Consider the following 72,089-nt stretch of genomic DNA (forward strand, 5'->3'; position numbering starts at 1 on the left):
GTCATCAAACACAAGATTCACTGATTGACTCCTCTTTTAAAGGGAAAAGCAAAAGGCATTTGTTAAAAAAACAACTCAAGGATAAAACTTTGCCATTAAAACAAACCTTTCTCAGAACATTTCATCTAGTGCCATCCATGGAGGGTAGAGATATAAAAATCATGAACACAAAGTATACAAACCACAGAAGTGGAGATCAGAGCCATCAACATTATGCAATTAGGGTGGAAGCGACATCTCTCAGGCTCCCTTGACAAATTTTCTTTTTACCATAGACAAGCTAAAAGGCTGGAGATTTTCAGACTTTGATGAAAAGGCAGTGATAGGCATAGGGCGGTTATGCTACAGCTAATTGCTATCAAAAGATCTCTCATGAATCCAGCAGTTTTATTATTATTATTATTATTATTATTATTAGTAGTAGTAGTAGTAGTAGTAGTAGTAATAATATATATGTAAAACATTTGAGGTAGAAAGTGATTTTCCATGCCTTTCACTTTCTTTCTTTTAGCTTTCTTGCTTTCTCTTGAGTTTAAGGCAATACTCCAGCTCCTGTAGGATTAAAGGGGTCTATTATAGCCTGAGCCAGATACAGTTGTGCCTTAAAAATAATCTCGAGAATATGTAAAATCACTTTCTGAGCTTAAAAAGCAGTGCAACGGGGAAGGTTGAAAAGAAAGGAGGTTATGTAATCACATCGTCAAGTTCTGGTACAAGTATTGTTGCAGCAGAAAATAGAAAAAGGCCAGCTAAAGGAGAGAGAGAGTAATCTAAAGAAGTAAAAGTATATTGTACATATAGGTCCTCCCCATTTTCCCATGTAAGAATAAAACAGCTTTTAGAGCTACAATTAGCTTAAAGAAGCTTAAAGAAAGTACTTATTTGTGTAGATCAGTTATTATTTAGATATCTTTTTTAGTAGCCCGGCATTTTTAAGATGCTACTGTGATCTCTGTGTCTTTTGAACAGAGATAGATAAGTGTAGATTATGTGACAATAATAGATAGATGGAAAGGCCAATGCAGTGCACGGCAAGGAATTAAATGATAATTGAGACTCTCTCAGTGTTACTTAGAAAGGTCTGCTAGTGAATTAGGACATAAACGATCTAAGTACTCTTTTGGTCCCATCCTCCCATGTTTTGAGGCAAAATGGCAAAGATTATTGTATTGATTGCCACGCAGGATTAAAATGATTAAACTATTGTTCAGCAGTTACGTAAATTAAAATAGACACCGGGATCAGGGCTGCCTGCAGGACTGTCTGAGGAACTTGATTTTCTCTCAAATATTGTGGTGGGTCAAGGTATTGTGATTGTAGAGATATTTTTCTCTAAAACTGTGATAGGAAAGGGATAATGGGGGGTAACTACAAATACTAGATTTATTAAATGTTTAATGCAAAAATGTATACAGCCGGTGTCCAAAAAAGCGCAAATTATTTTTTTTAATTATTTGATGATGTCTTTATGCCCTTGCATAAATATGTAGTAGTTGCTCTGCTTTTGAATTGCACCAACATACAGTAGATCACCAAGTATTAGAGATATATTTGTCATATAGTATGGGAATACAAATCTTAAATCTATTTACCATGGGAGTAGTAAATATATACAGCTAACAAAACAGAACAGTTTTATTATTGGTATTCCTTTAAAAACCTTTTTATTCTACAGTATCGCTGCTATGCTGTGAGATTCTGGATTGGTCGAAATTATGAAAATGTATCTAAACTCTACCAATAAAACTTGCCAGTTTTAGACTGAAAGACTGAAATACCCCTTGTCATCTTTGGTTGTTTATTTTTACATGAGTGACGGCTGCTAAAGAGAAAAAAAGCCACTTTCTTTTTCTCCTTCACAATTAAAAAGGGGTCAGATATGGTTATGGGTTCTGCTTTTTCTTCTGCAGTCAGCACTGCTATTCATATGTTGGCCCGCTGGCACCAAAGCTTCAAATGATCTGAGTTTTACCTGAGAGAACCTGTGGTTTGTGGCTGTTGTTGTAGCTGTTGTATGAGACACAGAATGAGTCAGATTGAACTACAAGGGCTTTGCCAGGCCACTTTGCCACTGGCAGGTCCTGGGGCACATTGTTGCATCACTTCTCCCCTGATGCTGTGGGGTCTGGAGAAGAAACAAACAGGTTACGGGTGTTATTTAGATCATGGATGTGTGGGTGGGTGATATGGTTGGGCTTGTGCTGTCTGCATGATACTGCATGGCAGTCGTAGTTGCAAAATGCTACTGAAGCACTAGTTGAACACTGCTTTATCATATCAGGTTCATTTTACAGCAATATTTCCAGTTCCAGTTTGCAGAAAATGTTTGTGATTGGACGAGGCATTCATCTTTAGCCTCTGGCCTAATGGGAATGCTCTCAAAGATGTGATGTCGGGTGAGAAGGATAGATCATAATTATCTCTCCACAATTGCTGTTTTGGAGGGATGTAGAAAAAGCAAAAGGCTTCTCTGCAGAACAGGTGATCAAATGCCAGTTCCTCCAGGATTTCGCAATGTCGCAATCGCAAGATTCATGCAAATTCAACCAAGCACCGTGAATTCGGTGCGACCCGCAATTTTGACCAACGCAGCAACTCTTCCGCAAATTTGACCAATAACCGGAATTTCCCGTGACTTCAACCAATAACAGCAGTCCCACGTGCCAGACTTTGCGTCAGTATGTGACTCTGAGAGCCACTGACACCATGTACGTGGCCAAATTCATTTCCTTGTTTCTGATATGAAGACGAGACGTGTGTGACTCGAACATCTCACATTTACCAACAAAATGTACAGCGAAATACCGTGCAAAACATTTCAGACCGTCCTGCCAACTATACATTTTAACATCAATGTACGCTGTACCGTTTTTTCTCTCTAAAATCGCTGAAAGCTGCTGCTGTTTCAATCCTGTCGGCTCTCTGCAGCGGGTGGGGCTGCTGCTCAGTTCCACCCCGCGACTGACGCGCACACACACACACACAAACACACGGTGTGCGCAGGAAAACCTGGAGATGAGACGTACAGGATGACCTAAATTGAGGACAGCTATGCTCGTTATTGTAAATGCAATGATAAGGTAAAGAGTAATAAGTACTTTATCAAACCGTATGAATGTGTGTCCCAGGCCAGGATAGGACATTAACTAACAATGTAAAGATCAACAAGCCACTGACACGTGTTAAAATTTTAGTCATTCAATAAATTATAATTTTTTTGTCTTAGATCCACCAGCCATTTTCATACTATATTTATATATTTGCAGCATCATGAGCCTTTTTGGTAAGGTTACTAGGAAAACTCAGCCCAGAGTAGTTTTTTTTTTTGCAATTTTCACTGTCTCTCACAACATATATACAAACAATAACTTTTATGGAAATTTTTTTACAAAAGCTCTCGCAAAATCAGGCATTTTGGGACGCAACAATCTAAAAAAAAGGCGGCAAAATCCTGGAGGGACTGGTATGCAGTCCGGACACATGCAGTGGTAGCATTTCTTAATGACATAGCTGATGTACTCCAGGCTGAAGCTCAGACCTGAGGCATGCAGACAAATCAATGGAAGTTGGGGGAACTATAACAGACCGAAGAGCTGCAAACACAGCCGATTGCTGTGAATTACCAAGTGTACAATTCAAATGTTGAATCATCCATCCATATTCAACCACATAACTGGGTCTGTGTTTAAGCTAACTAAACCAGACATCCTTTGACCTATAGCTACATTCACCATCTACTCTTAGATAATCCAGAGGCATTTCCAAGCTGTTTCTGTTAGTGCCTCCACAAGGAGCTGCATAGAAGACATCCAAATCAATGCCTGATTCACCCCTACTGGCTCTTTTCAATGCAAATAAGCAGAATCTCTTCTCTGAGCTATTTCAGGATGTGTGAGCTCCTCACATTTCTTATACGCATATATGTACACAACCTGTGTAGTAAACTAACACCAGGAGCTTGTGTCCATGTTCTTCACCTTTCAGTCTCTACGGGAACATTCTTGTATACCTTAGTAAGGGTAAGGACTTAAAGTAGATTGTGTGGGAATCTTTATGCCCAGCTCTTTCTTCACCATCTTGGCCTGTCTCGCAAGACTGCAGCTGCTGCACTGATTTGCCTGTTGTTGTGCTCTATCTTACTTGTGATACTTAAAGATAATTGTACACCTTCACTAGGGGCAGCAACAAAATCTCAAATAGAAAGAAATAACGCACTTTTCCATCACAGGCAATCTTAGAGGGCCTACCTCTTATTCCAACTGCTCTACACGTGGCTACAAAGGGCCCCAACCTGCACTGGACAATGCTCAGGTTCTGAAGCCAACATAACTACTTCATCTGCAAAAGCAGAGAAGCAATCCTGCCAGGGCAAAACTGGACAATTTATAATTCTTGACGGACGCTTGAAAGAGAATAGGTGACGAAGCACAACCTTGGCAGAGTCCAACTCCCACTGAGAGCATACATGACCTATATGCCAATGATGCAGTCGCAGCAAACATTCCACTGTTGTAGCTACTTGTCACTGCAAGAAACACCCATTTAACCTGCTGTAAGTGATGCAATGAATTTAAATCAGAGACTGGAGATTGGAGCTGACAGCCGTCTTCCCATTTTGACACATCAGTCATAATACATGTCATGCCATTTAGCTGCCAGGTAGTGTTAGGTAGACAAAAGGGCACCACATCCTCTTAGAAAAGTTAGATAGCACACTCAAACACATACACACAAACAGAAAGGCAAACTTTCAGGCAAATGCTTGGTGAGTAAATGAGAAATATGATACTTTTCAATTATGCCTTTGTTAAGATTCAAATAATTAGTGAATCTTCATATTTTTCAAGCGGTTGGATACACGTTGCTTAACAATGTGTTTTCAAATGTGTGTTTTTGAATGCTAATGCATTCACTGGGGATAGTTTATTGTATAGTTTATGACTTTCTCGATGCTGTTATACAGGAGCAGTGCTCTCCTACACCCACCCCCTTAGACTGAAACACATACAACACGTTCCAGTGGTATGAATAGTGATTATTGTGAATGTAGTTACAGTATAGACCTTTATATTTGTATGGAGAGTATTGCTGCTTATTGATTTTCTCTTGTAACAAAAGCCCTGTAAAAGGTGAAAGCAACATATCAGTGATTACTGATTAGGCCGACTCAGATCTGGAGCTCTCTGCTACAGAGAGGCTGTCAGTTTTCCTTCCCTGCTCCATCCTTTCATTCCTGCCTGTCGGCCAGCAGACTGGACAGAAGGTCAGAGAGTTGATCTGTGCCAAAACTCTGTGGATTTTACCCCCCTCCCTCTCCCTTTTCACTCGTTTTCCCTTTCAGATATGCAGATTCGGGACCTCCTAATGAGAATATGTTACTCCCAGATACCATCTGTTCTGCTTGCACTCTGTATGAGAAAATAAAGAACATGTGACATAATTTCAATGAGACTGATTAATCAAAGTCGTGGGGTATTTGCCCTTTAGAGAAGTGTGTCACAGTCTGTCTTCGATATGTTTCCTGTGTTCAAACAGAAACACGTGGATATGCATCATGAATATGGAAAATGGAACATCTTAAGTTCATTTGTGCGTAATGATAAACAAGCTTGACACTGTCAGGCTTGAGTAGGTTGTCCAGACTCTGACAAGCTGTCTTTAAAAACATGCTGTAGAGACACCCATGTGACCACAACTCTCCACAGAGTTAAAGGAGATTAGAAAAAAAGAAACAGAAATAATAACATTATCTTTAAATAGGGGAATAATATTGTTTGAATAATAAAAGACATGTATCAAGGGATCAGAGTTATAATGCAGGCAGGGTTCTGTTGCTGGCCTCTCTTTTTTAACCTGGTCACGCTATAAATATGCAAAACTCATTTATTTTCCTTTGTTATTCAGTGATCTCACACACACACACACACACACACACACACACACACACACATAGTCCCTCGCAAAGCTGGAATCCCTCTATTGAAAACCAACAAATTGATATAATGGAAACTAGGTTTCAGGGAAGAAAGCATGCTTTGCATGTGCTAAATTGTGTTTTCGCTAACTCAAATCGTTCATTCTCTACTCTGTGTCTAAGTATATATGATCCATATTGGTATTTATGTGTACATTCTCTTCCACAAATTTAAATAAAAGGTGATTTCTCTACGTGGCTGGCTTCTATGCCAGCTGCATTTCAGGAAAGCATCCTGCAGTCACTGTCAAGATGGACATTTACGCCCGCCCAGTGCACACCAGTGTTTTTCCAATCAAATCTTGTCCTGTCTGGGGCATGAACATCCTCTCTTTCCCAAACAAGAAATGACAGCCAAGAGTGCTGCTCTGGTAGGCCAATCAAAGAACAGCTCCAGGATGTTTTACAGTGATTACCAGGACAACCTATGCTGGACCAGAAACAGGCCAGGAGCATCAGAAAGAGAAAAGTAACTTAATAACACTGTAACAGCCTGCTGCAGTCATACCTTCTAGTGCACAGCAAACACAATTGGGAAACAAATTACAGAGTTGGTTGCTACACCCTTGGTAACTGAGAAACCTGTTGAAAAATGTTACACAGGAAAGACATGAGCTACTCTTTATGCTGAGGGGTGCAGCAGTGGTTAAAGGAAGGTTTTGAGGAATTTATTTGTTTGTCATCTTGCCCAAAATCAGGTTGCTATTAAAAGTGAAAGAAATATGTCTTCCAACAACTACAAGACTGTCTTACAAAGGTGTTAGCTAACACAGAAAATGAGACATATGCTCATTTTGGGATTTCTACTAGAACATGTTTACATGCTTTAACTCCAGAAAACGTATAAAAAAATATTTTTCTCATACTGTCTGACTATACCTGTTTTCTAAAATGCTCAATTTTAGCGCCTGTCGCTTTAAGCTACCCTCCCAAAAAAGCTCTGGGGTCTCATTTATAAAACTGTGCGTAGGCTCCTTGTATGCCCAAAAGCCCAAAAAAGTCAGATTTATAAAACCGTGTGTATGAAACCTATAAGCAATGTTCCCTTTATAAATCAGAGATTACCTACAAGTGTGCGTACATGGATCAGCCTCTTATCCCGCCCTGTACACACCGTTTTTCACCATAAATAGTCAATGCAAAGCACCTTGTGAATGCTGATCAGTATATGAATGACACTGGCAGTTGTTACACCGAATCATGATGACTGGCGGAGAAAAAGCAAAAAACTTCTCAAACGTTCAGTAATTGCTGCAAATTGAATTATAATTTTGGCCTGTTCTTGCACAGTGTAGGGAAACCTGATCTATAACTACATGTATTAATAATACGTACAAAACAGCAGGCATTACGGCACTGCTTCGATATACCAGCTGTATATAATAAGATTTAACAGAACTATATATTATATCCAAACAAGCCTTGGTGATAAAGTTGAAGATTAAATATAATATTTATAAAAAAAAAAAAACACTTAGCTGTCTGACATTTCCCTCTGGAAACAACTGGTTTCCACCAGAGTGGCGAATACCTGTATTTGCACCGGGACGGACCGGGATGGCACGGTTCCGGGGCGTTGCCCTCTCTACTGGACCAAATTCAGTACATAGATCCAAGAGCTCAGCTTTAGGGAATTTAAATCGGCATATTAGTCATCGTCATGGTCCCTGAAGTCTCTTTTTCTCCTGATTCTTCCATTAGCGTAGTCCTCCTGCAGGGCCAGCAGTGCTGCAGCATTACGCACGGGGGTCACCGCAGTATTTATGTTTACAACAATTTGTGATTAACGCCTTGCCAACACAGCATCAACTAGTGGTATCCCCCAACCCCGAGATACAATTTGAAGATGAAAGAAAGTGTAATAGGCAAACACACTTTTCTTCATCCAGGTTTTGTCACGAACAGTATTAAAGTTTAGACTGATAACGAGAACATTAAGGGTAACAATTGCACAAGAGCTTAAAAGCTGTATTTTCAGACTTTGACATTTGATGATATGTACACAGTTTTAAAGACAGATATTTAGTTATTTACACTGTGTTCTGCCGTTATCTAATGCTAGGGTATTTGATGCTATCCTGTATTCCATGCAATCGGGCCATCTCATCCTCCTGCGCTCCGTAGTGGACAATGTGACGGTGAGACAGCGCCAATTAAACATTAAGAACAAATTTGTATTTAAGATTTGAGTTGGAGGTGTTTATGGAACAAGTACAGTATCACTCAGTACAAGCACAAATAACACTGCTGGATTTCATCTTCATGGTAATGTGGATGATATGGAGTGAAAAAATGTGCGTGAGGCATAAATGTTTGAAAATATTACGAGTAATCTTATTCCCATTTACTTTCTGCATTCTGACTTCAGGTCACCACCTCACCATCTGCGTCGCCAATTCCTATTTTGTCTCCAAAATGTGCATACGCATGGGTCAGAGGTTGCGTGGAGGGCCACACACTCTCTTGTCAAGTTTGTTTTTTATGAATCACAACCTTTGCGTGGGAAGTGGCTTACACACATTTTCAGCCCCGTTTTGTGCGTACGCCATGTTTATAAATGAGACACCTGCTCTGATCAGTTTCCAGGTCTTATGCATGTGCACACTCTGCTTCTCTGCTCTGTCATTTCAGCCAGAGAATGACTATAACGGCACTGTAGCATCACTTCCTTCCTAACGGCTCGTTCATAGGTACAGTTTCTGCAACTGTATACTCTGTGGATTGAGCGCTTTGATACTTTCACAGTATTAATATAGCACCTAGACCTGCTTTCTAATCAGAAAAGACATAGAAATCTCACTTTTTACAATATGGGACATTTGAAACTATTTCTTGACCGACACCAGTTTGGGGCAGTGACACAGCATTTTAGAAGTACGGTCGTCCTAGTAAAGTTCAAAGCTTAAACAAAAAAGCTGACTCTTTGATGTTTACCTTCTAATTTACAAGATGCAATATGTAATTAAAATACAATGTCTTCTAATTTAAATACACCAGATACAGTGTGTAAAAAGGAAAGCTGTTTTTGGAAAGCATTGTGCTAGGCTAGCACCCTTGCTTTCTGTTGTTTTAAGCTAATCAAGATCTGTCTACTGATTGAATAGAAATTAAACTGATATTGATTGTCTCATCTGCAGTAAAACATCAATTAACCGTATTTCCTTAAAAGACAATGCTAAATAAAAATGGTTGGATGCATTCCATTAATTGAGCTTTAGGGTTTCATTGTCCACCAGCTACAGGAGCAACATGCTGCCTCCGCGGATTTTTTAACTTTCATTTTAATTTATATTTCTCAGACAACTACTTCTGCCACTTTTCCTACAAACAACTGTCTTTGAGGAAGGATTGTCCATAAGTGTGCGCCATTGTCCTTATATGTTTGATTAATCCTGTCCTGCCCTCTCTCGATGACAGCAGGCTTTTCGGTGCAGCTATAAACACTTTTGCCCTTGAATGAGGTCGGACAGCACCTTGAGCATACTTTGGCCTTTAGTCTGTCTCTTAAGTCTCTTAGGCCCAAGCCCATATGTTACACATAAGATGCATACAAATTAGTATAATAATAATAATAATAATAATGTATACTTTATTAATCCAGGGGAAATTACAATGTTTTCACTTTGTTGTTATTACACACATTACACACAGGCCTGAATTACACACACGCATGCTCAGTACCTATACATGTACTAATGGAGAGATGTCAGAGTGAGGGAGCTGCCCATGGAAAGGCACTCCGAGCAGTTGGGGGTTCGGTGCCGTTCTCAAGAGCACGTTGGCAGTGCACAGGAGGTGAACTGGCACCTCTCCAGCTACCAGTCCACCACCATACTTTGGTCCGTAAGGTGACTTGACCCAGCGACCCCCTACTGACTGAGCTACTGCCACCCCTAAATATTGTTTTATTTCCTAAAACTGCGGGATACTGTAATTTTCTGTCAGGATATAAAAAACGTACTATCCAGATAAATTTAAAAGGGTTAAAGTGAATTTAATATGGTGTAAAATGCCAAGATCAAGTGCTTTAAAGGGCTGCAACCACTAAACCCCTAAACCCCATGCTATTCATTTGGACTGTTCCATTTTAATTGCCATTTTTATTTGGACTCCATGCCACAGTGGAGTAAACAGTCAACTGTTCCAAATCAGCAAGCCAGTGTTGACACTGGACAATGTGTGTGGTGTATTGGAGAAAAAACACTGCAGAAATAGACATTCAGAAATAGGCCCCAACACAACACTGCTGCTCCACAACACAGACTGCTGACACTTTCTTTGTTTGACTAAGCCTTTGGATCTTCTGTTTGTGGTTTTGGCAACATGTCATGAAGTTTTACAAATATGAATTAAACTTAAGTATAGTGACATAAAATCGCTGGTGTTGTTTTTATTTTAAGACCCGTTCCACGTAACAAAGGCATTTCTGCTCAGACAAAAACACACCCTCTGGCAAGCTCCTTCAGTCATTGTTCATTTTAGTGTCAATGTCAGTCTTTCACGGATCATAATTTTTCTACTAGAAAAAAACATCTGATGTAAGCAAATTTATCTGATGGACATAACATTTATAAGGTCAAAAACTAAAAATGTCTTTTCTTTAATGTTTAAAATAACAATCTTTACTTTTACCTATTTATGTTGGGGTTTTTTGTCTTGGTAAAGAAGGGCTGTACACATGTTTAAACCATTTGACTGCAGTGGTTATATATTTTCAAAACTCTTCAAACCATTTGTCACATAGATGCTTCACATCCTCTGTGTCAGACATTTGACTGATTTTGCTGAGGTGCAGTTTGTTGTTTTGAAGAGTTCCATTTGCTGTCTCAGTACAGGAGAAAAGATAAGCATCAGTTTTAATATGAAATATGTCTCAATCCTTTGACGGGGGTAAGGCAATTTCCTTTTTCTCCTGCATAACTCCTGTCATGACAAAGAAAATCCTCCATGAACATGATGGACTGCAAAAATGCCGTTTTCACTCTTTATACTGTTGTGACAAGCTGGCATGCTCCGGGCTGGGTCCTGCACAACTAAATTCATGATCTACCCAAACAGTGACAAGACTCACAGCTCACACTTGTGTTGCTGCCATTAAGTCTCAGACACATTAGCAGTACTATCATGAAAATGTCCTCAAATTAAACAAGGGTTCCTCATGTGTAAATGTTAAGTGACAAAACTAAAGCAATGTTACTCTGATTGTAATGTTCACAGTTACATTAATGATAACAAAAATCCATGTCACCTGCCATCCAAGCTACAGCTAGCGCCGAGAACACACCACTGGCGATGCATTTATCTGCGCCGTTCACAGTGCGATCCTGCTCCTTTCCACTCTACTGAACTGCTCTCTCTCTCTCTATTCTCTCTCTCTCTCTCCGTCTCTCTCTCCCTGTAAGTGTTTGGTTATGTGTTTGTGTGTGTGTTTTGTGTGTCACTAGACTCGTTCGAGATGAGCCAGGTCTGCGCAGAATCGAATACCGGCGATCGCCCCCCAATGCATGCTGGTAAGATTTGTGTCCGACTTGATCCCGACTTGCTCTGACATCATGCACACGTGGGCAACGATAACCTCCCGAGATCAAGGCGGCCGCAGTTCTGAGATGCAGGCAGTGCAGTTGCTTTTCACTGACTGCAAGACCCAGGGCATGCTGGGAAACGCCGGCCTCTCAGCTGATCTAACACCAGATTGGTTCAGAATTGACTCAACATGATGACGTTTTATATAAACTTTTTTATTGATTTTGAATTGGAGGGATTTTAACTGCTATTTGTCTGATTTAAAGGCTTATTCTGTACAGAACACATGTTGTGAGGCTGATAGTTATGTTTAGAAGTGAGAGAGAATAAATCTGTTCAGATTACGGATCATCTATAGTCTGTTGTTTATTTACATCAGCAACAGATCACATGTAGAGCATTTTGACAGCTACTCTGTCATAATTAAAACAATTGGAGACTGTGTACAAGCTGACATATGGGTCCGATAACATTTTATCAAATCGGAATCGGACCACAGTGTTTCTGTGACTTCCTGTTCAGCCTGAAGGCTGCTGGAATCGGCTGGAAACTGTCCGACTTGACAGCAGATTTTTGTCACCGCCTGATCTTGTCCACTTTACAGGTGAGGCACAGTTCATCATCAAGCCTATTCTCTCTCTCTGTCTGTCTGTCTGTCTGTCTGTCTGTCTGCCTGTCTGTCCGTCTGCCAAACTTTCTCTCTGTATCCCGGATCACGTGTATTGCAGCTGAGAAGTCAAGACAGCCAAAATCACCATAAACCTGGGTGTTTTATTTTGAAATTTGCTTTATTTTGTACTGTGGCACTGTGGCCTTCCTGTATGTGATTACCTCCCTGGCTTGACACAGAAAAATAGAGGAGACGCCGAAATGATCCCTGTAGCACGCGGGCCGGCGCGGCCACCTGATCGCAGCTGGTGTGGCCGGCAGAAACTAATTGTGAACTAAAGACTTTAAATGCTTCAAATCAACACTAAACGTGGTGTAACTTTCTTTGACATTTTGTGTATTGAGTTAATAGATATACATTCTTTATCTTTATTAATCCCGCAAGGGGAAATTATATTTTTTTCACTCTGTTAATTATTACACACAGGCCTAAAAATACACACACATGCCCATGACCTATATGCACTAAATGGAGACATGTTAGAGTGAGGGTGCTGCCCATGACAAGCTCCCAGAGCAGTTGGTGGTTTGGTGCCTTGCTAAAGGGCACCTTGGCAGTGCCCAGGAGATACACTAGCACGTCTTCAGCTACCAGTCCGTACTTTGTCTGCACAGGGACTTGCACCTGGGACCCTCTGGTTCCCAAGCCAAGTCCCTTTGGACTGAGCTACATCCACACCCATATAACATTGGAATTAATCACATAGGCAGCTCCACCATGTATATGTATAGCACCGTGCCCTGCATTACTCTGTTAGGGTTCAGTTTGTAATGTAATAATGACCCGCTTGCTCTACATTGTCCCTCTTATTTCACAGTTAAGAAATCAATAATTTTACACAAAATATTGATTTAAAGGGGTGATAGAATGCAAAACCGAGTTTACCTTGTCATAGTTGAATTATGATTGTTCGGTGGGTAAAATAAGCATACATAGAACCTCAAAGTCCCATTGACACCATTTTCCTATGCATATCTCACAATTTGAAACTGCAGCTGAAAACGGGTAATCTCAACAAAGCTCATAGTTGACGTTAACTCAGTAGCTGTACCTTATTTGGCTCTAGTCTGTACCTTTGTCACACCCCAACATTTACATACAAACCACTGATCTGAGGCCAACTGGTCTTCTGATCTAGGTCACGCAGATCTCAGAAATTGTATACATTGTTCGTCTGCTATTTCATTACTAAATTCACTTCTGAGACTTTTTTATGCGAGAAATCTACTATGAAGAGCTCAAATATGTGCCGTTATGTGAAAATTGCTAATGCAAATTTGGTCAGACTGTGTCAGAATTCAGGAGCTCCACAGTCTGACGTGACAGCCGGCGGTTTTACTGGCTTGCAGCCCGGCCTGTCCTCCTTCACAGACCCCACTGTGAGCTGGCTGGAGCTCTATCAGGAGACTCGTGGAGAAGAGGCGTTTATTTCCCCAATCATTTGTTTAAATAACTCAACACACATATCCATTATAAGATTAACTGGAACCTGTGGTTTTTCGAATGTATAATGCTCCACAAGAGATTGACGTAACAAGCTCGCTGACTGCGCTCTCACTCACACACACCGGCCATTTAGCAGAAAAGAGGGGAGGGAGAACAGCGAGCTGCCGGCTGTGGAGCTCGGTCAGGGTAGCTGCATTTGGTATGTCCAGTAACCCAGAAACGGTGAGTTTACGCTGGGTATAGAGCGCCGCGGGCTGCCAGCCGTGACGGAGCTCACAGCGGGGACAGGCAGGCACCGGCCGCTGTCACGTCAGACAATGTGGCGCTCCTGAACTCCGACACAGTCTGACCAAATAAAGTAAAACGGCGCATATTTGAGCTCTACATAGTTGATTTCTTGCATAAAAAAAGTGAATTTAGTAATGAAATAGCAGACGAACAATGTAGAAAATTTCTGTCCAGTGTGTGTGACGTGGTGTGCACGGAGCAGCATGGAGGGGAGGGGCTGTGTGTGTGTGTGTGTGTGTGTGTGTGTGTGTGTGTGCTTCAACCAACCAATCAGCACGCAGCTCATCTAAATATTCATGAGCATACCATATAAGGCAGAAAACCTCTCGTTTCAATCCAGGCCTATTTCACAGAGTTGCATTAGGGAGCATAGCACAGCAGCCGGGCCTTTTTAAGCCCAACCAATGTTACGTACCCTATTAGGAGACCTTAAGGAAATGTGTGAACTACCCTATATAATCATTCTATCACCCCTTTCAAAATATTTGATTAGATTTAAAAATGGTGCTCCAAAGTCTATAATCTATGATCTGTTATTCATAGCAATGGTCTACTATACAGAAATAAAAAGAATGTACAAAGCTGTAAAAGTAATTGACCAATCAGTATTCAACAAAGTTGTGTAATGAAAAAGGTTTAAAGGTAGGGAAGTGCCTTACAGTCCATAATGACAGAAAGCCAATAGTGCCGTGGAAACTTACATGTCTATGGTTAAGTTTCTAAACTTCCGACGTGAGATTTTCTGGTGGGATGAAAATTGCCTGACGAGAATAAAATGCTCGCACTTAATGAATAATATATTTTCATGCTACAAATGTAGAAGCCTTGTTTTGTGAAGAATTGCAGCATCTTTTGAGGGACTCGTTCTAGTACAGATCTGTTACTCTGTAAATACTAATCTGGTATAAATATCTCCTTCTGTTCATTTCATTTCATTTATTTTTATTTCGAACAAAACAAAAAAATACATATACGCATACAGTATGTACCCATATATACACATACACACATGCATACATACAAATGCACATAAATACACATATATATATATATATATATATATATATATATATATATATATATATATATATAATCCTCCTGAGAACCGAGGAAAATTTTGTTTTTCCTAATCAGATTTTTTTGTGATTCCATACCTGTTTAAGGTTAAAAAAAACATCTTACAATTTAAATTTTTTTATTTTTATTTATTTAAAGAATGTCCACTGTAGTGGACAACAGGATCATTTGAGTACAAAAAAAGACAAATTTAGTAGATGTGGAGTCATTATTTACATGAAGATTGTCCTGATGTCCACTATAATTGACATTCATAAAATGCCAATTTTTCAAAAGATACATAATGTAGTTTCTATCAGAACTCAATATATGATTCCTAACACCTTAATGAACAAGAAAATATATGATTATCATAGTAACAAAACCATAGACAAATAATATTTGACTCATCTCTTATCTTTCCATAAAATGTGCTTGTTCCTATGCTGTCCATTTTGGATTGAAAGAAAGAGGCGGTTCCCGGCCTCCCAGCCAATCAAATAACACATCACTGAAAAGCCCAGGATGTCCTCTGTAGAGTACAGCAGGAATTAAGAGACTTGCACAAACGATTCCAAGGAGAGGAATGAAACTCAAATGTCCACTACAGTGGACATAAGTCAATGGGCTGGATCTCAGGAGGCTAAATATATATATATATATATATATATATATATATATATATATATATATATATATATATATATATATATATATATATATATATATATTAAATAAAAAATGTGTAGCAACACACAAAGGAAAAAGAACAATATCCCGACAGTGTTTACAAATAATATTAAAAATACTATTACAGTTTCTAATTTCAAAAATTTGTCCGAAAAGGTGCAGGATGAAGCTGAAGCTTGTAATGTTTCCTACCTCTCATTCACTTTAACTCGTTTCTTTATTTATCATATATTTTTACAACAGGATAACCAATATACATAAAAATACATCTCTAATTTTTCATGATCCAAATCTTTTGTTTATTTATTTACATTTTAGGTAAGTCAACAGGCCATTTCCGTAAACCATCACCATAACAATCCGTACACTAACCCACCTTCACAATCATCTGCGTCAATTTCAAAGTCCACACCTTTCTCAGTTTTGATCCAGGTCTCTGATATTGCTATGATGTTGAATTGGTTCTTAAATTGGCTTAAATATGTTTTGATGCTATGGAAGTTGGAATATAGGCTTCTGCTGTTAAAGTGGATAATTGATATATTGTGTTCTAATTGGAAAGTTTTATTAAATTTCATCTCTGTATAATAACTGCAGCTGGTATTGATATTGCTTAGTACATATATATATATATATATATATATATATATATATATATATATATATATATATATATATATATATATATATATATATATATATATATGCCGATGAATTCTTATCAGAATGTGACATGGTTTTTTTTTTCTTACTACTGGGTGAAAAAGCCATTACTTTATTATCATTTGTCTCATTGGTATTTATCCAGCTCCTCCAAGTCCCTAATGACTAGAACTTTAGCTTGCTCTGGTGTTCCATTCAGCTTGATGAATATTTTGCAGTTTGCAGTCCATGTGGATTGTATTGTGTTTCTTGTTCCATCTAAGGAGTTGTGCCTTTCTGGCAATGTCCGCGTTTTTCTTGGTCAAGTGTTCATTCAAGTACACATCTGTGCCCTTCAGCCGTCTTCCCTGTTTCAGTCAGTTTTATGTTTCCTGTTGGTGAAACAAATGACTGTGGCTGGTTTGTCTGTCTTGTTTCTTTGGGGGAAGAGTGTGACAGGCATCAATGTACCCCCTGTACAACTCTATCCCTTTAGAGTGGAGGAATGCCATCACCTGTTGCTCCACCGATGTAGCATCCTGCTCGCTCATCTCCCCACCGTTCAGCGTTGTCACCGCTTGGGCATATGATCGGTGTTTGATATCTAAACCGGTGACTATGATGTTATTTATTCTGATGTATTGTTCCAGATCCTCCACCCGATTTTCCAGCTGCATAATCCTCTTTTCCTTCTTGATATTTTGAAGTCTTAAAGCCTTCACTTCCTCCACCAAGCTCATGATGGCCTTCTGCTGTTGTCTAACAGTGGAAACCTCCTCCGTCAGCATATCAAGCGACCGCTTAATATCACCAACCTCCTCGGCTTGTAGGCCTACTGGGTTCTTTTTCGGTGGCATGGTTTATTTGCAACTGAGCAGTGGTACAAAACTTGCCACTGCACTCTAGGGTCCTTTTCTGCCACTGGAAGCCACTTTTGAGTTTCTTCTCTCAGGCTGAAGCTTTTCCTGAAGATCTGACTTAATGGCAAACTGTACAAGATCTCTGCAAAACTATAATGTCCCGGCCAACATCAGCAGTCAAGTGGCTGACATGGGAGGGTCGTCAGCTGAATAAAAGGCCTATCTTTGAAAACTATATAACAGATTGCACTACTTGAGTTATTGTGATGATGTAATTCGCAGTTTATATTTAAGTTTAAGTCTAAAGTCTAATTTAAGTCATACTTAGGTTGCTAGTTTAAAAGGGCAATACACTGATGCATTACTGTAATCAATGCATTCCTGTCTGCTATGTAGTAAAAATGATCTATTCATTTTAGTTGATATTTTCACATCAAATATTCCAGTGGAGCTTTAACTAGCATTGACCATAGTTTTAGGAATTTGCAGTATTATTCCTTGTTTAATTTCTGTAACCTTTTGAAGTATCAGCACAATACTTCAAAAGGTTACATCATGTTGTTAAGGGTTTAATTACATATTACATATGCAAATATCCATTGCTCTGAGTCAAGTGCGTCATATTTGAATTTCTGTGTGCACTGAGGGTTCAGTTTTTTGTGCGATTATGAACCTGCTGCAGCAAGGTCTAGAGTAAAACAAACATTTTACCTTTTATAAGTGTCCTGCTTTTACAGCTGAGTCTTCCTGGGGCAGCTATATTGTTAAAAGATAGATTCAAAGGCAAAGAGAAAAATAGTTTGAAGGAAAAAGGTGTTTTTCAATCGGATATATAGGTATGTTAACAGCAGAAAGAATAGGCTCACCATGACTTTTGTTGAGCTTTATGTCCGTTGCTAATCCAACAGGAAAATCCTTTAAGAATCCAGTCAGAATCCAGCCTACTTCAAAACTTTAAGGTATTTCTTATTATATATAAAATATCAAGATTCATGATACTAGTGCAAAGGAATTTCTGGAAAGCTTTCAGTATCACTTTGGATTAGGAACATAGTATTGCACTATTATTCAATAAATGAAATGTGATACAGAGGTCTCTGTATTTCATTTAATAATCAATGCTACTCATGACTCGAGACTTTACAAATACAATACTAACTATCCTTAAAGTAGCGTTAAAAAAATAAATCATGAATCACTTTTTCCATATTTCAATCTGATACATTTGTGCGTCCTACATCTCTGCATTGGCTTCCACTGTCAACCATGGCAGCTACTTGGTTTACACACAGATCATCTTCTATTATTCCAACCCACACCCAAATACAAGTTCATCTCACACACAACATGAATTTTAAAGTACTCATTCAAACAGATGGCCCTACTTAGATGCAAGGAGAATGACAATAGTTTGAACATGCTGATTTTATCAGACATCTAGTGCAAGCCGCATTTTCACAGGCAGGGACCAGATTTTCTCTTTTGATTTTGCAGGCTGAAATCCCACAACCACTGTTCATCCCATGTTACTTAAAGGAACACGCCAACTTATTGGGAATTTAGCTTATTCACCGTAACCCCCAGAGTAAGACAAGTCGATACATACCCTTCTCATCTCCGTGCGTGCTCTAACGCTGTCTGACGGCTCCATCATTAGCTTAGCCCAGCAGAGATCCTGCAGGTAACTGGTTCCAACTAGCCTACTGCTCCCAATTGTGACAAAAGTGACAAAATAACGCCAACATGTTCCTATTTACATGTTGTGATTTGTATAGTCACAGCGTGTGCAAAAAACAACATAACATGAGACACAGCCATCTTCTAACAGTAGACAAACTGTCTGCATTTCATTGCGTAATTATAATTTCACCTTGACTACATGCTGTTTGATTAAAGGATAAGGACATTTTTGAAACACAGAGCAAACTCTTCTTCCTAAGCCTGCTTTTACTGTATTTTGAGATAGCGAGAGAACTTTTGCAGTCGACAAAAAACAATGTCCTCTATGAATGTGAATGGAGGTAATAATGAAAGAAAGAATAATCCATGCATTAGCTGAAAACCTGCTTGTCACATTTGAAACATGAAGCCCATTTACTCGAAAGGACAATAATGTTATGAGAGATGAAAGTGTTATGAATGCAAGCCCAGCTTGCTTTTCTTGTATGCTTTAGTAAAGAGAGATTTATGTCCTTCCTCTGAAGTTATACTTGTCTGTTTTATTTTTCTTCTTCCCACATGTTTATACTATATTTACCTATAGACAGTATATGATTCAAGAGACTGTTTATTCATTTCTAAACAGCATGTCATCTAATTTTGAAAAGCTCGATGCTGAGATAATAGGGTTAGTGCACCATGTATATGCACTTCTGTAGCCATGGTTACCAAGACCTACCGCTGAGCAACATGGCACTCCTATGCAGAGCTGATCAATAGACTCTCACAGACCAAATCTGCAGCATCTTCAGATATGCAAGATTAACACACTGTGTAAAATCAGACAATCTATAATTCATATTCTGTGCATTTCTCACAACTTTCTAACTCTGTCTCTTACAACTTAAAAGTGAGAGGTATTTTATTAGTTCAATAGGCCTTTAGCCAGGACATTGTGATTCCATGATATACAGTAAACACATTAACACATTATGTATTTATTTTTCTCATAAACTGCAAGATTATTTCAGTTTATTGTAATTTTGATTCACATTCTCTCTGATGTTTATGTATTCCAAGTTGCACAAAATATTTCCACAATTCACAAAAGGCTGGCAGAAGCTTAGGCCTAACAGCAAAACAACCAATTGACATTCCAAATGGCAACTTCTTGTTACAGTTCCAAAGTTTCAGCAGAGATTGGTAGCAGCTCTTCTAAAATAACAATATACACATTAGAAACTTTGAAAAAAACTGAACTCAAAGCCCTCAGGGTTGTGTTTTGTTGTTGTTTGGTCTCCATCATCCATTTGGATGGAATGCAAATACATCGAGTCCCCAGGATGACTGACTAAAGCATAGATACATTAGAAATGGTTTAGTTGAACAGCCTTCTTTCCAGATGAATGTGCTTTGTTTCAGCATACACATAAATGCTTTAGTGGTGCTAAAAGTTTTGTTTATTCCCTCTGCTTACCAATTATTTTAGTGAAAGCTGTTTAGCTACTACTTATTCATGTTTATCTAGCGATGTGGGAATCTCACACATAACCTGCTCTGAACTAAGGGTGCAGGAAAAAGTGCTTACAGTGCTGACATCTGTTTTACAAGGAAAGTAGCTATTGGAAAAAGTTACTTCCAAAATGTAATACATTATATACTAGTTACCGTCATTTGAGAGTAATTATTTATATTGCAATGTTACTGTCTCTGAATTGTAATGCTTTACACTACTTTTGTGTTACTTTTGAGTTACTTTTACCAAAATAACCACGGAAGTATGAATTGGCAGGTAGCTTGTGAATTTCACCACTGGATCAACAAAGTCTCATCTTTATTTATCCAATTTAATACATCATAATTTATTTATTCATAATATTTTGTATTATTAATCTGAATCTGCAAAGTAATTAAAGTTATAAAATAAATAGTAAAGTAAAACATACAATACTTGTTTTGCGGTGTTGGTGAATTCTTAAAAAAACTAAATGGCACTTAATGTGTTGTTAAAACACATTGTAACTACTGTTTGCATTTTTATATAACCCACAGACAGTCGGAAAGGTGGACAAATAGCATTATTCAAAATTTATGATTCATGAAAAAAAAACGAAATATGGAGATACAAGGTTTCTGCCCTACAGCAATATTTTGTTATATTATTATTATTATTATTATTATTATTATTATTATTATTATTATTATTGTTATTATAAGTAGGGCTAATTTACCAATTATGACGGCATATGAGTCATGACATAAGTAGAGTTTGTATTTATGTAGTATGTGTAATTTTATGTAGTATGAAGTAATTATGTATTTTCTTTAAAGTGGTACTGTCCACTCAACATACTGAGGGGTAAACAAAGTTTAAAGACACACACACACACACACACACACACACACACACACACACACACACACACACACACACACACACACACACACACACACACACACACACACACAATGAAATACCCAGAACACCAGGTATACCATTTTGTTGCCATGACAATATTTGAACAGAAGGGGCTTCTCTGTAGTTCCAAAGGCCACATACTGACACACATGGTGATATTGGATGGATTGGTAGTTGGACAATCACATAACAGCAATGTACAGAAGAGACATCTAATCACTCAGCGACTCTCCCTTCCTTCTTCCTCCATTGTTTGATTCATCCGTCCTTCATTGCACCTTAGAAATAACCATCTAAAGATGTCATTCTGTCTGCTATTGAGTCCGAACAGATTATTTTGTTCAAACAAGCAAAGATGACTGCTTTTGTAATAGAAAGGTCATTAAAGTGCATATAAGGTTAAACATAGCACTCGCACATCCAAGTGCCACTACAGATAGAGAAGCAGGAATAAAGCACTATATGGGATATGTGGATAGCATTCAAAGCAAAACAATCTGAAAAACTGAAGTGTTTCTTTTTTTATTATAATAGTGGTATACTTCCCTGCCACAGCTATACTCATACCACAATTATAGGCTGCTTACAGTTTTTCTCGATTGTTTACACACAAATACTGGTACTTGAGACACAATGACCACAACATTGTAACTCATGCACCACCCCCCTGAACCAATTCTGCTAAACTACAAGCACAATTCCTGCTTCACACTCAAATTGCAGTTCTAAAACACACTTTTTTCAAAACACTACACACAATTTTCTGCATTTGGCACGATTTTCATGAAGAAAATCTCTTGTTTTCACAAGGAACACACTGCCATTCAAATATGCACACTGACTCATCACATGGGTAAACACCTGTCACACAGTTTTACAATTAACAATCAGAGCTTAAGCATAAAAGGGCAACAGGTTTTGGAAAAACTTTTCTCCCTGGAAATGGAAAGTGTATAACTGAAATCCACAAACGTGTATACCCCTTCTCCAAGCTATGGAAGACGCATTTGGAGGTATAGAAGTTGATGCTTTTCATGGCTGGATTCGCCATGCTAGGCGATATTTCCCCCGCTGCTTGGCCAGGGACATCATTGCTTGTGATGTGGATGAGGTGCTGTGGCCAGACCGAAACAGAAGAGAGGATACAGCATAGTGGTTTTTTTTAGTACATTTTTATTCTATTTTTGTATGTAGACCACTGTATGTGTATGTAGTAAGTGTAACACTGAACAAAAAAGGCTTACAGTTTTTTACAATAGCTTACACACTAAAATTAAAACTTTCCCACAATTAGCAAAACATTACTCTCAAGTAGCAAAACACTAGCCTAGATTAGCACAACGGTAAGCACATTGTCAGCTTCACACTTTTTGCAAAACATCACACACAGTGATTTGCAAAACCCTAAACACACTTGTATGCATTTGACACAGAAATTTATCATGCTGTCATTTCCTTACAATTTCAAAGCAAAGGCTTTCAAATCAACACACCCATGAACCAATTGGTTAAACACAGCCACCAGGTATGAAAACACATGATTGCTTACGGTTTTTTCTGATTGCTTAAGCACATTTTTTGTAACTATTGGCTATTTTTGCAAAACTCTACACACAAATAAGAAAACCTTTCACCCAATTATCAAAACATTGTAGTTCTCTTGCAAAAGCGAACATAGCTAGATTAACTCTTCACACCTTCGTAAAAATTGTGTTTTCGTATCAAACAGTAAACACAAGCCATCATCTACTAAGCACACAATGTGCCAACTACACACTGATGGTATGAATACAAAACACATCTGGCTTTTGCTTTCTCTGTGTACAGATGTCAATTTGAGGTCATACTTTTGTCATAGTGTCATACATACAAGGATCCAAACTTCAAGTATTGGTGTTTATTCACACTCATCAAAACCAAGACAAAGTCAGAACACAAAATAGTAATTTCACAAAAAAAAAAAAAGTAAAAGACAATCAGCCTACATCATGTCGTCTTTCTGGGTCCGGCCACAAAATTTCGTCCACATCGCATGCGATATCCTCCAGTCCAAGGCACAGGGGAAAATATCTCCTTGAATGCCGTATCCAGGCCTGACATGATGCCTGGTCAATATCTCCACATGCCTCCTCCATTGCCTGTAACAGGCTACCTGTTGATGAGGATGACGGTCGTACACTTTCCAGCGCCAGGCAGAGAAGAACTCCTCGATGGGATTTACAGTTTTTTTGGATTGCTTAAGCACGATTTTCAAAACACTACACACAATTAGCACAACCACACACCCAATTAGCAAAACACCTTTGCAAAATGAAACACTCTTGCAAAAACTATACACTAATTTATGAAAAACATATTTTGTTACCATATGAAACACACGCCTTTCATTTGACTTAATTAAGTTTTAACCATATACACACTGCTGTTGCTAACCTAAAACACTTTTAGCAATTCTACTTCTCAGTGATTAGAGTACTGTAAATGAACTACACAGAGACATTTACAATAAGTTTACCAAACACTACACAAGACCAATGCTGCAGACTGAGGAAATATAATTTATTTCTCTCCATATACCCAAATCAGTCAACATGGATAATCAACAACAAAACATGTAACAGTTTTCATTCTACGACAGTAGTGTGCATAACACTGTTAGCTCCAAAAACAACAAACCTAAAATATTCTATCCAGTACAGGTTACAATCACAGAAAAAACAGACAAAACAAAAAAAAAAAGATCTGAAAAAGTACAGAAAATACTAGACATTATCTATTCGCCTAGCTGGATCCGGCCAAGAGAATTTCATCAACATCACAGGCAATATCCTAATTGGCAAGACAACGTGGGAAGAACCGTCTTGAATGTCGAATCCATCCTTGCACAGCTGCAGCGTAGATTTGGTCACAGGCGTCCTCCATGGCCTCAATGAGGGGTACCTGAGCCTGGGGCCTCAGTGAGGGGTACCTGAGCCTGGGGCCTCAGTGAGGGGTACCTGAGCCTGGGGCCTCAATGAGGGGTACCTGAGCCTGGGGCCAGAGATCGTAAACCCTCGCGTGAATATGGGCCCCCTTCCTCCTTGTCGTTCTCAACCCTCAATCCTCAAATGTCACAGGGATGGGTATCAAAAGTGCTGATATGGTGCATCCAATGATCAGCTGATTACTGTAACTGTAGACAGATTTTCTTTTACCTTTTTCCTTGTTGAAATGTCCTTATGACAGATGCCACTGTATATCTACTAAGATTTGGCTGAACTCTTATTCCAGTCTCCCTCAGCATCAATCCATGGTTCACAACATGGTCCACTAATGTGCCTCTACCTCTGGCTGGGACTCTTCCTCTTCCTCTACCTCCTTTTCCTCCTCTGTGGATTCTCCCTCTCTCATTCTTCTTCTTCTTCTGACTCCTTCCATTTTGGTTGAAGGCAGGTGAACTTACCTGCTGCATTTTATATAGTGCTTAAACCTGATTGGTGTGTCTACAATTTAGCAGTCATGTGTTTGCATACCTGGTGGCTGTGTTTAACCAATTGGCTCATGTGTGTTCATTTGAAAGCCTTTGCTTTGAAATTGCAAGGAAGTGACATCATGATAAATTTCTGTGTCAAATGCATACAAGTGTGTTTAGTGTTTTGCAATCACTGTGTGTAATGTTTTGCAAAAAGTGTGAAGCTGACAATGTGCTTACAGTTGTGCAAATCTAGGCTAGTGTTTTGCTCCTTGAGTCTAAGGTTTTGCTAATTGTGGGAAAGTTTTAATTTTAGTGTGTAAGCAATTGTAAAAAACTGTAAGAATGGAGAGTATGGAGGGACGTTGAGTGCCATGAAGAATGGGTGGTCTGTAAACCAGTTGCGGACCAAAGTAGCCCTATGGAAACTAACATTGTCCCATATGATGACATATCGGGTATGCTCTGGTCTCTGAACAGTGAGCATGTCATGTAAGGTGTCCAGGAATGCAATAATGTGTGCAGTGTTGTATGGGCCTATGGTTGCATGATGGTGAACAACACCATTTAGGCTTATAGCTGCACACATGGTTGTTACCACCACGTTGTCCTGGGACATTGATGATGGCACGGTGTCCAATAATGTTCCTGCCACGTCTCCTGGTTTTACTGAGGTTAAAACTGGCCTCACCTACAAAAAGTAGCTCATGTCCCATGGCATCTGCTTCTAGTTCCATCACTCTCTGGACAAGACAAAACAAATGCAACACATCAGGCCCATGCACAGCACTACAGTATGCACTTCCAAATTCAGAACCAATGACACTATAGCTTACCTGCACATAGTCATATCGCAGTTGCTTTACACGTTCTGTGTTTCTCTCGAAAGGAACTCTGTAAATTTGCTTCATTCTTATTCTGTGGCGCGCAAGTACACGACTTAGTGCAGAAATGCTTACACTGTGTATATTTTGAAAGATGGTGTCATTATCAATTATGCGCTGCTTTATTTCGCGCAGTCTTATTGCATTATTGGCAATCACCATGTTCACTATATGGGTCTCTTGCTCTGGAGTGAACAGTCTTCCTCTGCCCCCAACATCTGGACATCTAGCAATTCTGTAAAGTAACAATTTTAGTATTTTTGCATGTATGGTACTGTTGTGTTTCTCATTAGAGTATGGCAGTGCTACAAAGTACTTACCGATTCTCATTTTGAAATGTCCTAATGATGCTTGCCACAGTGTAGCGGCTCAAATTAGGCTGAACCTGTTTGCCAGCTTCCCTCAGGGTCATCCCATGGTTGATGACATGGTCCACTATTGTAGCTCTGATGTCATCAGTTATTCTATTTCTTACTCTTCTTACCCTCCCTCTTTCCCCTCCTCGTCCTCTTCTTGCTCCTCCTTGTCCTCTTCCTCTAACTTCCTCTAACCCTCTCGCTTCTTCAATTCCATGTCCTCTTCCTCCAACTTCTTCAACTCCACGTCCTCTCCCTCAGCCTCCTCGTCCTCTTCTTGCTCCTCCTTGTCCTCTTCCTCCAACTTCTTCACCTCCACGTCCTCTCCCTCGCCCTCCTCGGCCTCCTCTGATTCTCACTCTTCTCACTCTTACTGCTCCTTCCATTGTACTCCACACAGACAGCTTACCTGTGGCTTATTTATAGTGCTTAGGCTGATTGCAAAGTGAACTAATTATCTAAAACAGTTTTCACATGTGAAAGTGTGCAAGACAGTCGGCAAAATAGTGTTAATGATAGCCATACATGTGTATAATTTTGCTAGGAGTGTGTTGGAAATTTGGTAATTGAGTGTAAGCAGTGAGTTGTGTTTAAAGTTTGCAAAAAGAGTGTTGTGCAGTGAATTGTGCCTACAGTTTTGCAAAGTGTGTGTTACAAAATTGCAAACTGAGTGCAAAGCAGTGTTTGTGCTTTTAGTTTTGCAAACTCAGTGAGTGGTTTTGCTATACGTATTAATAGTTTTAGAAATTGTGCTACAAGAATCACGATTAGCGCTTAAGCATTCAGAAAAAACTGTAATTGTAGACACACCAATCAGGTTAAAGCACTATATAAAATGCAGCAGGTAAGTTCACCTGCCTTCAACCAAAATGGAAGGAGTCAGAAGAAGGAGAGTGAGAGGGAGAATCCACAGAGAAGGAGAAGGAGGTAGAGGAAGAGGCCCAGCCAGATGTAGAGGCTGATGTGGTGGTAGAGGAAGAGGGAGAGGGAGAGGGAGAGGAAGACCTGAAGCCAGAGAATATGCTCAAAGAAGAAGAGGACCAAATTTATCAAATGAAAGTCGTGCAACACTAGTGGACCATGTTGTGAACCACGGATTGACGCTGAGGGAGTAGTAGATATACAGTGGCATCTGTCATAAGGACATTTCGACAAGGAAACAGGTAAAAGAAAATCTGTCTACAGTTACAGTAATCAGCTGCTCACTGTATGCACCATATCAGCACCTTTGATACCCCTCCCTGTGACATTTGAGGATTGAGGGTCGAGAACAACAAGGAGGAAGGGGGCCCATATTCACGCAAGGGTTTACGATCTCTGGCCCCAGGCTCAGGTACCCCTCATTGAGGCCCCAGGCTCAGGTACCCCTCACTGAGGCCCCAGGCTCAGGTACCCCTCATTCAGGCCATGGAGGACGCCTGTAACCAAGTAGACGCCGCAGCTGTGCAAGGATGGATTCGACATTCAAGACGTTTGTCTTGTCAATGAGGATATTGCCTGTGATGTTGATGGAATTCTCTGGCCAGACCCAGCTACACGAAGAGATAATGTCTAGTATTTTCTGTACTTTTTCAGATCTTTTTTTTGTTTCTGTTTTTTCTGTGATTGTAACCTGTACTGGATGCCGTATTTTAGGTTTGTCTGTTGTTTGCTGAGCTAACCGTGTTATGTACACATCAGTAGTAGCATGAAAACTGGGACTTGTTTTGTTGTTGATTCTCCATGTCGACATGTTGACTGATTTGGGTATATGGAGAGAAATAAATTATATTTCCCTCAGTCTGCAGCATTGGTCTTGTGTAGTGTTTGGTGAACTTATTGTATATTTTCACTTGTATTTTATATTTTCACATTTTCTCTGTGTAGTTCATTTACAGTACTCTAATCACTGAGAAGTAGAATTGCTAAAAATGTTTTAGGTTAGCAACAGCAGTGTGTAACTGGTTCAAACATAATTAAGTCAAATGAAACGTGTGTGTTTCATATGGTAACAAAATATGTTTTTTATAAATTAGTGTATAGTTTTTGCAAGAGTGTTTCATTTTGCAAAGGGTCTGAGGTGTTCTGCTAATTGTGTGTGTGGTTGTGCTAATTGTGTGTAAAATTGTGCTTAAGCAATTGAAATAAACTGTAAGTCATTATGATGAATGGTGTTTTCCATTCATCATAGTGTTTTACCAGGGGCGGATCTACAGGGGGGCAAGGGGGGGCAGCTGACCCCACACTGTAGGGCCTTGCCCCCCCAGCTGCCCCCTGCCTTCTTAAAACATTGAAACAAACAATTAATGTATATTAATTCATAATAAATAATAATTGTAGATGTAATCTTAGCCCCCTGCCCCTCAAATACTTAGCTACGTCCCTGCATCAAACGTGCAGCGGCGTTCGCACATTCTGGCTCGCACACAGCGAGTCTGCTGCGGTGTGGTGGCCCTGCATCCCGGCAAAGACTGGAGCGACTGAGCTACCCCCCCCGAGCCTCTGAAAGTGAAGTCAGTTTCCCCAGGTGAAGTTAAAACACACGTTTCATGTAAAGTTAAATTTGTAATAATTATAATTTATGCTAAAGGCGAGTCAGCATCAACAACAGCGCGTCTATTACGTTAGCCAAAAGTCAAATCGCTCCCTAGTGGTTTGTAAGCGCATTGTGCTGTTAGATTAGTTTGATTTCAGAAAAGACAAAAAGAGCATAATACAAAATATTACAAACTGGCATGTTTGAATTCATAACGTTTACAGAGGGTCGCCGTTTCTGTGGCGTTACGTTACAACACACTACACAGTGCTTGCTGAGACCGATCATTTGTATGTGATTAGTTAAGGAGTAGGCTACTATAAAATCCACTTCCTCTCACATATCACGTCAATAACGCTGCACAAATTAAACCAGGCAACATCCTTTACTGTCAAACTGGGAAAACCACAAATACAACAGGATTAAGAAGGCTAGTCTAAACATAACTGATGTGTGCATGTAATAAATCTCGTCTTTTTTAGGCTACTTATTAGCTACAGGGCCATACAGTCTAATGTAATACAAGAATAACAAGAGCTTTTCACATCTTGACTTTTGCAGGCCAGAGTAGCTGGAGATATTAGCTGAAGCCTAAAAGTGGGGATATTGCCAGCCAAGAAAATTCTGAGATGTATACACGAGGAAGAGAAGGAGGGAAATGAAAAAGGAGAAGACAGTAAACTGGTGAGACCAGGCAGATCAGAGCAGGAGAAGACCACAGAAGGAGATGCAGAAATGAGTGAAAGAGAAGAGGGAAAGGAAGAATTGACTGTGAGGGATGAAGAGGAGGCTGCAGGTTCAGAGAGAGGGACAGAAGCAGAGAGTGATCAGGAGGAGGCAGATGAAGATGACGGAGAGGAAGAGGAGGCTACAGTTACCCCTGGACCATATGGTTGGTTTATATTATCCTTACATATAAATTGCAGTACAGTAACATAACATGTCGTGACATGACGTGTTTTCAGTTTTTGGCTATTTCCATTCTGTTGTATATGTTATAGGGTTAGATATGTAAATATTTACATATACAACAAAAGTTCACTCTTCTCAAGACACTTTACAGATAAAGTAGGTCTAGACCACACTCTTTAAGTTACAAAGACCCAACAATTCTCCCAAGAGCAAGCATTTGGTGCAACAGTGGCGAGGAAAAACTTCCTTTTGGGCAGAAACATCAGACAGATCCAGGGTCTTGGTGGTCGCTGGTTAGATACAGATGGATACAGATATACAGATATAGAGAATTATGATTCAAAATAATGGCAATTATAGTAACAAAAAAGATAATGGAACTATGACTAGAAATAATAGTTGTAGCAGTTTAGGGAGTAGCAGTTTAGGGCATAGCAGTTTAGGGCATAGCAGGGCGTTGCGGGGCGTAGTAGGGCATAGCAGTTTACGTATGGGGGTTTCCATGTACTGTCTTCCCCTGCCACCCTACCAAGATCTCTCGCTACCCCTTGCCCCCCCAAGTAAAATTTTCTAGATCCGCCACTGTGTTTTACATTGAGCACATCAGTGTTTAACTGGTTCTTATAAATGTCTTGTAAATCTCTATTCAATACCATTTTGAGAAGAATTAACATTGTTTTGAATGTAAAGTTTCATTTTGCAGGATAATTGAGGGGTTTTGCCCATTGTGTGTGTGTTTTTTGATTTGTGTGTAGAGTTCTGAGAGTATGAGGCATGCTTTCAGAAAATGTGTGTAAACTGTAAAATCAAACAGAGAACAAAGTGTTTTTTATTTATTTTACCAACAGTAACTTATTTGCCTCAAACAACGTTGTTTCTACTTTTATTATTTAGATTTGTGTGTCTATCATATAGTTTTATGTGACAGTATCCAGGGGTCAGTGACAGGACAAGCGGAAAAAAACACAGAGGTGTTGGCATGCGGTTGTCTCAGCGTCCAGTATGCCCAGAGATTGTAAATCACTCGACACAGATAAAAGCAGAGAGTGGAATAGATGATAGCGTTCATTAGCATTCCATGCTACACTTCTGCTGTTTGCTGCCTTTCAGCTGCTTTGTTTAGGTATACCTTGGACCTCCTCCAATTGCCAGTCAATCCACACTTTGAGGGAGAGTAGCATTGCCAGTCGATAGGAAGGGAATGATTGTTGGCTAAACATGGTAAGAGGCAGGCTGAAAACACTTGTTTAATGTTCATCTCTCTGTGCGAGTGGAGCTCTCTTCTTCTCCCTGTGTCTAAGGTCTAATTATGTGGGATCTGCAAGCTGCCATTTGGTGGTATCGATTTGTTCTACCTGTTACTCACAAGTCTCCGGCCCCTCAGGAAGATGTCTGTGGAGTTTTCGCCCACACCATGTATTGATTATCGGCTGGCCAACTTTGTTGTACAGGATATGAATAAGTGTCTACACTCGAGGTAACCATTATCATCCATGATGTGTCTCTCTTGAGGTTTTGATTCTAAGCGAAGGAGCATCCTTGAGAGAGAGAGAGAAAGAGAGTGTAAGGGGCAGCAAAGCACATCAATTTTACATCAGGTTATTTTCAAAAGGTTTATGCATTAGGCATAGACATGAGCAGGCAACTGGAGATATTAAGGAGTAATGTAGCACGTAATTCAGCCATATGTTGATGTTCACCTAGGGGGAGAGGCGATATATCCGATTAACATATGTATTTGGATTCTAAAACCGAAGGAGATATCTCAAAGGACACACTCAACGGTGTCTAGCCTCCTTACGGTGTGTGTTCTTCAGATATTCATGTAATAGTAAAGTCAAACTATGATGACATCATCATCACAAGGTCATTTAATAACATGTTTTATTGTATGATCTGTATTTTCCTGCATCACAGGTTCTCTAAGTGTTTAAAGCAGGGACGCCAGTAAAATAAAAATAAAATAGTCGTGTAGTTCATTGTAGGTCCCATTTTTGATGAAAAAAGGAAAAAAATATAAAATTGTAAACTTTCGATCTCCTAATTATGACTTCACCTTTAAGTCAATTTTCTTTGGCTTTTTATTAGGTCTGAATTTTGATTTATTGTTGTGTTTGTTTACTGGTGGAGACTGGCTTCCATATTAAAACTGTAATCAAAATATTTATATTTGCAATGGGTTAGATGACTGTGTAATGTGAGAGTTTAACTCATACTGATGACCCTGAACTACTACCTGTCCCTCCAGTTCCCCTCAGTCCGCTCCACAGATATGTTTAGTGTGCAACCCACAATTTTACTCCTTTAGTTTAATCCCATTTGAGCCCATCGCCAAAGGGGGGCTTTGGGGTACACTGCCTTTCATGGTGCATCACACCAAGGGCAGGTGTGTAAGCTGGAAGTGTAAATAGGCAACTCTTTGCTAACATGTTCACCAATTACTCATATAAGTAAATACTATGTCAATATTGTGTTTACATCTGGCTGCATGTCCCAAAGCTGCCAAAAAAAAAAAAGAATTCCAGGATATAATAAATTATGATTTACTTTAATTTACTATAATGGTAAGGTACAGTGGTAGATTGTAATTCCATAGAAGATTAAGTGAAAATAGAAGATTAAGTCAATATGCTTGAAAGTTGGTGACCCATGAAGCAGTCAAAGTAGAAAAGTCAGGGGGGTAAGAAAACACCAACCTCAAGAATTTACGCAATCTATTCCTCACCATAAATTACCCATAATCCTTCTTTAGCTGAAAACCAAGACATTAAAATGAATGTCATTTTGACCAGAAAGAATAAGGGGCATGTTGCTGCATCACACACTGTGCACCCTGTATCTAGCTACTGCCACAAGAGAACACAGATGCATTTACACAGTTAATAAGTTAAAATTCAGTTGGCCTTTGTTGTGTCTTGACATTTAATGCACATTATGTTTGAGGGAAAACAAACATAAGAAAATGGTTAATCTTGTCCATCAGCCACTTTTACATTGTGTAAAATATGAATATGATATTTTCATGATAACAGAATTCATTTTTTATTTCAAAATGCCCTTTATGTGAAACTACACATAGGGTTTAGGACGTCATGAGAGGTCATTTTATGGCTTCTAGTAAGACTAATGTGTTTGATGTTTAATTTTACATGAAAATGTACATATAATGACAGTCTACATGGAGCTCCCACCAGGCCTAGAATAAAAACTAGGCCTCACATTTTTCAATTTTACAGCTCTTACTAGTTGGACCCAAAGAATTATTGGACCCACAAACAGGTCAAGACTGAAAACCCATGATACACTCTATGTTTGTACACCATGCACCATGAACCTGCTTTTGAAGTGTTCTACTGTAATGTAAGAATCTACTGAAACCTGACTGAGACAACTGTGTTCATTAATGTCCCCCTTGCTTGCATTTCTGGCTGCATTTAATATAACACTGCAACATTTTCTGATTATAGTTCTACAATAATGTTGCACTATTGTAAGAAACATTACCCTGTTTATTATATTATAACCATTGTATATAATGTGCTTAAATAAAAAATAGTTTAGTTAAGTATAGATTTTTTTTTTTAGTTAGTGCAAAGCGCTCATTAATGTTTCAGCTGTTATGCTTCTGAGTGCAACATGAGGTTAGTCAGCAAGGACAAACGTAAAACACAATAGAACAGCAGTAGATCATGTCCTGTAATTAGTCCTGTCAACCCACATCAATTTAAGCATTATACAGTATGATGAAGAGAATACATGAAGCAGAAAATACAAAAAGTATTGCAGTAGAAATATACAGCAAGTAGATACATTATAAATTCCTCAGAATAACAATGACTTTGAATTGAAGTAGTCATGGTTATGGTTTTTAAAGAAGATGATGGGTGGCGTTGGAAGCAATATTTTGTAAAGGGGGGCGTTGAGGTGCCCTTGGGGGGCGTTTGTTTGAAAGCTAGTTTAAACCAAAGATTCACAATAACAATACATGTTTACACTTAAACTACTAAAAAAATAAGTGGTCTGCAACATTAAAACCTGCCAGTTTACAGCACTGCGACCGGACAAGACGGGTATCCCAACTTTTCTGTGCTTCTGTCAGCTGTGTTTGGCGCAGCTCCGTGCTGCCTTCATGGAAACGGGACGTAAGAGTATCATCTTAAATGAGCTCTGTAGCTACTAGTGAAGCTGCGTTCAGATAAGAAAAGAAAAAAAGCAATCGCCGCGACGTCCTGTTTAACCCCCCCAATGTAGCACAAGTAGACTATATTTCACAGTAACAGTTTTTCGTCAGATGGTTTATAGAACACAATGTTTCCTACTGTACCTGAATGCAGCTTCATTTCACGGAGAAAGACAGAAAGAAAAGAGACGTGCGAGAGAGATTGACTGTGCGTTGTTATTTGGCAAACATTTAGCTGTTCCATACACTCCCGGCCAGTTGAGGGCTTGCATTTGGTATTTTAAAACTTTCTTATGGAAGCAATAGAGGCAGTGATGTTACCGTTTACTGTACGGGTCTGTCACACACCTCCACAAAACACAGCGCGATGTGGGGTTGCGTTTTCTCCAAACGTTTTTTTCTGCTATTTACTCGCAAGACAGGCGATAGCAAACCTAGACTCTTCTAAGCATTAAAAAACGTCTCTCACTAACTTTCAAGGTTGTAAACTTATTTCCATTCGGCAGTAGGTGTCGTTCTTCAAGTCGTTTGTCATCACCAAAATACTTTTCTGTGTGCGTGCGTGTGTCTTCTGCTTTTACCCTTTGATAAGTGCCAGCTTGTTTTCCGTTGGAACAATTCGATTTTAGATTTGAATGGAAACTAGATTTGAATGTTAAATTGCTAGCTCTTTCTGATTGGCTACTGTTAGTGTTTGTAATAATAATAATAATAATAATAATAATAATACATTTTATTTAAAGCGCATTTCATGACACCCAAGGTCACTTCACAAACAACAAAGGACATTCAAATTATAGTCATCTTATAAAGGTGCTGAGGTTCACACCATGCAGCAGGCCTTTTGATAATACCTAATTATAGTTTGAATGTTATCTAGTCTTGGCTAGATTGGCTGCTGTTATTTAATTTGAATGTCAAATGGTTGCATTTTTTTTTAAAAACCTGTAAATATATAATTTCTATTCACATGGCTTTTTTGATACCTGGGAAACTAATACATGTGTTGTTTTGTCATTCAATTTGATTTTTTGTAACAACAATAATAGGCCTATACTAGGGCGTAATCATTAATATTAACATACATAATATTTGATGGGGGGGCGTTAGGGACCTGGATAATGGATAGGGGGGCGCTGGCACAAAAAAGGTTGAGAACCACTGACCTAGATGCCACTGACCTTTTGAAAGCGCAACTAATGAGATAACAGCTGTCGTTACCTAGCAATGGGAAATAGCTTTCTTGCCACCCTTTATGACGAATACTTGCACTGCGCTTTGCTCTCTGCACTTTGCTCTGCGCCCTACCTAGCGGTGCGCAGAGAGCAAATCGCTTATCGTGTGTAGGCGGCTTTGGGAATATGCTTGTATTTTCATTGGGATTAGCCAGGTATTTGCAAAACCATAATCACTGCACTATCTCAAGTTATGAGCATCATCCTGCTCACCTGTGTGTACTCTGTATCAGTTACCTGCTTGCTTATGTATTTGATTGAAGGTTTCAAGGTATTCCATGTTGAGTTTCTGAGTCTATGCACATGTACATGTAATAGGTCATCCTTGTCTGTGAACTGTGGGTACAGACTATATGTAAACATAATTATAATCCAGTGTTTAATGTGATCTCATGTGTGCACACCCAGTGTTTGGTAAAGTGTGGTAAAGTGCTGTTTCACTGAACAAAGTCGCAGAAATGATTCATTAGAGGTACGATAATTCTAATAGTTTTGGCAGACTGCAGAGGTAGCATATTCAAGCTGTGTGTCTATGATGTGTTCTCTGTCGGGCCACAAAGATGAGCACTGGGACACACATTGGCACTGCATGAACATAAGAGATGAATGCAAAGTGACAGTAATTTATTTTATTTTTTTCACCCAACACTTCCCACAGACTTGGATAGCACTTAGGCTGGATATATTATATATGGGGTTTTGTAATCTGTTTTCTTTTTTCAGATGTATTCCAGGGCTTTAAGTAGCTTGTTTTGACATAATACATAAAAAATGTTAATGCAAATTTGGCTTCCTTCTGTTGTTAACGGCTGGACTTGTGCCCAATTGTTAAATTGATCTGTAAGGTAAAGGAAAGTGGTCCATGACAGAGATCCGGTCACTGATCAGCTGACGTGAACAGGACACATGCTCAGCTGGCATGTATTCTTCACATGTAAACAGCTCTAGCCATAGTCATATTTGTTGCTACACAGCTGGGATCTGGACATGGTGGTGGCTTTTCTTTTTGATTCATTTTACGCTCTACCCCGTGGAGTCACCAGGCCATCAAGCTGCAGAGGGAGACAAAGAAAAATACATAAAAAAAGATGTGTTGTGACACATAGTCCAAAGGGCTTTTTTAAAAAGAGTGTTGAGGGTTCAGCTATAGATTTTCAGGATGGTAGACCTCCGCATATCATGGACAGAAAATACTCTTGCAGAAAATACACTTCACAAGAGTTTCTTTTGTTTTGAGCCTTTCAGTGTTCTTCTGGAGTCTTTGGTTCAGAACAAAGTTGACATTTTTTCATAAAACATGGACACAGGATTGCTGCCAATAATTAAATAAATGTGTGTGTGCATGTGTATGTACCTTGTAGTACTGCCAAATAGGGCTGGAACGATAAGCCGATGAATCGTTTTAAGTTAATATCTTTGGGCTTTGGACTTTTGATTGGTCAAACAACTACAAATTAGTTTTAACACAGAGCAGAATCGTGCATAAGAAAGTTGTCTTTCTCTGTTGTATTGTTTAAAAGAAAATCATGCTGCATTGTGATTTATAATGTTAGCAAGACCCTGTTTGCTGATACTGATATTGACTGACTGAGAGATCTGCACCCATTACTACTCACTCACATGATTAAACCCGTACCACTTTAGGTCAGAATAGTCCAACTGTCACTCAGAGAGCAAAGTGAACTATAAGCTTCAAATTAAGAGAAACAATAACCACTGAACAGCAGAGCTGAATTACTCATCAGTGTGTCAGGGATGTGTAAACCTTGATCTTAAACATTGATTGTTTTGGCATTTTCAGTCTATGCATGTACCACCTCTCTGCCTCCAATTCACTCTGGGAATAAAGTAGTGCTAAATGTAAAGAGGTGATTCTGTATAGCCACATTCCTGCTTGGCTTAACTGGGAGTGGAACACATGTAAAGCCTTTAAAAACAAAACAGCGATGCCCCCTGATCTCCCTGATTGTATTTTGGGGGTTTTTGCTGTAGGCTATTATGTAATTCTGGATGTTAACCCAATTGTAAAACTACCAGCAAACTCATATCAAGTGGAACTTGGGTAAGTGGAAACGATACAAATGCTTCAAATTATAACTTTAATCTGGGTGATTGCAGTAAACGGGTTGATGTAAATGCAAAGACACTGATTGCTAAGCATGCATGTGGTGTTGCCATGTAATGGTACAAGACGGATGTTTTCTGTGTTGTTATAGTTGAGGTTTGTGCTTAGGCCAGAACTAAAGAAAAACATGTTCCACAGAACAATTATCTTGAAACAAAGTAAATAGTGGATGGGTGCGGAGTGTTTAAGTTTGATTATAAGCGTTATTAGTAAGGTGTAGCCCGTAAGATGTTCATCTAGGTAATTGTCTGTTAAGTTCCTATCCATCAAAGAGTGAGTTATAACAATGGCGATTGAGCATTTGACCCAATGATGAAAGAGCTTGTATTTGCTGCTTCACCAAGTAATACAATCTGTGTGTCTGGTACAACATTCCTGCCCTAAATTCAACCCGTCTGCCCAGGTGGAGCTTGTCAGTGCCAGTTATGCTGCGTTCCATTGTACTAGGAAATTGGGAAATTCTGACAAGGAATGATGCAAAGAAAGAGTAGCCTACATTACATGGGCCGGGCGCCTACATTTCATTACTGCTGACTAACAATGGCGGACCAACAGACAGAGAGAGAACACCACTCAACTTAGAGTCCAAAGAAAAATAAACAGAAAACTAAACTCCCACACCCATAAGAGGACAGAACTGATGCCGCCTGAGATCACATGTCAACCTTTGCCATTGACTGCGGCAGGTCTATGTTTTCAGATCAGGTGGGAGTTGGGACACAGACACCTCTGGCTCGGTCTGTCCTCCCTGTAGTGAACCCTCTCTCCATGGAGTCGCATTTTGGGACGAGCATTCAGGAAATTATAGCCATGCTAGAAGCAGCGCCGTTACATATGCCGTTACACAGCGTCCATTGAGAGCTTCGGGGATAGGACCGTCACTTGCCATCCCAGACCTGCTCATCCACTCCCACCTTGGGCTTCAGGCTGGCTCGTGCCACTACCTTTGGTAGAAGGCAGCAGTACCACCAACACCCTGTTATTTTATCAATAAACGCTGTAAATTTAGTATGGCCTCTGAGTTTTTATTCCCTGCACATTTTGATGCTCAGGTTGGTTCAAATGTAAGCATTGTTAGCCATTTTCTGTCAGCTATTAATGTTAGGCTGCTTGGCGTGAGCATGGCGTGAGCATGGCGTTTCTGTTGTGTGTCAGCTGCGCGGCGGCTGCGTGTCTTTACACACCAGAAACGTGTCTGACGCGCCGCTGCTGCTAGCCTTGTCTGTACACATGTATGTTTCCCATTGATTACTGCACTCAAGTAGGAGTATACTTCGGGCCCTATCTTGCACCCAGCACAATTGACTTTGTACACCGACGCATGTATCATTCCTATTTTGCACCCGACGCACAGCGGACTTTTCCATCCACACGCACGTCGGTAAAATAGGAAATGAATTTGCGCTCCCGGGGTGGTTCAGCAAAAAGAGGAGGTGTGTTCAGGCGCAAACGTTCCCTGGTGCTATTATGCAGTTTCAGAAAACAATTCCGCCGCTGACCAGGAAAAACCTGGTCTAAAGTCAGTGGCGCGTTATTCTGATGCTATTTTAGGGGCGCATGCTTGGCCATAATGTAGCGTGTGCACAACACGCATACATCTTGCTTCCCTCATCTACACGGACGCAGCAGTTCCCATTTTCGCAAACCATACATAATTACAAGGAAAAATATTACTGAAAATGCGCTTCAGGTGTTTGGATAGATCAGGAGGCACTTTACAGTACACTCCTCAAAAAGGTGCAGCATTCTTTGTGTCTTGTTGTGTTTTGCACAACATTTCCATGAATCATGGATGTGTTGATGACATAAATGAGGAAATATTAGAGGACTTAAGGAGACGTGATGTTGAACTACGGTGGGATTGGACACTTGAGGGTCCGGGAGAGGCAATGTGCGATGCGCTCCTGATGGAGCGGGTGGACGGAGATGGAGTTGAGGGAGGAGGAAGGGGCACAACAGGCGCAGGTGCGTTTGGAGGCCCACGCTCCATGGCTGCAGCAATCCTTTCCAGACTTGAGGAGATGCGCCTGAGAGGCCGCAGCAACATCGCCACGCGGACAAGACGGGCATTTATTACTTTGCCGTATCCCGGACAGCTCCCGCTGGCGTGCGCCAGGCAAATCCGCCGTCATAATAGCAATTCCGGCATGGAACAAGCGCGCCTGCTCTTAAAGGGAATGTGAGATGACACTCTGATTGGTTATTTTCACGTTAAGCCCAAACCACACCTAGCTGCTTCGGACCAACCCATTTTAGATTTGCGTCGGGCACAAGAGTCATTTATCCCGCCGGTATAATAGCAACAGCGCCCAAGATCTGCCCACAAAGCTACTTACGTTTTGCATTTCATACTTGCGTTTCAGATCGTTAAAATAGGGCCCTTCATGTTAAACATAAATATATACTGATTTAATTGCAGCAAAGACGTCGGCAGTATTGACGGCAAAATAGCCTACAGAATATTTCGTTTTGTATTGATAGGTGCAATATTTGACAATTGTTTTTTATTACATTTATAGCTGCGTTTATGTCAAAACCTATGTATTCGTGTCAAAATGGCATACACACATCTTTTCCTATTCTATTTAGCCTGGAAACGCTTCCAACACGCTTGCGTGTTGTGTGAAAAATAGGCGTTGGTTGGCAGGTAGTGGAAAAGCTCTAACCTGTTAACATGGGAGCCGAAATAAAAACCGACACGCCACGCAGCTGATACGCCACGCAGCCAGTCCGAAGGGACGTTCGGCACTTTCCTTACCGGGTGAGGCGAATAAGGGAAAGCGGTGCTGCTCGCTCTTCCTTGGCCTCCACTTCATCAAGGTTATTTCACATTCTGCCTCAGTGGCTAGTAGAGTGTTTGTGTCACATTGGTTAGGTGCCCGCCGCTGCTCAGCTAAGTGAGCTAACTTTACCCTGGCTGGGCGTGTACTGGCTAACAGCTCAGCTTGATGACTGCTAACGCCACGGCCAACGGGTCTAATTAACACAGCTAGCAGGATTACTCACAGAGGGATCCAGGGAGGCGCGATGTTTTCCGCATTCTTCACTGCAGGAAACATCATTCCTCCCCATAGCCTCGTTGAGCAATCCCGCTAGCTGCGTTAGCACTGTTGACCGTGTTAGTGCGATCAGCCACGTAAGCTAGCCACTGCCTCCCCGGCTCTATCATCTCAACGCTGCGCATATCCCCACATGGCTCTCGGTTTCATGGATGTAGCTTTTAGCTCCTATCAGTGTGGACTGGAGCATGTGAAGTCATCCCGCAGGTGAGAGCTGCCTAGCTACCGACGTCATACAGTCAACACTGTTCGTTTTTTAAAGAAACTCTGGGAGATGACCTCCCAGAGGCCCATCTGCTAGTGATGTGCGATACTGCAAAATTAGGTATTGATGCGATACTAGGGTGCATGATATATCAACTCAATATCGTTATCGCAATATCACGTTGCACAATATTATATCGAAAGTGTTGCGACAAGTATGCAATATTTTATTTATTTTGTGGAGCGCTGCATCCCGTCCGTTGGCTGTGTGGCTTAGTTGTGTTCAATTTAGAGCCCGCTTGAAACGCTATAATGATCATCATTTCATTGGCCAGATACCGTGCCACTTGCACATGTCAAACCCTCTGTAGCGTACCACATGTGTGCAAATGTATGTTAATGTTTCAACAGAGTGATAGTGTAAGTGAAGAAATAGATAGAGACAACAAAATGGAACAAATCAGAGAAGCGAAAGAAAAGTTGTGTCCTGTTCTCTTTACTTATTTATTTTATACTGTACAACCAGTAAAACATGTCCTGTTCTGTAGACATGATCGTTATTTATTTATTCATGTTGTACCAGTCCAATATGACTGTCAGTTGAAATAAACCTTGTGTTGTAAGAAAATTAGTTTTATTTGTTATGAATCTAAAGGAAATTTGTGTTTGGTAGATTATTTCTCTGTGGTAACAATGCTTTTTGGCAATAAATCGTATACCGTTGGAAAGCCTGTTTAACGGTATAAGAATGGTGCACCATTTGTAACAAACATGCATTTGTGGGATGAGCAGCAGCTCTGAGTATGTGGGTTGCGCCCATGAAGAATTTGGCAAATCTTCTCTGCCATTGCCAAACAGGTTATTTTGCTGTTGCTATTGACACTTGTTTTGAGGCTTGTCATCTTGGATGCAATCTCAATGCAGAGAGATATAGAGAGGAGATTCTGCAACCAGTGGCAATCCCATATCTCCACAGTTTGGGACAAAACTCTATCCTCCAAGATGACAACGCTCGCCCCCACAGGGTAGGGTTTATCAGAGACTACCTCCAGAATGTGGGAGTGGAGAGGATGGAATGGCCTGCCAGCAGTCCTGCCCTCAACCCCATTGAACACTTGTGGGATCAGCTTGGGCGTGCTATTTGTGCCAGAGTTCACAACCACATTGGCTGACTTGCGACAAATGCTGGTTGAAGAATGGGATGCCATCCCACAGCAGTGTGTGACCAGGTTGGTGACCAGCATGAGGAGGAGGTGCCAGGCTGTTGTGGCTGTGTATGGTTCTTCCACACGCTACTGAGGCTCATGTTTGTGAAATGAATAAATTGTTAAATTGCCAATATGTCTTGTTTCTTCAAACTTCAATCATCCAATCCACCAAACACCAGAGTCAATTTTACATATGTTTAAAAATATATTTATTAATATTCATAATCAATATCGCAATATCACATTTTGTTAATATCGTGGAACCCTATCCGATACCAAGTAAATACAGGGCCAGTATTGCGGATACCGATACGATATTGATACTTTTTAATAATTAAGGTGGATTCATCATCAAATTGCTAAATCTGAATGAATTCTCATGACCTTTAAGAGCTTTTGTGATTTTACCTTTAGATTATTAATAAGTTAAAACCCAGGACAGAATTTTCATATGCTTGTATAAATTTGTTGTGTTAACACTGTATCTTACAGCCTTTTTACAAATGACACAGCTTGCCGTTGTTTCATTTTTGGCCTGAAAATATAGCCACACAGCGCTCCTCTTCCTCTCTGCCATTCTTCTGCTCTGTCTCTGTCCTGCTTGTGTGTGTGTGGTGCTGGCCAAACGGTACCACATAAAATTACAAGAGGGGGGAGGAGGAGCAAAGTGTGCCTGTTTTGCGCTGTTACTGGAGCGGCACTTGAAAGCAGCGGCACAGACACAGACAGCCAGGTCGCCTCTTTAAGGCAAAAGTGCATACTGGAGAGAAACTGAAACTAATGTATCGATCTCATTACTCTGGTATTGATCAATATCAATACCAACGTTGGTATCGATATTATCAATATTTGGATCAATCTGCCCACCATTACTGTCTGCAATTACATTTTACTGCTAAAGCTGCTGCTAGGAACAACCTAACTCAATTCTTACAGACTACAACTTTAAAATAAGGCATACACCAGAAACATTGCATTTATAATGTATATGGTGCACTTTAAGGATAGGTTTACTTTTTTCAAGTCTTAAAACAACACTCACATGCCCATATGTACATTGAAAGAGAAAATGTGTTGTTGAAATTGCTCCTCCTGTTCACATTAGCCACAAATGCATTGTGTTGGTGTTCAATGTAAGTGAAGCAAAAATCCCAAATCCTCATTATGTGTAAAAGTGTATTCCAAGGTTCAGTCAAAGCTAATATGAAGCTTTTTGGACTTTGGCACCATTTTGTTACTGTTCTGTAATATTTCAATGACTTTGTTGATGTAGAATGTCTGGATTTCTATGCGTCAAATACAATTAAGGCATATAATGGACCAGCAATATCACAGGGTTTACACTTTGTTCACTGGTAGCTCAGTTGGCATTTGGCTTCCAGAACATTATCATTAGGGCACAGTTTGGGAACTTGAGTTAGGATAGATACTCTTCTGCATGTCAGCCAGTAGTGAGTCTGAGAGGGATTATGGCAAAGGGCAAGGCTTAAAATGAGTGTTTGGAGGGAAGCTTATTATTGGTGTCTGTGGGCTTTTGCACAATGCTATCCACACAGGGTCAGTCTGAGCTCCTCCACTTAGATTAAATATAGAGCAGAAACTGGCCTCCAGTATGTGGTTGTGTTGTTTATTATAGATTGCCAAACCTTATTAATTAAGCAAAACGCAAGCCATATCATACCAAGATCATTTGATTTTCTGTGATTTTTATTGTGTCTTGTTTTCTTTGCTGCTTTTTAGTGTATTTTCTCTATTGCTGTCACTCTGTGCCTTGCTCAAACAAGCCCAATACCAAAATTCACTGACTTGCCATATATGCATCCACATCTCATGCAATCCAGTACACCCCCCTGCAATATATCCTAATGAAACTTTTATAATCAGTTTTATTGCGAAGGTGTCATTTACTGCTGGAGTACAAGTGTTGAATGTTAAATAACAGTAATACATTTTGTAATTTAAATGTGTGTGATATTTTTTTTTTTTTTTAAATAGTTCTTCACTCTGAACGGCAGTTAACTTTGATGCCATGACTGCAGAAAATTGCACTGCAGTTTAGACTGATAAAAAGTTGCAGGTCACCCAAAGCTGCTCAAAGTTTGCTTTTTACTTTGACTTTGCGCAGCCTACTTATGAATATATTTTCTTTGGCACAGGAATCATTTTACCCACTCCACTTTCTTCCTGATCCAAACGGAAATACAGTTTTTTAATATTGTTTCTTTCGTTAATACTGCAAGTGGCAGAGATCAAGTGGTATTTTTTTGTTTGTTTTTAGCCAGCATCTTTATCTGGTGCAGTGGAGCAGCTTGTCAGCTGAAGCTAACAGATAAATGCCTGAAAGCATTTCATAGGGAAAAACGTACAAAATGCCCACCACATTTCTGGCTGCAGCCGTTAAGTATTGACTCCAGTTCATCATATTGATTGTCCATTTGCAGAAGTAATGTATACTCACAATGAAAGGAACACCCATCTGAAATACTGGTGTGTTTTGATTAAGTGTGGACATGTATAGCAGGACGCTTCAAATATATTGGACTCTAGGATATCACTAAAATATTTTTTCCTCGTACCTGTCTAGCCTGAGATGAAAAATAGTTTTGATGACAAAACAATAACGGAATAAAATTGAATTTTTATATAATGTGTGGAGAAGATTGATTGTACATTGGGTGTTTTGCGTGTGTGTGTGCGCGCACGCGTGCATGCTTGCATGTGTGTATGTGAATGACACGCACCAAGTACAACGCTTTAAGTTTTGCTCAGAGTGAAAAACTAATGATGCAACAAAACCCTTTTTCTTTAGGTGTGAAGTGCTTTAATACTGGTTACAATATACAGTAACTAATGTTCTAGCATATACATTATGCTTGAAATTCAAATTAAAGGAGGTAATAAAGTACAGTCAGTATAATAAAGGGATCATCATGCTGTATCAAAACAGAATTAGAATGTTCTACGTATCCTCTGAAATAATCATCAAGCTTTTTACATGACGACAGCCATCTTTTATGCTATTTCCAAACCAAATATATTACTGATGCAAATTGACTGGAATTACTTAGTGGGGACCATCTGATCTATCAGATTTATTTGAATGGTTAAAAAGGTTAAAAAGTAATCATGAAGTGACCATTTAGTAACTAGGACAAGAGCAGAGGTGGTGAATTACTTTCCAGTCATCCTCTGTGTTTAATGGTCACAGTTTGTCATGCCGTGTCACGTCTGGCTCCATATTCTATTCCTCATCTTGCTAATCTCTTTAAAATAGTGTTAGCTTGCCCATTAGACATTACCACAAGCAGCTCTTATGAATGTCATCATTTACCAGTCATTGATTCTTATTGTCCGTAGTTAACCAGACTGTAAAATGACCTTTCTAGGAGAAAGATGATTAAGGTAATCAGGAAAGATCCTAATGGTGTTCAATTCCTAACAACCTTTCAAGGTGATACATTGCAGTGGCCAAATAAAGCTCTGATTAGGCTATTTAAGTTATTAAAGTTACATTTTGCTTCTCCAAGAAAATAAGGGTATTTGGCATTTATGATTTCAGTCGTTTTTCCTTTACTTTAAGTCCAACTGTTTAGCATTTATACTGTAAATACTGTACACTTAAAATGTCCTTATATCTTCATACATCTACATTATAGTGTGTTATAAACCATGTATTAATTTAGCAACATTACACGAAATCAGCCGCATCACTGTTAACAAGCAATTCACTCTCAAAATAAATAAATAAAGCAACAGAGATGATTTCTAGTCTCTCCCTGTTTAGTCAGCCAGCCAACTTAAGCTAATGTTTGCTTTGTAGATATTGTGGGATTTCCCAAACTGAATAAATATTGCACATATTGAAACACAAAACTGCTTTGCTAGCTCAATCGTGTTGTAACTAAGATATTGACTGAAAAAAAATATTTTTTCTATGGATAGATTTAGCCACTATACGTCTGCGAACTTCAAGCAACAGAGACAATTTCTGGTCCCTGTTTTGTCAGCCAGTCAACTTAAGCTAACGTTAGCTTTGTAGAGATTGTGGGATTTTCCAAACTGTATAAATACAGCACAAATGAACACAAAACTGCTTTGCTAGCTCATTCTTGTTATAACTAAGATATCTGTTGAAAAAAATGTTTCCATCGACAGATTTAGCTTCTGTACGTCCGCAAACTTCACATGTAGAAGGCTATTTTTTAAATAGCTTCTGATGTGATCCAAACATTTCCAGTCACAGTTAACTCCAGAACATTGTAAAAAAAAAAAAAAGTTGTTTAATCCGATATATAATTATTATGTTGGAGAGCTTTTGTGTGTTCCATTGTGATTGATGATTTATTTTCATTAATGAAAAGGTTTAGAAGACTATTTTTTATTCAACTCTGTTACATGGAAATGGCGGCGTAATATTTATAGTGATGAGCCTGGTTTGCTCAAATGGCTCTGGTTTTGCTGTCATGCTTACTTGAGCAATTTCTAAATTTCTAGTGGACCAATTAGATTGCCTGGTCAGATCTACTTGTTGTATAATTGTTTGTATACTGCTTATAAATGCTAGTGCTAATAGGGAGACTTAAAGGACATACAGCATGATCAGTGGTGTTTTGGTATCTCAAAGAGTGCGTGTATGAATCGCATCACATAGCCAAAGTGAAGCCGCTGCAAAAATTGAATGTTCTTTTCTATTCATGAACTCTAATGCTCCCATGCTTTTTACTGTTTTCGTGATACCAGCCTGAAGAGACACTTACTTTCAGAGCTAATCAACCCCCAGCCTGCTAAATGTGAACAGTGTATTTTTGCCAGCTAACAAAATGCAAACACAGCCAATGAAATATTATATTATATTATATATATAATGTTTCTTATTTATTGTGTGCCTATTTACTCTGTTTTCCTCTGTTTATCTGCCCTATGGCAGACAGGTTTGAATGGATGGCCCACTCGATCCCCTATGTGTCTGAGCAGAAACACAACCACACAGAGGATTAGAGAGAGAGAGGATCGGGCCGTCACATCCAGATGCTGCAAATCTGCTCCCTGCCTCACATGTGAATAGGTATGCCATTGTCTGGAGCATTGCTTGTTTTGCATGAACAGAGACACAGCCAAGGAGATAAACAAGCTGAAACTGAGGTTACACCAAGTCTAAATCTGCTATGATACAGGATTACAAGGTTTATGTCTTGCTTAAAGCTTTATCCTCTGATTGTCAGTCAAGATTTTCTTAGTAGCAAACTTAGCAAGACTTTAATGGTTGTGCATTAATAGACTACTCTAGCAGGAATAGGGGAGTTGTTACAAGATGTACAGCATACTGATGCTGAACTATCCATAGGAAGACACATACTGAGCTGTATGTGGTTGCATGGCTGCAACTCAGAATGGGCTCTTTTTGGGTAAACTTCCTGACTCTGCAGTGTGTGTTGTATTTTATTCAAAATTCTATTGATGGCTTGCTTATATACTATCATAATTGCAATGAATAGATACTCACCCATTTCAAACGTTGTACATACATTTGTACATTATCCTTGGTGGTTTGTTATGCATGGTGTGTTTCTGTTGGCTTCCGTTCACTTGCACACGAAACTTCATGCTTGACTTAAAACATCTGACTTTATTGTGGTGGATCATTTCTACAGAGAACAAACTATTAAAGTTCACTCATTTCCCAAAGCATATTTCTGTCACTATAATAAAAGAGTGATATTATTTTGTAAACTTGACTTGTTTAGGACATCAACTTTCTTGTCAATTATCCTTTCCTACAACTATTTGGATGTGATATTTTACACTGTAATATATGGGTGAACGGCAGATAAAAAAAACAATATATGATAGTGTTGGGAGCGCTCTACAATTTTAGAAGAGGACATTAAAAATGTTTATTGGGGGATATAAAATGTGTAATGAGTGATTGAGGAAAACACTAATGACTAATGAATTCAAGCTTAATTCCTGAAATAAAAGCATTGGGGATGGCTCCAGCATCAGCATTATAATCTCTCAAGTGCTCAATACTTTCTTCATTTACAGTATAGCATGGAAGGATATTTATCTACAATATGTATCTCATTATGGGAGGAATGTGGAGCTTTTGGCTCATGTTCACATCTATCCTCTTCAGGTTTGTCTATTCCATCCAAAGTCCTACAACTATCAGATTTGGTGGGTAAACTTCACGTCTCCTGAACATATCTTCAGCCAACAAAAAATACTTCAATTGTGTCTTAAAATGAGGAAGTCTTGGCCAAAAAATGCTGAACTGCATTGTCTTTTAATTTCTTATCTAATATATTTGGTGTTTTGCACACACCTTTCTGTAAATGGACTTACATGATGTGAGATTGTATTCATTTGAAAGACAACAGTTTTGGATGAATATGGTGCACAAGTAAAGTGAAGAAAACTACCAAGCTTGCTCAAGCAACCAGCCTTTAGAAACACATTCGGGATGGACCCTAAATTGTACTAAACCGCATTTCATCATGCTCTGTAGCACCCATAGCATTTTCTTTTTCCCTATCGCCTTCCTCTCCATCAAATTTTACACAGTATATTTCTACTGCCTACATCATCTTTGCATCACAAAAATGTGATACTGGCACTTAGCCATGTCCCTCAAAAGAAGTTGCACACAGCCTGAAAGGAATACATCATTTCTTAATGCCCACACATTTTAACAACCAAATGCCTGAAAGTTTGTAGATTATATTTGATCAGGCGGTATTTTACCATATGGCCAAACAGTGACAAAGTCTCAAATGGAGATATCCCTGGCAACATTTCATCTACAGTCACATAGCTTCCTCTGAATGTTCATACTTTAAAAAATGGATTTGTATTATTGGTTCACAGCCTTCTTAAGGTCAAATTGCTTTATGTCTTATTTTTCTCCTTTTTGAGGAATGAGGCTGCAGGTGGGTCAACATGGTCACAACTGCACATGTTACCCCCAAAACTATCATTACAAATAATCCTAGCACTGTAAAATTCCTTCAAATTAAAACAGAAAGAAGTTGCAATTCAGTTTTACCCTGTAAATTAGAATAATGCTTAACTCCTTATCTGAAATGTGATTAAAGCAAACAGCTTGACTTCAATCATTTACAATCATAAACTTTCACAAATCTCCCTTCAGAGATTTTTTTATACATCCAGAGATTTGAGAATGTTACAAAAATCTAGATATTTTATTTTATTTATCTATTTTTAGGTGGTATATTTCAAAGGATAATTAGTTGGTTTTTATTTCCCAAGTTATTGGTGCTTATTCTTAGATAGCTGACATATTTATCTACGTGGTGAGATTGCGCTCCTTTCTGTCGTTCTGAACCGGCTCATTGAATTTTTAAATACACCACTAAACGACACTGGCGCAGTGGTAGAGGGCTCTCTCTGCAAATGTGTACCTTACTCATAAAAGCCATTAGAAATACTTGTAACACTTTACAAAACGGTATGTAAAAAATATGACTAGTAACTAAATGTGAGGAACGAATCATGGTTAATCGTGGGCTAGCCCAGCGCCGTTAACTGTGGTCAATATAATCATTCTAAAAAATAACTTCATGAGCGTGTTGAACAATGTTGTAACGTTGTTGTAGCTGGATTGGACAACACGCTCCTTGTCATTGTTTAAAATTACAGATTTCTTTGGGTTTGAACATTGTTGGAACAATTTGGGATATTTTAAGTACACAACTAAAAATACATATATCATAGGCATAGTCGTTTTTAGACATTTAATGCAGACATATTACATATTAAATCTTTAAAGGACACCACTGGCAGATTATGATGCTCCATGATATGATAAGTAATATACTGATTATATAATAATCATCAACTGATTCATCCTTCAGTGAGTGTGGCCCTTCTCATCTCTTGATACAGCTTTGAGCTGCAGCCAATATCCAATAACCAGTCATCCAGTCTCCTTCACCATTATATTATGCAGTTGAAGCAGCTTAGTGGAGTGTTATTAGGGTGAAACATGCTTTGAATTATTTTTAATTTACTCCAGATACAGGGGTGAATTGAGAACCAGAGCCAAAAGTGACCTAGAATGGAAACTAAGAATTTACTCTTCAATCACAAGCCCTATGGGCCAGATAAAGCCTTGGATATGTAGTACAGTTGGATATTAGTGTTGATCAAAGTGGAAATTAAATAGGAGGGCAAACACATCGATGCACCTAATTATCAAATCCCTGAAATTTGATGAATTGCTTTGAATCTCAGAGACATCGTCACTAAGGTGTTTGTGGAATTTCTCTCATTGATTCTAAATTAATTTTGTTGTTGAAATATGTGAATTACAGCAAGTACAGGGCAAATGGGAATAGAGCAAAGAGGGATATCAAATAGTAGACGGAGAAAGACAAGCTTCCTACGCTACACAACCCGAGGTGGCAGTAAGACTGATGGAGCAGAATGGAAACGAGCAACACGTGACACATTCTCAGGCCCACAGACTCGCTTCTCCGTTTAACCTCTCACAACACACCTGACTACATTATTGCATTGCCTCTGAGCCCGGCAGGATATCAGTAGTTATGTTTCATACCCTCCAAAACAACATCATGAATAAATAATGCCAGATCTTAAAATAAACACATTATTAATGTATTCAGAGCCTCCTTTAAAAGGGGCAGCTGTAGGGGCCATAGAACCCCCTTCTCACTAGGTCTCTGATTTAACTGTTTTTGTGAAGAACATAAGACAGAGAGTGGGGTATTGTAATGTGTGTTCTAAAAACAACAACTCAAATGTTATAGTGTGAGATGAATTTCTCAGCAGTTACATTTTATATTTGTAGATCACAGCAAGTAGCCAAGATTGTATATCCTATGCATATCCCATGTAACATGGCATCACTGTCAGCACTTTTATAAAACTTGCATTACATGGAGCTTTGTGCATATGTTCTTCACTCCTTATGTTTTGATAAACCTACGCTATGTGTAAATGTCTGCCCATTTTTAAATATGTCAGCTAAAACGGAATCTTGGCAGAGCAAATAGCGACTTGGAGTAGCCTTAACTTAAGTGTGGTATGTACATTCCTTTTGATCACTGAGTGAGACCTACTGTACATGGCATACCCAACATGATTATTACATTATCTAATTGCATCCCAACACATGTATTATTCAGGCCCTGACAACATAATACTCTCAGGGAAAGGAAAAGATCTGTGTGCTCTAAGCCTTCTTTGAATGGCACTTTACTTCTTTTTCCTCCGTTCTGTCAAAAGCTTTTTTTTTGACAGCTTTTTTTCTGGGTGGTTTCCGTAAAGTGATGATAAAGAACACGGTGCGGTAAAAAATTATAATTTTTAAATCTACACCACCTCTGCCTCTATAATTCACATTGTTAATGTCAAGGAGTCTTCGTTTTTACGAGGATGCTGAAAGCATAACCAATAATCTATACTGAAGCACTACCTTAAGTAAGGTTTTTTACCCTCCCCTGCCACTCCAGGAATAACTGGCCCTGTGAGTCTTATATGTGGCTTGCCCTTCCAGGGAACAAGGTCACATTATTTACAATGGCAGCACCACACCTCTTTAATGTCCCCCGAGGACAGAGTGATCTTTACTGTGATGTTTCAACAGTGTTCAGAACTCGCATCAGTAAAAACGTAAATTCATGTAACATGTCATCTAAAAGGATGTTGAATAATGCATTTTACAATTACCACAGGAACATATAGCGTTAGAGGTGATGGATTTTGGGAACAATATCTCAGTAACCTAAAACTTCACTTTCAAGAAGCAAGTGTTCCACCAGAAAATCATCTGTGATCTCAAAAGCTACATAAATCAAGATAAAGGGTATGGCCTCCAGTGATTGTTCCCACACAGGAAATAAGACCCAAAGTAGTAAGGAGTGGTCACCAGAGATCCACAGACTCCCGGCTGATGGAAAAGTAAAAGCTTTAAATCAAAACCATTAGGCAAGGCTGCCATACAGTAACATGGAAGAGAGCACTCAAAAATGACCTCAGCAGTTACATGAATGACATGGAAATGATGTAGATGCAAAGGGTATTTAAGAAAAACACTGCTCCACTATCTTGGCGAGTGGCTAGTGGGTTTGCACACTAATAGGTTTCAATCCCTTGTTTGGCCAGAGCAGAAGAAAATGTGAGACGAGAGAAATGGAGAGAAAACATTGAGTTATTTAATGATGTCTCCTTCGACTGGAAAGCAAGAGGGCGGTACTCTTTACTACCGTATGCCAGAGACACAGTCAGGCAGGTTGACAGTTATGAAGACGGATGAATGATGCAACGCCTTCAGCACAGAAGGAAACGAGATCAAATGTTGACAGCGGGATGGACAGATCTCTGGTCTGGCATTCAAATGTTTTCTTACATCAACTATCACATTTTCTGTGAATGCATCCTCTTCACAGATTAGACATGTTCTCACTCTCCCAGCACCAAATTCATGTTTTAGCTCCCACATTATACATGTTGTATAATAAAGCTGAGTTTAGCAGAATATGTGCTGTACAGCAGGTTGCTTGAGATAAATGTTTCGTAAGCAATAATCTTTCTGAAGACCTGAAGTCTCCTGTGTCAGCCGCCATGCTACAAGTCTGCAAAGTGTGATTCATAATTCATAACACACAGCCAGCATTTATAAATGGGGTCTAAAGTGCTGAAGCCTAAGAAAGATTATAACACATATTAAAATGTCTTCTAGATTGTCAGACTTGTCATAGCACTGCTTCACATTTATTCCATTCTGTGACTGTGTGGTTATGCTTATCTTCACCAAAAACCATTGTATAGGCATTTTTCTCCTATTGTACCCTACAGCCTTTTAAAATACAAATAGATATATTATATATAACCCAATATAAACAAAGCACAGTCTGTCATGGGAGAGAAATCCTATGCACAATCCGCCTGAGGCCACTATCATACAGGCAAGGGGAGTCGGTAGGTGGCAGTCCTGTCCCATTTGCAAGAGACACATGGGATGAATCTCTCTCTCTCTCTCTCTCTCGCTCGCTCGCTCTCTTTCTGTCTCCCCTGTCTATCCAAACCTCTCCCTCCCTCTCTGTCTCTCTCTGTAACACGCGCGCGCGCACACACACACACACACACACACACACACACACACACACACACACACACACACACACACACGCCAAAGGGTGCACGACCGCGCGCTTAAACAAAAATTTGAATGTGCTTGCCCCTATTAAAACTGACCAATGAATGCGAAAGATAAAGGTCAAGAATCAATTAATTAATGCTTGTCATTGGCTGTATGCAGTGGAGACATTTAGGAACCCTAGAAGTTATAACGGAGAGATATGAAGAGTGAAAGAAAGGGGAAACGATATTCCCTGCCCTCACCGCTACAGTCCTGCGGCTGACGGCAGCGCCGAACATTCTACCTTGGAGAGAACAGCTTGTCAGTGGGATGTAACCTACATGATGCCCCCCTCGTGCATTTTATCAATTCAGTGTCCATCCGTGTTGCTGCGCCGTGCGTTTTATTTGTGTACGTAAATGCCTAGCGCACTGAGGTACTGTAAAGCGCACTGATGGATGCAGCCTGCGTGCGCGTTTTGGAACGGGGTAATTTGTGATCACATCTGAAGCAGCTTAAAACACACTGCAGTGAGCAGAAAAGAAGACGGGGCTTGGACGAGCAGCACTCTGTGGATAATAAGCCCTTTGTAATTCCTTACCCCCGTGTGTGTCACATCAATGGATAGGCGAGGCTTGAATTGCCGAAATGCATAGATGGAAGTGATGACTGCCTTCGGTGAACTATTACTCCGGTCCAGACAGGGTGAATGAAGGCTCGGCGCGGACAACATGTAAGAATTGAGCCTTTGGTGTACAACTAAGTATCCTCACTCTTGAAGCCGCTACCTGCATTTCTGATGTGGGCTTAAAGGCTTCTTGAGGATACCTGCTGGATTTTTTTTCTTTCGGTGTTGCATCCCAGATTAACGCATTATTCCTCTCGAAAATGGAGAACGGAGCAACCCTGAAGAGACGAGAGAGATATTGTGTATTCTCGACAACTTTATCAATTCTCCAATACATAGGATACCTATTCACTCACTGAACTGCGGGACTTCTTTCATTGACATAACCAGGAGGGAAAATAGAAATAAGCATCTTGAAGTCCGCACTGGGTTGTGAGGTGAAATCTAATCAGATGCAGCAGGGTTGATGACTGTAATACGGACTTGAAGAAAAGTTACAGCGAGCGGGACGTTTAAAATAAGCCCACCTCTGCCCCTCAATGTATGGATGATGGTCTGTCATACATCAAATGTCAGGATTTATCTAACTGGGAATTGACCACATGAGGTTCTCCGTGCTCTACATGTTGTGGAGAGGTTACTTTCTTAACATTTAGTTTAGATCTGAGAGAAAATAAAAACAGTGTGACTTCAATTTCACCTAAGTCGTCATTTGGAGAAAACCTGGGATCACCGTGGACATCGCTTTACATCGGGAGAGTAGTTCCAACAATGGCACTTGTCTCCGTGTTATGTGCGTCCTGAACAAAAATAGGAAATATTGGATGCATTATCATCACTGTGAGAGTTAATAGCATGTTCATTCAGACTGATGTGTGGATTACATACCACGTCGTTTTGAGAGTGGGAGCACAATGTGTCTGACAAGAAAACATCACCACGGATTCGGCCAAATCGCCTGAGAATTGCGGATGTTTTATCGATGCAGTTTTTGGGGAGAGAGCGGGAGAGGGACCGTTCTCCGTCTAAAGCAGACACCATGCAGACCTCGGCGTCTTCATGAACAAGTAAGTTAGTGTTTCTGGTGTAAAGAAAGATGTTGACTGCCTCATTCGTCCCTATAACTACCCCATAGCCTGTTTTTCCTGTTGGATGTCCAAATGTGTTAGTTTTTCTTCTTTTCGTGACTACAGTGCTATGAACTAAATCAGGGCATATCATTCCCTATGCTTAACCCTCATTGATATTGTGGCCTCTAACTAAAAGATCTCTAATCATGCTCTGATTTGGAAGATAAAGAACAGATGCGCGCGCTCGCGTGGGTCTACTTGCGTTTTAGTGCGCGCCCTTGGAGTGCGCGAGTGTCGAGCCTAGATGTCATTAACAGTGAAACAATAAAGAGTTTAGCTTTTCTACAAAACAGAGCTAGTCAAGTATTTGTAACATCAAGAGAAGTAAATGCGCGTCGTACTCCTTTTCATTTTTTTATAACATAGGCTACTGAATATGCACAATCCATCCACCTACCTATCCATCCATCCAGTCTATACCTGCATGCTCTCAACCTACATTCAGTATCTGGAAATCTGCCATATTTAGCACGGGTATTTTTATGCTATAGTGACCTTTGAGGAATAATTTATGGTATATGGGCTATAAAACATTCAGTATTGGAATTTAAAATTCAAGGGTTGCATCTCTGAAATCTCTGACTAATGTCTAAATCATTAAACTGGTGCTTTTTTCACCTTCTTCGCATGGTTTACACAGAAGGCGCTTGTTCGCTGCCTCTGTGGAAGCCTGGGAGGGAGCTGTCCTTCTTACGTGGTGCTGAAATTAAAATCTGCCATCTTCGCTCTGCCTCTGCTCAGCTGGAAAAGGCTTGACTGTTGTAGTTCAGGGCTCGAAAATCTGAGCCAGTAGTCTGCTGAATAGAATCATTTCCTAGTATGCAAGGAAGCAACAGATTACACATTTAAGGGTTTATGTTTGTTATATTGGATAAGCCAAAATGTGAGTTACAGTTGTATAGAATTGCATTCCAAAAAACAATTTTATAAGTTAAATTATAGAGCATGTCTATCTATCTATCTATCTATCTATCTATCTATCTATCTGTCTGCCTGTGTCTGCCTGCCTGCCTGCCTGCCTGCCTGTCTGTCTGTCTGTCTGTCTGTCTGTCTGTCTGTCTGTCTGTCTGTCTGTCTATCTATCTATCTATCTATCTATCTATCTATCTATCTATCTATCTATCTATGTAGTATCTCCCCTCACCTGCTTCTCTGAATTAAAGATTAAGAGTATTTTAGGATGAGTATTCCCCTGAAGAAAGGTTAGTACAAACACATGTTAAAATTTTCACATCAGTGCTTTTGAACTCAGCAGAAGGTGAGCTTTAAAAATAGATGTCTGTCATGTTGGTGATAAACCAGTGTTGGTGGTAAAAGCATAAATAGAGGTTGCTGTCACTCCTCAGACAAAGAATGAATTGCATCTCTCACCTGTGAAAGTGAGAAACATGGCAGATATTATTCACCCACTGAAAGAAAAGCCCTTCCAATGATGGAGTGACATCACCTTGGGGAGACAAATTAGACTTCTGATTTGATGCTTTTGCTCCGTCAGAGGCTTTAGCATGATAAATCCTCCCTACATATTCCCAAGATTGCAGTTGTTTGTTGGCAACTGGTGCAGAGTGATTCATAGTAATAAGTAGAAAGACTATTCCTCCTCCCCATTTAACACGCTTCAAACCCTCTCATCCCTGTGGACATTTCCTTGGGGATGGATGTGGGCTGTAGGTTTGGGATGTCATAGGCTATATAAAGCTCTAGCCAACATAAGGAGCAACTTACTTTAAAACAGACCGATTCACTGGCTAACTTCAGTTCAGTGTTTGTTTTATTTCACTATGCTAGAGTGACAACAGCTGTATCCACAGTGTGTTCCTATTAGTCCTTCTAAGCAGTGGGAAATAGCTTTAGCACAGGAGAAGCAGAGGGACCGAGAAGGACTTCCTGCTGCTCACACAAAGCCAGTCCTCAGCTGATAATATTGCTCCCTATGAATATCTGTTTTATGTCCAATTTATCCAGCCATTGTTGTCTAAATTATCTATGGAAAATCATTCCAAGCAGCCTGGTCAGAAAATTAATGAATTTGTCAGTTGTAAAAGGGCACTTCTGCAATGAAGTGCCAGGGTCTTGCGCAACGACACACTGGATACCCATGTTCCCTTTCCACACTCCTTTTGTCATTTTTTCCCGTCCTCAGCCTGTGACTCAGTTCAGATCAGGGCCAGCAGTTTGTGCCATATAATAAAATGTTCATTTCTCAAATCGGATTAATCTCTGTAAAGCCCGGCTTAGGACACCATTAGCATTCATTTCTTTCACTGCCGGGGACTTGTATCAATAATGGAGCTACCCCTACATTTTTCATCTTCTCTGGATATAAAATCTCTCAGGGGGTTTCATTCAACGAGAAAGGGAACAGTTACAGTGATCCGTTATCTACTCCCTTGCCTATTGTGTTGGAGACCAGTAGTGCGATGCGGGGGGTCTGAAGTGGAAGGCCAGATAGGAGCTGGAAGACCTAGTGCTGGAGGTGAAAAAAGCCTTTATTCAAAGATGAAGCTGAATTCATACTCATAATGGATCACAAATACCAAATTCAGAGCCTAAACAATATAATGGCATTAAATATGATACATATTGTAAGTTTGTTCATGAACCACATTCAAATATTCAGTTTTCTGCATTTACCATCCTGCAATAGCCAGCAGAGCATATTTCTATTGTAATTAGCAAAGGTTAATGTACACATGAATGTGTCCTTATTACCAAGGATGCTGTAATTCAAATCCCTTGAATATTTGCAGTGACACCAGGTTTAAGCACTTAGTTTTATATCTAGCTCAGTGACAAAGTCATATAGATTTAGCAAAACAATAATGATCTAATTTGTCCTAATATTATATACCCTGCACCCAGTTTATGACAACCCACTTAATTATTGCAAATTAGTCCTTGGAAAAACAGGGACTTTGGGGCAGAAGTAGTGGTGATGTGAGTTGAAGCTTTTGCAAAGTGCTTCATCGCTGATGATCGCTGCCTTTATACACAAGGTCTGTCTCGTGGTGAAAAACCATGCTTATTTTCAAAGGTAGGCGGGGAAGATATTCACCCTAAAAGAATCATCGTTTGGAAGATGCTGTCATCAAATGCCAGCAGTGAGTAAGCTCCAACATGATGGTCACTGACACGCTCTTGCAAGTCTTCATCACAGGCAGCTATTGTGAATGTGATACAAACCCACCTCAGTTTCTTTTCAGCTGTGCTGCTGGTAGATGACACATGCACTGCTTTGAAGAGAGTGTTGTGGTCAGATTGGTTGGCTGTAAACAATGTAGCAATTTGTCGCTGCAAAGCTCACTGCCACAATAGCATCCCCTTTATTGAGGAAAAAGGGAGTTGTTTCCATCCTCCTATACCACTGTGGATGATCATCTGAACCTGAGGCTGTATGTTGTTCACGCTTGTATAATATAATTTACTCTATCAACCAGACCCCAGCAAGCATCTTGGGCACAGACAGACATGAACGGTATCTGCAGTAGTCCCACTCATTAGTCATCCTCTCCAGCATGTCTGGCTGAATGCTCTGTCCAGGGAAAGAACAGCTGAGCAGGGGGACGGCCGCAGCACATTCCGCCAGTCGATGGATTAATCAATTGGTGTTCCAGCTCAGCCCATCCATCTCAGGGAATAATCTGGGAGACATCATAAAAGTGCCATTCTGTCATTCTAGAGGCCAGGGAGCATTGCTCCGTTTGTTTCGCCTTCTTTCTCTCCACTGCCAACAGAACAGAACAGGGAACAGAATTGGATTAAATGGAATATAGATTCAGCATGGCAACATTGTGAGGTGTTTGCTTGTGCTTTTTGCTATTTTTTTTGCTATTGCTTAACATTACAGCTTAAACTGTAATTTTGCTGCTGTGACTCAGGGATGAAAAGGAATTCTTCCAACTCCATCGCTATCTCCCTGTTTCCTGGCTTCCTTCGTAAAATTCAGCTAAGAGCACTGACTTGAGTTCAGGGTGCATCGTTACCCACTACTTGCTTTACATCACCCACCTTGCCAGTTGTGATGATTGTGGTTTTTTTGCCTTAGTAATCGTCACCTTCCTCTCGGCTGCCAGTCTCTCTTTTCTCAACCTCACTGGAATGTCACATCGTGCTAAAATGAGAGTGACAGCACCCGAGGTAGGACATACAGTATATGACGGCTCCATTAATTACAGCTTGAAAATACTCACAAACGCATTTTCTCTTACACACACACGTATATATGCACCACAGAGGAGCCATTCATCCTGCTTTCAGGGCACCTGGGAAGCATCTGTTTAAAGTGATACTGGCCCTGGCCACCACATTCATTCCTGCTGCTACATTAAAAGGTTAAATGGGCTGGGAAAGAAGGCAGACTATCTCATACTGCCCACCTTTATTTTCCCAGATTGTGCCTTATGGAGGTAAGATATTTAAGTCCTCCTAAGAAAAACAGCAAAGGATAATAAAAAAGAAAATTGAAGTCAGGGCAGGGCAGGAAAGGAGACTTCTTACTCTCAGGTACCGTCTTCTCAATTTTCTGTTGTTGATAGTGGAATTTAGAGTAAGCTGAGTGTGCTCGGTGCTCTGTGCTCTAAACAGTCAAAGTTAAAAACATTTGAAATGGAGAGATGCCCTTCAAACAGGTTTTTAGTGGTTGCATAGCAACAGCCATGACTAGCATCCCCAGTAGCTTATGAGCTGCTAGCTAAAGGCTAGAGGTTGTCAGTGGACACCAGCCTTCAGTGACAAAACCAGTACATAATCTGGATTTAAAACTGTATTTAAAATACACAGACTTAGTCTACTGCAAATTATGCTTCTTCTGGTTCTAGGATCTAGGTTCTTTTATGTGAATTTTCTTCACATGCAGCCTGTATCCTGTCAACCAAGTTAGTCACTTTCTTAGTCTGAAAGGTGTTATTGAAGACAAAAGCTGTGTTATAGTAGACCCAAACAAGTATAGCATATGTGTCTGCAAGAGGATGTACTGCTTACCTTTTAACTTGCAGTGTTGTTTTTGAGATGAAAAGAAAAAGCCCTGTGGCTGTAATGGATAGTTGACCTGTTAGAGCTGATGGGCTTATCCCAGTGGAGAGCAAGCATTTCCTTCATACAGTGTTTTGTCTATAACAAATTGCTAGCTGTATCTGCAGGGGTAGTTGCAAAGATGTTGTACTTTGCTCTCCAACAAAGCAGGAATAGCATTTCACTAGGATCCACTTCATTTTCACAACAGTTTCCTCAGGTGAAATCATAAAAATACAGGTAGGTTGTACTCAAGGGTAAACAATTTAGCTCCCCTTTGAGAACACTTTAAAAAAGCTGTACTTTTAAAAGCCAATGCATTTCAGTAGCCTTCATCAGGGTTTGACCCTGAGCTGGGCTGCACTTACACCAGCAAGAGTATATCTGTCTCAATATGCTGTGACTACTGAACAGGGAGCTGCTCATTCCTTGGTAACCCTTATATGCATAAGTGGGGTCAAAAATGACCCTAGCGGTTGTTTTTTTGCAATATCTTTGTAATTTTAAATTTTTATCATTTAATCTTCCATGTATTCCTCAAATAGGTTGTCTTTGACATGAGGCCATTTGGATTTGTATCTAACTGTTATATTTTTTAAGTAAATGCATGTTTTGTATCAGTACCACACTTTTCCATACGTGGGGTCAAAAATGACCCCAAGCATTTTCTATGGAATTTCAAAGGTTAACCCTAGGAGCCTTTGGTTTTTATCAACTGTGACTGTCAGCTATACATTTACTGTTGATCCACACATCTAATGGCAGCAGTCTCACCACCTTGAACGTTAATTTTACTAAATGTTAACATTATTTTTAATACTCTCTACCAATTACTGATCTGATCACTGCTACTTACAGTGAAACCGTACTTACCAAAATCCCTTCATGTTTACTTTACTGTACCTTAATTCCCTTAACATGAGTTAAGTTACACAAATACTTTGAAGTTTAAGTTGGAAGTATTGTTAAGTAGTAAGTAGTTTTTTCAATAGGCAGTGATGTGGTTGGTTATATAATTTCTAACTGGTAACCACCAACATGTCAGAAAGGTCTGTTGTCACTTTAACATTTCCAGTTGAAAATTAATTTCAGTGCTCAACATTGTGTCAGTCAATGACAATGTATCACGATGACATTCAGCCTTGATGAAACTAAATATTGACTTGTTTACATTTCCTGTCAGTAGCTGGGATGCAACCATAGACTATTAGAGACATAGAGATTATGGCTGCAATTTATGGTTATTTTAATCAATTAAATGTTTAGTCTATGGAATGTAACAAAAGTTACAAGCTATAAAGACAAGCACATTTTGCAAGATTTCATGCGCTTTCAGTAGAGCTAATATGATTTAAAAATTATTTATTATTTATTTTATTATTAAAGTTTTTTATTTTAGTAGTTGCTCTAAACCTGCTAGCATTTACAACATTTCTCAGTAGTTCGTGAAATGGTCACATTATTTAATCTATAGATTCATGTACAAGGACATGTTTTTCTTATTTCTTTGTGTTGGTGAGGACGATTTTTAAACTACTGAATTACAAATGGGAAGCATATTTCGTGATAACAGCACGATTACAGTAGCGAGTAGTATTAAATGCAGAAAATCCAAGTAAGGAGGTTGGTTGGGGTGGTGGATGGGTCGAACAACACAGGACTTTCACCCCGGAGACCGGGGTTCACATCCCGGCATAAACCCCAACCGTCCCGTTGTTGTGGCGCGTCGGCATCCCAGAGACCGGGGATTGCGTCCCGGCGCTTGGCGTGTCTTTCACCGTGCTTCTTTTACGAAACCCAACCGTCCCGTTGTTGAGGTGCATCAGCGTCCCATTGTTGTGGGGGCGTTGGCGTGGTGTGTCTTTTCCCCGTGCTTCCTTTCCAAAACCCAACCTCCATATAGATGCTTCCCATTATATGCTGACCACACGAATAAATGACATCCTCAGCAACGAGATAATCGTGTCCGTGTACACGAATCAATAGATTAAAAATAACGTGACCATTTCACGAATTGCTGTGAGACCGTGCTGCCCTTACACATGCACACTATGTGAATATACTCTTGAGCACAATCATGAGGTGTGTGTGTGTGTGTCTGTGTGTGTGTGTGTGTGTGTGTGTGTGTGTGTGTGTGTGTGTACGTGTGTGTGTGTGTGTGTGCATGATATTGTATTGTTAAGTAGTAAGTAGTTCTTTGACTTAAGATAGAAAAGTTTACTGCATAATATGAGTGTAGGTATTGGTAGGTCATGCATCTAAGGGTTAAGAGAAATATCACTTCCCTGTGGGTGTATAATTTTTTCAAATGCATTCTAATTTCTACTTTGATGAAGTAATGAAGAGAAAGAGAAATATTCATAGATGGGTACACAATTGAATTAAATCGCCTTCATGTCAAGATTAACATGAGAATTGAAATGGTACATTTGGCCTATATGATTGTGTAGGTGAATTTGGTTTTGATTATCACAGTACTGTATGCACATTGTGATAATGTTCTCTCGACAGCCAAGTGTACATCAAATGTCGCATAATCAAAAGCTGTGCAGTATTGTCTGGAGAGTTAGGAATAGAAGACAATTTTCAAAAACAGAGAGCTCAAAATGAAGATTTTTAATGTAGATTTTTGCATCTGTAGTGTGTGTGTGTGTGTGTGTGTGTGTGTGTGTGTGTGTGTGTGTGTGTGTGTGTGTTTAAAAGCACATGCGTATGCCCTCCTACTGTAAACCGGTGTCTTATGCAGACCCAGGGGTGCAGAATGAGTGTCTGGGTTCTGGACATCTGGGTTGAGCTCTGCCGTCTGTCTCCCATATCTGCTTTTTAACTCATGAACCCAATTAGGCTGGCAATAAGATGGTAGCTCAGCTCAGCATCACAGCAGGAATCTGGTCATCAGTCAAAGCCCTACAATACAACAGAGCGTAGTCGCACCCAGCTAGCAGTCACACATTCTCAGACTGTTGACCTATACAGACATTGTATCTTTGATCATTCTGAGGGGGGTAAAAAAAAAACTGTCCATAACCACGGATTTTCACACCTATAAAGACACACCAGTGTGCTAAATCACAAGTAAACACACCTTGCTGTTAAATATTTACCACCCACAAAAACCATACAGAAACACAAAACTCAGTTCTCACAGTTATGTATCTGTTTTCACTCATGAGCGCATGTGCATACATACAGTACATGATGAATGTGTTAATCTGAGTGTGTATCTGTGTCAGTGTTGGTATCTTTGTGTATTTTTTCTCGCTACTTAACACTGTTAGTCTCTGACCTTAATGTGTCACTCATCCTAGCACCTGCATGTAGGCAAACCTGCCCTACTATGATATTTTTGATCTGACAAGGATAGACTTAGACTTGATTTAATCCAATTTGTCTCTATGGAGTCTGCTGAGGTACCAGTCTGTTTCACTGCTCAGGTCAAGGCCTTGTGACAGGGGCTGTCAGTCCGCTCCTCTACTGCATGTGTGAGAGAGAAAAGAAATACTTTGAGCTTTGAAACACTAGCTGCAGAAAGGCCTGGATGAATTGAAGGTGTTCATGCAAGCCTGGTTAATGGGTAGCCTCCTTCATACACGACAAGAATTAATTCTGAGCAGATGCCACCTCCTATAATGAAAGTCAGCTTGTCAAGAATCAAGATGGAAAAACACCCCAAAAAAGCTTTATTTTCATGTTAATAACAATTCTTTTTATATTTTAATGTCATGACTTATTGGTCCTTAAAATGTACTCAGTTCACAATAAGGCTGCAATAAAGGCCATTATGAATAAAAAAAAAAAAAACATAATTACATTAAGTAAAATGAACACATTTTCACACAACAGCAACTTCTGTAGGTGCTCAAACAATGAAAATGTTATGAATTTAAGCAGGTAATATTTTTCACAATTAAAAACAACAAAATTAAATTGATAGAAATAACAAGTCAAGAGAGGCAGTAGAGGGGTAGCCAATAATGCTTGATAGGAATGCTTGAGGGAAGAGGGAAATGTGTGTGTGTGTGTGTGTGTGTCTCTGTGTGTGTGTGTGTGTGTGTGTGTGTGTGTGTGTGTGTGTGTGTGTGTGTGTGTGTGTGTGTGTGTGGGTGTGTGTGTGTTTGCAGTCCAATGGCTAGCCTCCTGCAGCCAGTGCCAGACTCTTCAGCATTTGGCTGCAGCCCGTCTGTCACTGAGGAGAGAAACTAGTCACACAACATTCAAGGCATTGTCATTTAATTTCCTTTAAGTGAATATATTGACATAGTTTAACAATTGGAAGATATGGAAACATATATAGGTACATTGTGTCAAATGTATGCAATACAAAACTGATCTAAGCCAGTAGGATAATATTACAGTATATCAACATTTAAAATCCTGTTTTGTGTGTATAATATGATTATAGTTATGACTCTGTAATACTAGCTGACTGAATTCTAATAAATGCATCGTCCTTGTCTTGATAACAATCTTTCTTTGGGTTGGATTTTGGAGGAGACATGTTTGTTGAAAATCCACTACAAAGCTATCACTGCAAAATATCTGTCTTAATAAGTCTTTTTGTCTTTTATTGAGTTCCAAAAGCCTTGTTTTCCAAGAACCTGCCAGTGAGGTAGGATTAGGTCAAATAGTTTCCAGTAGAAAGGATTTATTTTTCTACACTAGCATCCGAGACATATCACCCTTGATCCTACAAATGTCTTGAAACAAGCTAACAGCACCTTTTTAAAAGGAAGTGGCGTGTATGTTAGCGAATGCTTTAAGAATTCATGTTGGACACATACGTGGAACAGCAGCCAAACACTCATCCACATAGCAGAGACCAGAGTTAAATTCCCAGCAGTGATGCCTCCAGCTTGGCCTTGAATTCTTTCTTGCCAATGTGTGTATGTGGAAAGTCATTGAGGGATCATGCCGTTGTTGCTGTCCTTGATTAGGAATAACAACATTATATAATATTTAGTTTGTTTAGTGTAGAGAATTTCAGGCAGTAAAAGTCAGTTGATCAGGTGTACTATTTTTAAATGCTGTTGAGTGAATATTCTCAAGCAGCTGCGACCTCCTCATCTAGTCAAGTCCTTGATATTTCTTGTATGTGATTGTGTGGTTTGATCCTTCGCTGCTCTGGAGTCTGTTGCAGTGATATAGTTATTATGTATAGTAACAGGGGAACATTCCAGGCTCTATGTTGACTGCTAATTGGGCTCCAGTGTAACGACTGTGTCATATTAATGACCCAGATCCAGCTTATTGTAATATTTATGAGTTGTGAGGAATGCCTTTTCTATGTGGGATTGCATGGTACAGAGGTTTATGAGAGTGTGTGTGTGTGTGTGTGTGTGTGTGTGTGTGTGTGTGTGTGTGTGTGTGTGTGAGAACAATAGAGTTTGTATGTTAATGTGGATGTGTGCATAGGTGTAGGGAATAAAGGTTGATCACAGTGTACAGCTCTTTTTCAATTTATCCTTTTGTGTTCCTGAAAAGCAGTTACAGCAATTGCAGTCTTGTTTCTGTGATGTTGGCTTCCCCTTTCGCCAATGCCACTGATATAAAAGGTGTGTGTTGATTCAAATCAGCATCTGATCAGCAGACAAGTGTTGTAGGGTAATCGGCTTTCTATGTGTCACATTAGGTTGAAAAAGAGATGAGGAAAACAGACTTGAAACCAGATGTTAAATCATCCGTTTCAAAAGCAAATCCAGAATGAGCTGTTTTTTTGCAGAGGATGACAAAGCCCTTTGGGAGATGTGTGTGTGTGTGTGTGTGTGTGTGTGTGTGTGTGTGTGTGTGTGTGTGTGTGTGTGTGTGTGTGTGTGTGTGTGTGTGTGTGTGTTTTTTTTTTTAGGGCATTGTGGACAGGTTAAAAGGGTCTTCTGTGTCTGATGAAACAGGTGGGACCCCTACAGTCACTGGCACGCAATCCTTCCTCTTCCTCCCCCCACCGGTGTGTTCTGAATTTGCATAACACTAATCGGAGCATAAAAGAGAGTCAGATTCTTTCTGTATTCATTAGCTTCATCTCCACGTGTTTCTTTATTCTATAAAGGCCCTATCATGTCCTGGCCATCATATTGCATATTTCTCTGCTCTAAGGCACAATTCTGCTGTGCTATTTTTTTTATTTTTTTTTTGCAATGCTTGAATTGGAATGTGGAGTTTTGTAGTTAAAAAAGGTCATATGAATGTGAGGTGTCCCTTACGGCTAAGAAGGCTAAACCACTTCAGTATGGAGGCAGAAGAGATACATGTTCTTCTTATCGTAGTCAGGACAAGATCACAATGGACACGACTGGTTGACTGATAAGAAAGGACAAGGTCTTTAGAAGGACAAATGAGTGGCACGTCCTGATTGTGGGGTTGTATAAGTTAGGAACTGCTGCCTCACAGTTCCTTATCGCTGTGTGTATTGAAAACAATGAACCACACACTTCAACCTGCTCTGGACTTTCAATGGGACTTTTCCCTATTTGGAATTCTTATTTTTGTTTCATTTCAGTGTTGAGTTTTGAAAGATGAACCTTAATGGCAAAATTGTGTTTCCTTGTAAAATGATGCATAGAACACCAGTAGGGTTGGGTGCTGAACCGAATTACATCGGTACTACCAAGGACCAATTCACTTTAAATCAAACTGTACGGTACCTGAGAGCGCATAAGCGCAAGCTTATCTGTCCTCTCTGCATATTGACAGAGAGCGGAGCTCCGACACACACACACACACACACACACGCACGCACACGCGCAGAGGTGCAGACGGAGTAAACTCGAGCAAACCACGTTGGCTCTGCAGTTTTGTTGAAGTCACAGCGAGTCACGACAATGCCGATAAAGTGGTTTCAAGTGTGGTTACAGTTTTTCAAAACTTCACACAGACAGCGTTTGCTGCTATATAATATTACTGGCGAGGTGAAAGCGATCGCGGTGCTGTTGAGATTACACTTCCTCTGAGACAAACAGGTACAACAGTGGTTTCTATGCCATGGTGACTAACTGACAGGCAAGGCAAGGCAACTTTATTTCTACAGCACCTTTCAGCAGGGCAGTCACCGAGTTTATGTTAAAGGTTTGTGTCATTGTGCAGTTTGCACTAAAAGTCTTTGTTGTTTACATTCCTTTGCATTTTAATTAATTCAATATTAACATGTACACAATGTCATTAGTTTTTTTTTGTCATTTGTATTTATTTATTATTCATAGTATGTTCATGTTGTGGCAAAAAGGTTTCTCTTTTTTGTTAATTTATGCCAAGTTCGGATTGATACCAATCCTGAGTATCTGACTGGCGCACCCCTATCCAAAAGCACAACCAGTTTTATTAATGTTACTCTGAGTGAGCAGTGTTACCAGAATTTGTTTTTAATTTTTATAGCTGTTTAAATTCACAATTAAGGTGGAAAATAAAAGTTTTGTGTTTAATGTATTTTTGTTGATGTTGAAATGGATTTTAAAACATATGGTATTGAAAAAAGTATCGTTAAGGAACCGGCATTAAAACTGAGGTATCGAAATTGGCACTGGATCGAAAGATTTTGAACGATGCCCAGCCCTAAAAAAAACAGAGTGTTACGCTGGCTTCTGTCTTTCAAAGACAAATTAGATTGTAATGAAGAATGAAAGTGACTCTGCGGAGTCTTTAGCATTAAGTCAGATCCAGCAGAGTAACTTTTTTGCAGTGATGAGGCATTCATTATTGCCAGTTAAGAATGGCAGCTATCAATCTGTAAATGAGCTGTTTAAGTCATATAAATTATACTGCAAGTGTAGGAAGCACACCCATAAATGTCAAAAATGCAAATAAACTTCAATGGATGGTTGGGCATACAGGGAAAGTGTAGAGGAGGTTTTTCTCTTCAACCAAAAAAGCTAGGATGCTCCAAACGTCTCATTTAATGTGACAATAGAGGATTTCATCATTGTGAGGGAAAAGACTGACTTAGGGGGGATCTAGTTTTCTCTGTGGTAAAATAAGGGAACAAATCTTCATAAGACCGTTCTGCCATTTTTGTACTCATTTGTTCCAACATCAAAGGATCGGCTGCATCGTGATTACAGTCTCTGTAAAGTGGACCCTAATCCAAATTGTTTGATGGAGCAATGCTGGACCATGCTAATAAGAACTGTATTGTTTTCTATGCTTCAATGAAAAAGTTCAGCATGAATTTCTGAAGTGGAAAGAAATTGTTCATGAACTGTATTTCCGTTGACTTTTCCAAACACAGGACTGTTAAAGACTGTTGTATTGGGCATTAACAAGTAGAACTACTATATAGAGCTATAGAGTATTGATGCATGTATGCTCAGCCCTCTTTCCGTGGAAGAAAATGTTTAAAAAAGATCTGTTTCCACATTTATCACCATCACCAATTCCTATAGATGCAAGAATTTAACTTGCTACAGGCACATCATTATCCATTTTATTTGATTGTGAAATGTATTACCCATTTAGTTTAATGCCTTCCTCACCTTGAAAATGGGTAAAAGGCCAAGAAGAGTGCTGTGTGCTCCAAACGTCCTGTGTACCAATTGTGGTTGATGTGGCTTTTGGTGTGTCAGACCTGCTTGTGAACTCAGACAGCAAGTTCATGTCCACTTGCCAGATGCCTACTAACCTGCTGTCGTGTGTGACATTGCAGTCCCACTTTCTCCAACTGTGTCTTTGGCTGTCATTCAGCTTAGCAGGATTGGGAAGCCTTCTCTCTTTCTCTCAACCCAATCAAGGAAGTGTCTGGCATAATGAAGGGCTCACTTGCAGAAAGCTAGCATTTTGAATGACAATTTGGTTGCACACATCAGTTTCTATAACGCTCAATGGCATTTGCAGAGACCACATCTCAGACATTACCCACAGTTTATGTCTTTGAATAACCTCAAGTTGCAAGAAGAGAAAAATACTGAGACCAAATAAAGAAAGCTTGAGGGAATGTGTTAAAATGGAGGATTGCACTATGACATACCATGGGGGAAGCCCTCCCCTTTTCAGTGCAGCTGAGGTCCAATGTAATTTGCCATGTTCTAAGCTCAATGCCACATATGCTTATAAATATGAAAGTAAATACAGGGTGTAGTAGTGTAGGGCTGAGAAATATAGACATCATATCTTAACTAGAATACACATACAGTAGAGTAGCATTGATACGTCTATTATTATTAAGTATTAAACTGTTGACTAAGAGTAACAAGTGGGAAAGCAAATTACATATGATCAATTATCAAGCACAACTATAATTTATGGTTAATGATTTTGCTAGGGTTGTCAGTCGATTAAAAAAATATGTACTCACAATTAATCGCAAATTAATCACACATTTATTTTCTGTTCTAAATGGAATTTTTCAAGTTTTTTATGCTCTTATCAACATGAGAGCAGACAAATAAAGCTTGCTTTATGCAAATGTTTATTATTATTCCAACAATCCAAAACAATGAGAAATACTGTCTAGAATATTCTCAAGAATAACTTCAACCTTGACATTACTTGGTAATACTAACACTATGTGGTGTCCATCTTTAAACTTGTAAATGTTAACTAAATATTCATTTTTTAAGCAGCTCAGCATCAGCCGTATGCTTGGCCAGCAAGTGGTATTTAAGACTTGATGTACTTGGTAACTCAATTCACATCAACAGTGCAAATAACTTTAGTCTTGTTGAGATAACTATCTGGAAGGCCTTTGAAACGGAACTTGCCATTCAAAAGACCCTTTTTGAAGAGGTTTGTTTCTGCTAGCCGTTACTGCTGCATCGCTTCATGATTTCCCAAACTACGGGGTGGCCATAGTGCCCCAAATCCCAGAATCAACAAAATTAGTGGTGTTAAAAGGACTTTGCGTTTATTCGTTATTATAGCTTTCATTGTGACAGCCGTAGAGTTTACTTTTGAAATATGCAACAAGTACCAGTGCATTTGTTTATGTATTACCATATGATTGATTAGACACTGTGCATAATACATAATGCAGATTCAAATGCTCTAAACCTTACAGCCCAATCATACCAACAAAACAGGTTATGTGGTGGTTCATATGTACTGCAAACTTTGGAGATCAGTGTCTTCTGGTAGCAGGAAACAAAATGTTGATGTGAATGAAACAGAAAAGTCAGGTAAACATTTAGACCAATCAGCTTCTTTTAAGGTAATTGGTTTTGGTGAAAATCGGTAAAAACTGAAAACAATTAGCTCTACCTATGATTCAGCAGCTATTGTCAGTTAAGGTATCCTTTAGAAAGTGATGCACTGATGCTCAGGCATGTTTTAGTGGAAGTAAATATTTAAAGGTCCCATGACATGGTGCTCTTTGGATGCTTTTATATAGACCTTAGTGGTCCCCTAATACTGTATCTGAAGTCTCTTTCCCGAAATTCAGCTTTGGTGCAGAATTACAACAACTAGAGCCAGTCCCACAATGAGCTTTCCTTAGTATGTGCCATTTCTGTGTCTGAAGCTATTGAGGTGGAGAGTGGGAGGGGCAAGGTGGAGGGTGGGGGCGTGGCCTTGACCAGCTGCCACTTTTCTCATTTGAAAGCCATGATGTCTCTCTCTCATGGGTTGGCCAAATTCTCTGGGCGGGCAAAGCAGAGAAAGGGGAGGTAACCTTGCTTGTTATGACCTCATAACAAGCAGATTCCAGAATGACTCATCTGAGCTTTCCTTTTCTCAAAAGCAGAGCATGATACCCAGGGCTCGGTTTACACCTATCCCCATTTCTAGCCACTCGGGGACCATAGACAGGCTGGGGGAACTCATATTAATGTTAAAAAACCTCATAAAGTGAAATTTTCATGCCATGGGACCTTTAAAAAAAGATCTCACCATCACCAATTCCTGCTGACTCGTAGCATTATTTTAAAGGGTGTTCCGTGTTCCTTTTATTTTGTATTAGCCCCTGTAGTTTATCGCTCTCTCTTTCTCTCTCTCTCTCTCTCTCTCTCTCTCTCTCTCTCTCTCTCTCTCTCTCTCTCTCTCTCTCTCCCTCAAACTCTTGTCATGTCCACTATGTTTAACACCAAGTACTGTATCTTCCTCCTCTCCATCTCCACTGTACAGTTTCACATTTTTCTCTTTCACTAATCTCAGTGTGCTTTATGTGAAGTAATTGGTTTAGAGAATTGTTTATCCACATCCTCCACATTTCCTAGCTCATGTGATGCCGAATCCGGTAACCTGCATGCCTTCAATCACTACCCCGGCTGATTTTTGCTCTACTGTTCCCTCGGTAATGGGAAAGCTAAAGACGGCTGGCTGCTGGAGCATTGCACAAACAAGGCAGGCTTGGAGGGAGCAAAGCTCCTCCAGAAAGCAAGCACATCAGCACTATTGTTAGCACATAGCAGGAGATTAGCGCTGATGGCTGTATGTGAGCTAGCAGGCTTGGCTGGTGTTCTGTGTCGGATGCTAACCCAGCCCACCCCTGCTGCCACTGCCACCATGTCACAATTAGCCAGAATAGCTGCAGACATGATTGCTCGCCCTGGTGGCAATGCAGTCAATCCATCTCCAATCACTGTGATACCACCAATCTGGAGATGATTATCAGCATCATGAATACTGCAAATGTTTTCACCTAGTAGATTACATACTTTGCCACAATCAGGAGCTAGACTATCCATTGTTCATTGCTCTGATTTCTGAGGTTAACAATGATAATATATCATAAAGTCACCTCTGTTCTGTATTTTATGGAGCAATTTGAAAAGTTTAACCCATACCCTAAATGTCAAAGCCTGATTGCATGAACATTGTAGCCACAGACGGGAACACTGCAGCAGTAGTGATATGCAGTCTGCCGCTATTATTCTCAGTATGCACCAGTATGCACCTGTTTCCCCACACACATGATGCACCCACAGCCAAACTAACACACAGTATGTCAGTGCCTCTGACTGATTACAGTGCATGATTAATTAGCAGACAGATTGCTAAACGGTGGTGAAAATGGTTTGATGTGCAGAGGTAAAGAGTACACTCTCCATGGAATACAATAATGTCCTCCATGCCCTCCTCTCTCTTCCCCTATCATCCTTCTCTACCATCTATTTCTTACTCTCTTTCTATATTAAGCTCTTCTGGGTTAATCATTCCTAAAGGACGACAGCTCCACAGTGCCACAAAAAGCGACACGCAGCTGTGTGCAGTCAGATTCTTGTGCACCCACTTCCAATGATTACAGACCCTTTAAATGATAACCACAGATCTTACAGCCACACTGTCTTCAGCGCCATTCACTTCAAAAGAGGTGAAGAGTTTTAATGCTTGGTCTTGGCCTCCTCTCATTTTCACAGAACCAATTCACTTGACCTTATTCCTCATTTATCCTTATATTTGCCTGTCCTTTCGCTTTGGCACCACAAGAGGGTTTTCTAATCTCCAGCTTATTATATGGCATCCCTTCTCTCCTGTCATCCTTGCACCTTATTTTGCTCTGCTGTGATGTGGGTCCGGTGGGAAGTGAGTGCTCTAATTCATTTGTTTGCATATGGGGGATATGTCCAGCTCTGATGGATGGCTTTGCCTCTCGCAGTCCCTCAGTAGCTCAGGGTTTACAATAGAATTTGCTTTGAGTCTCTCAAAGGACAGCATCCTCAATAGAGAGAAATAAATAAAGCACCTACACACATATACAGTATATACAACATACTGACATTCAATTCCCCTACTCTAAGACAAATATGTGCACACACACACACACACACACACACACACACAAAAGAACTGATTACACATGTACATACATATAATCACACATGTGCATAATTGATACATTATTCACTATTGCCTACTAAAGCAGGACATGAATAAAAAAAAAAATTAAAAAAAAAAAAAAAAATGTTTGAGAGTACGGTGATATAT

Source organism: Perca flavescens, chromosome 8 (genome assembly GCF_004354835.1).
Source record: "Perca flavescens isolate YP-PL-M2 chromosome 8, PFLA_1.0, whole genome shotgun sequence".
NCBI classification, from domain to species: domain Eukaryota; kingdom Metazoa; phylum Chordata; class Actinopteri; order Perciformes; family Percidae; genus Perca; species Perca flavescens.